The 52,046-nt window shown below is 42.2% G+C and overlaps 1 protein-coding gene across 1 annotated transcript; it reads right to left on the bottom strand.

Annotated features, from left to right (window-relative positions):
• Positions 1-4,673: 4,673 nt before the first annotated feature.
• LOC146624760 (rho GTPase-activating protein 7) lies at positions 4,674-39,956 on the bottom strand. The gene is made up of 17 exons (XM_085364726.1): positions 39,783-39,956; positions 27,052-27,123; positions 26,879-26,960; positions 25,858-25,921; positions 24,751-25,328; positions 24,464-24,665; positions 23,842-24,222; positions 22,076-22,383; positions 20,283-20,459; positions 16,133-16,292; positions 15,426-15,624; positions 15,075-15,288; positions 12,269-12,383; positions 11,953-12,183; positions 11,601-11,830; positions 10,610-10,783; positions 4,674-5,630 (listed from the first exon to the last, which is right to left on the bottom strand). Exons 1-17 carry the CDS (start codon positions 39,793-39,795, stop codon positions 5,522-5,524), a joined length of 3,309 nt encoding a protein of 1,102 aa, XP_085220852.1. The 5' UTR covers positions 39,796-39,956; the 3' UTR covers positions 4,674-5,521.
• Positions 39,957-52,046: the final 12,090 nt, after the last annotated feature.

Raw genomic sequence — 52,046 nt, 5'->3', positions numbered from 1 at the left:
TGCCAACCTTGAGACCTCAGAATTAGGGAGACATTCAAAAGGGCTGTTTGGGCGGATAAATATATTTTACAGGGTTTATTTATCGGATAAAATACGTTAAATGTCACCGTTATTATTGGCCGGCCCGGAAACAGCGGGGGTGTCCAAATTCAGAGGCTGCTTCCACCTGAGGACCGGCCTTCGCGGTCTAAAGAAAGCCGGGTAGTACGTCACGAGCTCCCTCGGTGGAGTGAAACTCTGCCGTCTGCTCCTTGCTGTCTAAAATATAACCGGACACTGACGTAAACTCTTCTGTTTAATCAGTTTTCTGTTTGACGTTTATTCAGCTGTGTGAAAACCCCGGAGGAACCCTCCCGAGGGAATAATAAAGTTTAATTTAATTTAATCTAATCTAATAACTTTAATCTCAGCCAAACCGATTTACTCACGAACAAATAAAACACTGAAAAAGCCAAACAAGAACATTTTTAAGTTATCAAAGTGACTTGTACATCATGTTTAACCCGAGTGGTGAAAGACCGAGGGGGTTTGAAGACGATGTGTCGGTCGGCTCAGATATTTGAAGTTTACACAGCTACATTCTCACCTGAAAATATGTTAAAAGTTTTTTTGCGACCCAGAAAGAGAAATAAGAGTGATATTAAAACTAAGTCGCTGCCGTCATTGTTGGAAACTGGAATTGGCTGGGCCGCGCTATGAATTCTGCGATATGGTTTTTCAACTTTGTTGTCCGGGTGGAAAATCTGGAGAAAGGTGGGATTCTCCCGGAAAAATCGGGAGGGTTGGCATGTATGGTTGTGGCAACATCACTAACCTTGTCAAACACCTCAGAGTAAATCATATCACAAAATATGACGAGCGTATGTTGAGGCGAACTGAAGAGGAGGAGAGGGACAGGTGCTGCTAGGGTGAGTCTCTCACGGAGTCCTTTAGTCCTCCAGGCAGGCAAGGTGTTCAAATAGCACACAACTTTAGTTTTTTTATTTCTATATGATGAACTCTGCATTATTAAGTGATAAGAAGAAGGTATTCTGATGTCCTGTAATCATTATGACGCTATAATTTGAGATACAATAAATAAAATCCGTTTTGTACAAAGTATCGGTATCGGATCAGTATCGTCGATACCACCCTGAATATTACTTGGTATCGGATCGGAAAGGAAATCAGTGGTATCGCACATCACTACTGGCAACCTCCTGCAGGAGAACACGTGTGACAGGTTAGCAAATCCCCCCTCGTGATTACAGCAGTCGTCCACAGTTGCCAGCAACTATTCAAGCAATAGTACCCTTCAAAAAGTTGCTCCTTTTGAAACATGCTGAGGCACAAATTTTACTTTTGAAGGTGCACCTTCTCCGGTCCAGTTTGCATTGTACTTTTTCAAGTTTTACCACGTCTTTGCTGGTAGTTGGCAAGTGTTTGCAGACAAGTTGGTGCTTTTCATTAGAATTATGGGCAACTGTACAGGCAATATACCAAACAATCATACACAGGTTTTTAGTGCAGTGTATTCGGTTAGCTATTTACTTTGTAATGTTAGCTAGTAATCTGAGAGCCCCAATGAGGGTGAACAATATCCACACAAAATAAAAATGCACAAAGGGCTTTGCTATCAGCAGTTGTAGCATCATTTCTGGACGCGTAAAGGCAACGACAGCGAGCTGTGGCTGACTGACTCGAGCTTTCACCTCTGCTGTATTTCCAGTTTTCACCGTGTCTCTTCTTCAGACACCGAACTCGTTCCTTTAAAGGTTTGCGTAACAGGTTAATCACACATAAAGTCCACAGATTGACTTAAAGCTTAAAGCTTTTTTGTTTTGCATGTATTTCGACTCTAATTGCTTTCCTCTGCGTCGCCCACCCTGCGTCCCTGACCCTGATGTATGGAAAGTCACATTTGATTCGCGCTGCATTTCAGATAACAATTAGTCTTCACTTTCCATGACTCGTGTGAGAAAGTGGCCTTTGTTTCTCAGAAACTCAAAGTGTGAGGCAAACAAACCCATTTGACGAACTTAATTATACATCACACACTTCCTCGAGGCAGCCCGCGAGCTTGTAATTGTTGAGTCTGCCTTTACCCCCCAGACAGATGTGCACTGCGGTAGATATAAAAATTGTATGTCTCCAAGAATGGCCACAAGCCATACAATAGTTGTTAGAAGACTTCTGAAGATGTCTTCCTGTGACCCATCTTTGAAGCTTATGAAAAATATAAAGTCCCTTTCCTTTCTAGTTGTCTCTTATCGTTCCATACGTCCCGGGACTTTATCTCAGTACCTTCTCAGGCAATAATTCCTTCATGAAACATTCATCAGGCTTCCGCAGAGCCTCTGTTTTAGTTTATTCTTTTATTCTTTTGGGTGCTGCCACGCTGCTGCTGCTGAAGGACGGCGTTAAAGGTGTTTTGACAGTTGCCCCGGGAGGAGACCGCTCGCCATGCCACCGCCACCTCAGTAACACCTGCAGAAGCAATAACCCTCCTGCCTCAGTGGGAGAGACGATTATCATCACTCAGTCCTTTCAGCTGAAGTTTATTCCCTCTCCTTTATGTCTCGCGCTGGGTTAGAAGGACTGGGTGGTTTCAGGGCCTGGCAGTTGGTGACGACGTCTGTGGAGATCAAAGCTGCTGAACAACGTGCTCAGGTTCGGGATGGGGGCTCACCTGAGAAGTGCAGGTAAAAAGCAGGTCTGTACATACAGCCACAAAGATGCAATCTGTTTGTTTGTGTCGGCAGATTCAACTCCAATTTTCTTTATCATTTTCAGCATGACTTTGAAAAGTGAGGTTCTAGAGAAGTGCGATTGAGTAGTTTGAATTGTCTAAACCAGGGGTGTCAAACATGAGGCTCCGGGCCCAGAAAGGGCCGGCAAAGACTGCAGTCAGTTTTGGAAAATGTTAAGGAAAGCATAAATGTTCAACTTTGCAGGACTGTGAGTAAATTACTGTAATTTAACTTGTTAAATCAACAGCTTTACTATTTTTTCAGCTTTTTTGGTGAATTTTTACATTTGAAAATTAATGAATAACATGTAGATTTTAGCTTTAAAACGATTTCAGCTGAGAGGGTCGTGCATACTGAAGCATTACATCAATGCAAAAAATGTAATTTCATGTTTTATTTTATTTTTCATGTTTTATTTTCTTGTTGTGACAGATTCCCTCTTTATTCAACCGTCTCTTCTTCGTTTCCCAGTGTTGACGTCCTTCTCAAATCCTCGTTTCATAAGAAACTTTTCAAAACTTAAACTCTGTTCTTTACCTTCAAAGATAAAGTTTTACTTGTGTTTCTGGTTATATTTAAATTGCATGTATTTTGGCTACCACTGTGCATGACTGCAGTCTGTCTTTACAGAGCACGTGTCAGCTTGAGTCCATTCTGGCGAAGTTATCATCCCACTGGACCCGTGTCTGCGTTTGTCTCAGGAATGTAAGTCCAGTAATCTTTTAATCTTTTAACTCCAGTTTTGGTCTCCACCACCTCTTGAGGTATAAAAAAAAACCCCACTTGTATTACGGCTCAGTAATTACATAGTAACAGAAAATGAAAGGATTAATAAGTTATATATAGTAACCAAAGTATTACCCAAGTAAAAGCATAGTATTAACAATGAGTACATTTGGATTATGCGGTCCCCAACCGGGCCATGGACCGGTTTATGTCCAACAATATTTTCATGGACCGGCCTTTAAGGTGTCGTGGATGAATACAGCAAAATAAGACCAGCGCCAGTACCAAAAAAATAACATTTATTCATAACACATGGGAAAAGACCCAGGGAAACCAAGTTAACGATAAAATAAAAATAACGATAAAACCATACATTTCATACCCGAGCCTCAACTCTCGCGGCCTGGTACCAAACGACCCCCGGACTGGTACACGTTATTTTGTGATTTCTAGTCTTGGCCGGCTTCTTGAACCTTTGACCTGAGTTCATCCAAAGTTCAGCTGGTGATGCTTTAGCACCATATGGAAGAACAGACTTGTGTGGAAATGAAACCGCCTGCAGGGACTTCTGTTTTCTCTCATTGTCTCTTTCTTACAAGCCTGTTTGGACCGGGGCACGACGTCTTTGCCCCGATAAGTATTTTTACTTCACGTTTCCGTCTTATCGCGTTTATCAGCAGTTTAACCATGTGATCTGAGAGATGAACCAATAAGATATGCAAATTAGCCATATGCAAATTAGACACGATTTGCATAATACATGTTTATGAGGAGGAGGGAGAGGTGAGGGTTGGAAGGTTTTTTTGGATCGCACTGCCATACTTATTAATCTCTTGTGCTTCAGTGGCGCAGTGTGGCACCTCATCTTCACGCTGTCTGCTGTTTCCCCCGCCTTCCCGCAAAATTACAGTCGGTAATCTGTTTGGCACTCAGACGAGTCACAGAGGAGAGAGAGGGGGAGAAATAACAACAGGAAGCAGGTTTGAGGAGAAATAAACATTTTAATTAGGTGTTTGGCACGGATATGTTTCACACACAAAGCCAGGAATTAAATAACATATCTGGATAGAACATTTGTATTCAGATGTACTTTAAAGTTAAATAATCTGATATAGAATTTAATGACTTTTTCATGCAGTATTCAGGTCAAGCAGGCTTTAAAAGCAACACTCGAAGATCTGTACAAGAATAAATACAAAGTTAAAAAAAAAATCCTGGAGTTCGGCCTCCGAGTTTTCACCACCGCGGCGTCGTCCCGTGTAGAGGTAGATATCGCTCGTCTGCGAACCGTCACAGGAGCGAATTCAGAAGTTCCGGTGATGGCAAAAAGTGTGTGTAGGCATTAGAAAGTCCCCTTTATTACAGGCATCACCGCCCTGCAGTCCCCGCCAAGCTCGAGAAAGACGATTTGCTCGTCTCTCCTCAGATTTTTCCCGATTGGTTTAGCCGGACCGTCTTTAGAACCGTCGAGCCGACTTCACAGCTTTCGATGTCCTTTTAAGGCGTTCAGGACGGCCGCACGTCGTTCCTTTTCTTTGTTCTCGGTCACAGGTTTGATACAGCAGCCGCTCTCTGGTGGCCGAAAGTCTGCTTCCTGATGTTTTCTGTCCTCGCTTCCTGACTTTGTCCCGGCAGCTTCCCCTGCCTCCTTCTCTTCCTGCCGGTGATGCCATTATTGCAGAAGTCACACTTGCTCCTTTTTTCCCTCAAAGTCAAACCAGCCTCAGCTTTTTCACCCTCCCATCAAAACGTCCTTTGTCAAAGCTCGCCACGCTTTGCATTTTTGTGTGTCTGTGTGTGAACTTGAGTGTGAAGCGTAACAGGCACAGCAGGGAGTGCAGAGGTGCTGCTGGCAATCCGCAAGGTCACCCACAGTAAAAAGCAAACATATAGAGAAAACTCCAACGGCAGAGTTTTCAAACTTCCAGAAAGACGCAGGACAGCGACGGTGCGGTCCGCCCCGTTTCGTCCTGCATTCTGCTTGGTTTGCAGTTCAGCCAGACGTGAAGAAGAGTAGGAGGAGGAGGACGAGCGCTCCAGATGAGCCTGACTTTCTCTGCATGGGCTCATATCTTTGTTTCTTTGTACTCGGCTCTGAAGGAGTCTTTGATGGCCAGCAGACCGGAGGCCAGGCGGAGTCCGCTCACCTTGCTGTGCCACTCCTGCGACCGACCCCTGGAAGATAAAACACAGAGGAGGTGTGTCAGCGGGAAAAAGGTGGGACAGGGGAACTATTACACCGTTACAGGCACACAAATGTCTCCGCACGACAACACAAGTGACATCATGTCTGCTGCTGTTCATTTTTGTAACCTCCTGCGTTTTGCCGCCACAGCAGGACCAAAAAGTTTACGATTGCGTCGGATTTCAGGGAGACGCAGCAGCAGTTTGAAAAGATGACACTCGAAAAACATGCTCCTAAATCAGCTCTGGTGAGGTTTCGCCTGAGTGGCGACACCTGTCGTTCAGGACTTACACTGGCCTGCTGGTTCAATCCTCTGATTTTGAACTCAAGTCTCCATCAATGGCTTTAGATCAGGATTCACATCAGGATCAAAAATAGCTTCAAAAATGTGGAATAAAGGTTGATACACACCGAGCGCATTAGGAACAAACGTGGAACGTGGATTTTACAGCTCAAACTTGTCGTGTGACGTGTGGACACACTGAGCTCGCTGCAAAAATAAATAAATAAATAAAAATCAGAAAAACAAAATTAATCCAATTAAATAGACCAAAAAATCATTTTAACACAAAAGAAATGGGCACGGACTTCACATGTCGGGTGTGTAAAGGCCTTAACAATAAGTACTAATGCCATACTTAAAAAAAACGTAGTTTCAGTTTCACAATTTCATCACGTTTATTAAAAGCTGAGAGATGGTGGCCTGCAGGACTCAAAAAATCCTTTTTGATTTTGAAACCCCAAACGACTGGATCCTGGGATCGGTTTGGGCATTTTCTATCGCTTTATCCAGAGGATTATGTTTTAATATCTAACGACTTTTTTTTAAAGCTATATTTTGCAAATGACTTATCGGGGCACACCTGCAGTACCTGCGTGGGCCACCAGGGGGCTGCAGTTTTAGCCAGAGCACAGAGGAAGTACTGCCCCCTTCTGTTTTTTAGACTGTTAACGGACGTATTTCATTGCTGGATTTGTTAAAGCTTGGACTCAAATGAGCACCAAGACTGTTTCGAATGTTGGTCAAATGTTTTATGGTCTTGGTTTGTTTTTTTTAGTCAGGGGTCAGTGCAGGAAGCATGGCAGGCACATCAAAAACTCAAGTCTGTCCTTATGTCTGAGAGCTTTGGATGAGACGACAAAGAAGGTATTCAGAGATTTTGACTGAGGTATGAAGTCCCTTAAATACATTTCTGCAGTTCTTGTTTATAAGTTCTTCTATGCAGGCTCATCATCTAAACCTGAGTTAAGAACAGGTAACAGAGCATCTGAGCTTCAGCCTGAAAATCCACGTTGCTTTCCCCGCTCCCTCCCTCCTCGTTGAGGCTGTAACGTGTTTAATTTCCTCTGGAGGCGATAGGATCTCCTTCACAGCCCTGTACTGTAAAAAGCCCCGCTGACCTTGATGCAGTGGATCTATTGTCTTGCCTTCAAAGCTAACAAGCACTTAAAATTAATGCCACAGCAAATAAGCCCGAGACAGGCTGGCGCATCACAGATGTTTAGATGAGAGGAAATTAAAGGCGAGAGGAAGTTGGACAACGGGAAGAGTGAAGGCACTCATCCCTCTGGGCGTTTTCACTTCTTTCTTACGTGATCACTCTTGCGTAACAGGAGCGCGAGCGGGCCGATGTTTGCCTGGAAATGAAGCTGATTTCGCTTCTGTATGCGCTCTACGTCGCTCTGGATAACAGTTTCAGTTTCACAGGCGGCTCTTTATTCAGCACGTACTCATCAGAAGCAGACGCGAGTGTGTGATTGTGCGCTTCTTTTCACTTCAGTCGTAATGGGCCGACTGAAACGCCTGCTGAGATAATCACACAGTGAGAGATCAAACCCGTCTTTGCTGCTCTGCCCTCGTCTCATGTAGCAAATCACCATTTTCACTCTTTGACTGGAGTTCATTTTCTCACACGGCGACATTCAGGGAAAATTAGGAAATCAAAAGTGAAACGGTAGAAAATCCTGACAAATTGCATCTTTGAAATTTTATTTGTGATGCTTGTGTCTCTATGGACAGCATTGATTGGTCTGGTCTTCATCAAAAACTGGATGCAGTTCTATAGACATGTTTCTGGTTCCAGAGGATACATCCTGAGCTTTGTGCAGAAGCTTTGGTGTATAATGGTTTTCTGGGAGCAGTGGTGCAGGTTTTCCACCTGTAGGTTTGTGTTACTTATTTTGTAGAGCTGTTCATGGTTCCCAGGGGATGTACCCTATTCTCACTTATGGACTGCTATGAAACATGTGCAGAGATGTTTCCGAAAGAATGATCATAATCACGTTGGCATTATGGATTCTGCTCGACACTGCTGTCGTAGCTGCCGCGCCAATACTACATGCAGAAATGAGTCCATGACACCAACGTCAGTGTGGTCACTCCTCTGAGAACCAGGAACAAATCTACACGGCAGTCCGTCCTCAAGGATGGAGCAATATTCAAGGATACCTATTGTAAGCAGCTGAGACATCACTTCTGTCGTCACATTTAGGACACCGGAGCAAGTGGGTTGCGGCTGTTTAATGCAATAAAATAAAAACTATTGGTGTTTTTGTAGAGCTGGGCGATAGAACGATAACGATATGTATCGCGATATAACTTTTACTCGATAGAGAAATTAAGCTATCGCGATAGACCTCGCCGCTCTTGTCCTCTTAAAAAAAAAAAAAAAAAAAAAAAAAAAGGTCAGCCAATCCAAATTCAGTAGCGCAGAGCCGAACCAATCACAGCCGCAGCGTCACGTCGCGTGACTTGTTATGTACAGCACAAGTGCCAAGCCGCACGTGTGTTTGTTTGGGAAGCAGCCAGCGGGTAATGGAGGAAATGAGTGTGCCGACTAGAAAAATCAACCGAGCGTGACCGAAGAGAAAACAGATGATGGTTCCAATGCCGGAGAGATTGTCAAACGGAAGAGCCATAGAAGTTCCGTAGTGTGAAGGTATTTCGGCTATTTCAAGTCTGACAAAAAACAGAGTAGCGTGCACTGTAAATTGTGCCGAAAGCAAGTCTGGAAATACAATAAACTGGTGCATGCGTCACACTGTGCGCCACGTTATTGTTTCGGTGAAATGAATTTCTACAATACTGTTAATTCTACTCTCTGCAGTGTTTAAATGCTTACATATACACACAGTTACTGTCCCTCCACACATACGACTCGGTTCTGCTTCTATGCCCCAGCTTTGTTTACTTTTTCCCACCGAGGCTTCTAGACTTCTGATTGGCCAACATTTCTGCACGGTTAGGAATCTAGCGCCACCTGCTGCTTTGGCATGTTCATAGCAGCGTTTTCCTTCATTTCTGCCTTTATGTGTGGACGGGATTATTTTTTAAAACGAAAACGGAAAATCTCCGTTTTCAAAAATACCCGTGTACGTGTGGACGTAGCCTCAGTCTCTGACTGGAAGCGCTAATTCGTCATTCGGCTTTGGTCAGACTAAAGTAACTGTTAAAACTGTTTGAAAAGCTCAGCTATACAACAAGGAGAGATTGAGAATTTCCTTTTAGTTCTCAGTTTATTTGATATTGACAAAAGTTAGTCAGTTTTGTCTGTTCTTCTGTAACACAAACTAAGATTTATTTTTAGAATTAATATTTTGTTTCTAAGTGGAATTGACAATTTAGTCTGTTTCGTTTGTTCTATTTTGAAACTTAAACGCTTTAGCGGCTGCCTTTTGTGTAGTTTGTAATATTTGCCTTTATTTATCTGAAAAAGTCTCATGTTCCTTAAGTACATCTACCCTGTTGAACTTATTATGGGAAATAAATATTTAAATAAAAACAAGCTGCTGATTATTTCACATTTTACTTGTGAGCAACGGCACATTTAAATCTTACAAATATAGTTATTTGGCTTATATCGTGATAGATATCGTTATCGCCTGAAATGAAAAAAACATATCGTGATATGAAAAAATCTCATATCGCCCAGCTCTATGTTTTTGTAATTTTTGAATCCACTGCAGGAGGAAGGATGAGTCACCATTACATTTTTGAGATGTTCATGGTTCCCAGGGGAGTTATTGTACCTAATTTTGTGTCTTATTTTATTCCCAGAGCAGTGCCACAGTAGTTATCGAGACTTTATATGGACAAAAGAACTGTACCACGTGCACATTACGCCCATGGAAGCCCACGCAACGAAGCTCCTGGTGCAGTTTCTGTGATGATGTTAATGCCAGATGAGATTTTGAGCCCTTAAAACATCCAAATTCAAAGATTAAAAGGTGTGGCCCAGTTCTTTTTTTCCATCTATGGAATCTTGTGGAGCTGTTCGTGGTTCCCTGAGGATTTATTATAGTAATTACAATAATTTATAATGTCTCGTCAGGTACAGGATAGATCACCATTGGTTCGTTTGTGAAGGATCAATAAAAGAAATATGAACTAGCTCGACCAGATCAAACCTGAGAGCTTACATTTTGGCAGAAATGTGCCTCCCACACACTGAATCAGTGTCGCTGCCTACAGCGCCTTCCCGTGTAGTTCAATGTCAGGGATACGAGAGCGCCACCGCCACCTGCTTTCTGTGGCACGGAGGGTTAGTTTCATTTAATCAGCATAGACAAATGGAGCTGCAGGGCTCCGCCGAGAGTCAGCCTGATCACGTAAGCAGCAGAAAATCTGCAGCAACTTAGTTTCAAAGGGCATGAATCATGAGGAGGAGACCTGCTCCTCCTCCTCCTTTTTCTCATCTGCTCACCTACAGGGAGGAGCTGCAGATGGGTGCTGGCAGAGGTCAAAAACACAGAACGGGCTCAATTAAGAGAGATAACATGGACTAAGCGCGCTCTCTAGATATTTCTTTTAATAGGCTTCTCACGGCCTTAAACCCTCTCGGCCTCTGTGTAGTTGCTGCACAATTCACCTTTCAGCCTTTAAACTTAAAGGACCATTTGGCCACTTTACTGTAAACAAATTTAAATGCTTTCTACTTGCGGCTCAGATCAGTTTAAAACGTCTCCTCACCTTGTATCTGTGCGACAGAGGTGTGTCAGTCGGGTCTTCCTGATTCCTGTGGGCTCCAGCAGGTAGAGGCAAATGTGGGTGTGGACCCTGATCCCCTCCGCCAGCACCTCGGGGAGTTCGGTAGACACAGAGGAGAGGTACGTCAGGCCGGAGGACGGGTCTGCCTGCCAGATCCTGAGGAGGGAGCGATTCATGTTACAAAGTTCTGCTCCCACAACATTATTTTTACTGTGTGGGATAATCTGCCGCTGTCTGAGTGATGCTTGTCTTGCCGTTGACATCTAAACTAAGCAGCCTCTAAAGCAAAAGGACTCAGTCAGACAAATCCTGCAACCAAACTACAATCACCCTTCTTTGTGCTAAATATCATTTTTATTTCATTTCTGTTGAATATGTGTTGAAAGTCCTGTAAATAAATGCAAATGTGCTTCAGTGTAAGCCATCAGCTGGGGAACTTATTAAGCGTTACACCAAAGGTGGTTCAAATAGACCCCGACCAGCTGCTTTCAGTGTTTTTCCTCCTTCAAACAAATGAAACTATTTATTTTTTAAAGATTGACGTTTTCATTCGAAGCCCACGGGTCCTCACGACCACACTAATGTTCTGGTTGGGTGTCCGTGAGGGATTTGGTGAAAGTAAAAGACCTCGTTTGGATGCATTATGCAGAAGTGGTGATTTTTAGTTCTTAGTCAGGGTAACTCTGAGTTCATGCTCACAGCGCTCACAGCGGCAGGCGAGTCTGAAGGTGCACCAGCGACGCGGGCCAACTGTAAACACAGATACTGTCACGTCTCATCTGACTTCAGGCTCGGATTAAAATTTCATCAACCCCCCCATTCAAACCTCACGCACACAAAAGGCATGATTTGTTTCAGTGTAACTCAAAGTGACACTTTGAGGGTACTTTCAGCTTCAACTCCCCCGTCCTCCCCGCTCCGTACAGCTCAGCAGGTCGAGGCGAGCGCTCGCGGGCTCGCTGTGGCTCATTACCTGATTAGCAGGTGCTCCTGTAGGGGCTGCGAGCCCAGGCCGTGGCCTTGGCCCTGAAGGAGGTAGCGGTAGACGTCTGCGTCCTTGGACAAGGTCTGGATGACGGCGGCCTGATGAAGGCCTTCCTCCCACAGCTGCTGCTCCCTCAGCAGCCGGTGGAGCAGCTCCCCCTGTGCGGCGTCCACCTCCACAGAGCCTCGCCACATCCACAACGGGCAGCCATCGTCCATCTGAAGATGAGCAGAGATGATAAATTAGAGGCAGGCCTTAAGGTTAATTTCGAGCCTTCATAGTGCGACACAGAAACCGCGTGGTGATGTCACTTCCTCCTCCCCCGCCCCCCCACATTCACCTTCTTGTAGGCCAGCTCCACGTGATCTGGAGCCGGGTGGCTCTCCCAGCCTCGGCTCTTCTCCCTGGCCTCCTTCAGGAGTTGCTGGGTGCTCAGCTGCAGTTTGCGCCTTCTCTCCTCCAAGTCCTCCTCACCGCCGCTTTGACTCGAGGTAACCAGGCCTCCTCTGGACTCCTCAGTGAAGACGTCATCACTGGCGGTTAGACTCTGGCCGGGCCAAAACTCTGGAAGCTGCAGAAAGATGATTTAGATCTTTTAATCTCTCAAAAATGTATTTTCATGCTTAGAAACGTCCTTTGCATCGGGTTGGTGGTACCTGGAACAGTCTCTGGACCTCGGTGATCATGTTAGCCAGGCCCTGGGTGGCGGCCAGGTTCTCGCTCAGGTCTCGCTGATCCGGGCGGCCGAGGCTGTACTTCCTGTGACCGGACCTACAGCAACGACACCACAGGAGCAAGTTCAACATCCTGTTATCATCTCCTATTAGAGGAGTACTTTAAGTACTCGGGGTTGGTCACCGAGAACAAAGTTGGTTTTCCTTCCCAACTGTTTTTTCAGCGGGAATAATCCTTCCATAATGGTTCCCTCACTCTGATCCTCCATCCAGCATCATGCCGTCAAAGCTTCTTGTTTTAAACTTCATGCCTCTGTCAGATTACAGTCATCAGGTTTAAAAACAGTTTTATTCATTTGGGTTTCTTTTATGTAGGAATATGGTCAAACTGGCAGGAAGATTTGTAGATTTCAGTCAAGTAAGTTTTTGTTTGGGGGCAAAAACATTATGAATGTTATTATCAAATTAATTGAATGGATTTTTGTAAGAAGCCACAGGAACCCTGCAGCTCTATGCTTTTTGTTTTGGGGACGTGTCAGTGTCACAGCGCTTCAGGCTTTGTGCATATATCAGGAATTACCACCTTCAGAAGGTCATGTTTTCTGGAAAACCCTTGCACTGAACCGACTGAGGCTGACTGGATGTATTCACAGAAAGTTCAAGTTGTTTTAGTTTGTGGCGGATGAGAGATGAGCTTCTTTTTTTCTTTTTAACTGAGAAATTACACGGTACTTCCAGCAAGCCCAGCTGGTCAGATGCATTAAAGAGAGTATAACTCTGTGGGAGTGGTGAGTTCTGTCAGAGCAGAAACACCAGATGAGATTTCATAGATCTGTGGGAGCGGCAGTCTCCCCCCACCCCGAGTTATTGTTCCCAGCACAAAGTGTGACACGATTTCTGACGGGCCGGGACTTTAGCTCGAGGGAGAACGGGAGGCACAAAGTGCTGATTGTGTCACTTCCATCATCCGTCCCGTCAGCCTGAAGGGAGGAAAAGAGGCAAAGTGGAAAGAGGAAGAGGTGGAGATGAAAAGGAAAGGCAGGGAGGGAGGAAGAAGGCAGAGAGAGGAAAAGCTGAAAGAAGGGTGATTACACGAATGAGAGACGAAAGAGGAGGCAGAGGAGGAGATATATGAGGAGAGAATGAGCGGAGCGAGGGTGGAGAGAGAAAGGAAGGCTGACAGACAAAAAACGAAGGACGCTTATTTGTGTAGCGCCTTTCAACAAGACGGCAATTCAAAGTGGCTTATGTAAAAAAGGCTGAGAGAAAGTTAGAAAAGAAAAGAGAGATACAACTTACACAGCAAGACAGGACTGACAGTTGTTGTAGGTGTCAGCTGTTCCCAGAGTTTCCTCCATTTTTATGGAAGAAACCGTGAACATGCAAATGTTTCCGTCATGTTTACATCAGTATCGCCTCTCAGTTTATTAAAAAACACAACAACAAAGAAACAGCCTTTTTTAGTCTCAGCGTGAGGCTCGTCTCATGTTTCATCACCGACGCCGGTCAAAGATGCAACATGCAGCTTCACTGTTTGACTTCCTGAAGGTACAAACCAACAGCTCGTCCAGCCTAATCCTGGTTTAACAAAACTAACAGGAGCTAACGTGGTTCAAAAGAGAGGCTTGATCAGGATGCAGTGTTGCCAACTTAGTGACTTGTTTTCCTAAAAAGCGACTTTCCGAGCCTTAACTACAGCCAACAAATCACTGCTGAACGTTTGCATAAAAAAATGACAGAAATACATTTTCTCTCTAATACCGAACACGAGAATTCAAAAGCGGCACAAGCCAAGTCATGAGCCTTCCATACAATTACATTGGATCTTTCCTTAAAAAATGAACTCTAATACTGTTGAATATCATCTAGTTTTCCTGTTTTCTAAACCACATTCTGAATATGAAACAGATGAGCGGCAGAAAATCTACTTATTCATCTGACTGCGTGAAGCTGAGGTCAGATGGAAATCTGTGGAGCTTATGTAATAAGTGTACACTCTGCCGACGGGTTCTCGCTAACAGAGAAGAGACATATGAAAAAGATGGATCAGATCCAGAAGTCATGAGATCTGTGAGAGCAGAGAGCTTCGGAAAAATGAGGAAGAAAAAGCGCCTCAATGAGCAACCTGCCCACTGTCAGATAAACAGGCACACATAAAGTTAACTGTTGGTTATTAGGGGTTAAAATGGTACCTACAGAGACTGCAAAGCTACCAAAACGATTCAATCATTTAAAAAACTGTAAGATTTCAAGGCTACTTTAGTTTTATCTAATTTGACCACAACAGCATTGACGTCGTCACCTCACGGACTTCTGAGCAGGAGGAAACGACGCTCGGTTTTATGTTTAAGGACACACAGGATGAGACGTGTCAGAAAATCTACTCCAGGCAAGATATCAAATAAACGATTTGCAGTAAATGGGCTAAAAGCTGCAAAACAAGCTGCTTAGCAGAGGAACAGCTCTCAGAGAAATCTCCCAGCTCTTCTGATCTTCATCTGCTTTCATTTTAGGCCAAAACCAAAGCAACACACAGATACAGGCAGAGTGGACTCCACACCTCCAGCTCTTTATGTAACTGCTGTTAAAACTTACATAACTCTGACAATGTGGGTCAGACGCCTCACGCCCTCCGTCTCTTTCCATATTGAGATTGTGTGACTCCTCACAGTTAGAGAAACGTCTGATGTCAATTTTTAAAAGACGCTTAGAAGACGCGATGAGGTAACCGATGCCTGCTGATGCCCCAGAAACACATTTTAAGACCGTTTTCTTGGCCTCGGCTCACCTAGCTGCATTAGCGTCCCTCTTCAGGGTGTTGAGGTGGAACAGAGACGGCGCCAGGCAGACGGCGAGGTTTGTGGGAGTCATCTGGTTCTCATCCACGCAAGCCACAACATCACTGAGGAAGTAGAGCAGCGTCCGCAACGCTTCCCTGTTCTCATCCGGAAGCAGCAAAATGGCCGCCTGAGCCGCGACCAGCTGCTGATCCTTTGGAAAATCTGCATGAAGAAGGGGACGAGATGCTTTTATGGCAAGATTAAAGTCCTTAAACTGTCTCTTATTAAAGATGCATGTTAGGAAAGCAAACCATTGATCCCTCATGACAATCAATCAGAACTGAGTGTTATCTGCTCACATTGGTAAATGTGGAGGAAGGACTCGCAGAGTTTGCTGGTGAAAATTGGCTCGGGCAGGTCTCTGAAGAACTGCTTCAGCATGTCGGCCACGTCGAAGGCGGACTGGCCCTCGAATGAAACTCCGTCTGGGTCAGACTCCACCAGCTCACGGAGGTACTGGATGCGAGACTTCAACCCCGACTTCCGGAAGAGGCCCACCTGAGGGGAAGTAAAAGACATTAAACGTTCTTATTGTCATATTTTACACTATTGTGCATGATTGCAGCAGACGCTTTTTCTTAACGCTTTCAATTCCTCTTAACTTTCAAGAAATATTCAACTGGGGTTAAAAGTAGTAAACAACAAACAGTTAAAGTACTAAAAACTTTTATTTCATCAAACTAAATTTGATGAAATTGAATCAAATCACGATGCTTTGTGATTCTTAACGTTTATTTTATGGAACTAGTCAGCCTTCATCACAGTCTACACCCAGTTCCATTACAAGGCCACTTTAAGGGTTATATTTTGATTTTTAAAAGCCAGTTTCACTAAAACTGTTTCCCAGTATCACCAAAAGCACATGTGGCCGTGAAACTTAATAAAAATATTGTCTCTTCAACTTCAATAAAACACAAATGGCCACTGAATAACACGGCACTCTGCATTTTTGACACAGCTTGTTAAACACAGCTTCTTCAATCCCTGCAGGTTTTTGTTGGTTTACCTGGTCCAAACAATTGGTCCTCAGGTAGACCAGAGCTCGGAGGATGCAGGGGGGGATGGGTTCTCCTGTCTGCTGGGCACTGAGGAGTAAAGGAACCCCAAACACTCGTCGGCCTTTCACCTCCATCGGCCTGGTCTTCCTCGGGGGTTTGGGAACAGTCCTGCAGGCGAGAGAGAGGCCGCTGTTAGACCGTGAAATATATAATATATAAAAATGAATGTATACTCTGAAATCATTTTGCAGGCATTTCAAGAATGTGTAATCTCAACCAGTCGAGTGTTTGGGGGGGAAAAAGGCAGTTTGGAAGTGTTTCCTTTTGAAGGGAGAGCCAAATAAACAGTTTTTGATTGCATAAGTCTCTGGTGGTTGCTAAAATGTGTGTGCCATTCAAAGCAGCGCTGCAGGAAAAACATTCAGAAACCGTGGACGTTGATCAAAGAGATCTGAACTTTTGAAAGGACTGTTAAAGTTTCCCTGTGTTTCTGAACTGGTACCAGCATCCTTGTAATGACTGAATGATTGCCTTTTAGCTGGGAATTGTAGTGCTGAGTGCACTCAGAATAAAACTGCAGTCTTTTAATATAAATTAAACCTCTTCTCTTTTACTTGGCTCATTATCTCTAAAAGTTATAAAACCGTGTCTCGTCTCTGAAGCTTCCTCTAAAAGGACAAATGTCTTAGAGTTTTTCCACTCCCTTTCCCGTTCCTTCATTTTTCCTTGCAGCTTCTCTCGGAAACAAACCGGCTATTTTGAGCAAAGTGCCTCCGAGTATCAGGCGCCCCAATCAGCAGTTAATTGCCGTATTTTTAATCATCAAGAGCTCGCTTTGGCATCAGTGATTAAATCAATGAAATGAGGAGACTTGATCAAACTGTTGAAGCCTGGAGGTGTTTTTCTTCTATTGCTGGAGCATTTCTCCCAACTGTGCTGAAGTGACGGAGCACACAGAGCTACACTTATTAACTCTTTGTTATTAAGGCTGAAGGTAAGACTGACACCTCTTTCATATGTGTTCATACGAGCGCCCATCTCCTTGTAGCCGGCTCCAAAAGTGGGTAAATCCCCAAAGAGTCCCGTATTTAAATATCCAAACTTACAGCAGAAACAGACCTGTTTACAGCCTGCTACCAAAACCTGTTTGGGTCTTTATGGATGGGGTGAAACATATCCCAACGCAGTCCCAACAACAGCATCGTCTTTATTTGGTTCGGCTAAAAGAGGAACATTATTTTCACACAATGTGAGTGAGAATAAGTCATTTAGACTTCAGAATTTGCTTCACAAATGTTAACTTAATGTTTTCTTCTGTAATGTCGTAGAGGTCGTCTGTGCAATGCTTTCCTCCTTCCCTTCCATGCCGTTTATTAGACTTTTAACCCAGCGGAGCAGTTTGAAATGCCAAATTGGAGCGTAGGAAGCTTTCTTCCCCAACCTGCTTCCACAAAGGAATTTTTCCCTGTTATTCCCTTCAAACACACGTCTGATCCTGAAAATTAAAGAGGAATATCTACCAGGAGTAATTTCAGGAGGGTTTTCTATTCCCACATCCAGCCTTATCTCATTGAGCATAACAGCCACGACCAAAAACAAATTGGTTTTCTACCAAAGCGTAAAACAAGCAGGTCACATGCTCACAGAGAGCACATAATAACAACAACAACAACAACAACAATAATAATAATAATATTAATAATAATGAAAACCTAAGTGCTCAGCAACGTAAACAAGCAGAATGTTTGAATGTTTTATTCAAATGAAAAATTAATTAGTCTCAGTTCTGAACGTGGGTTCACTCCAAAAACAGTGTAGGAGGCGAAACGCTGATCTCATTACAGCCATGTGTGTCAGTAATAAGTGAAGCCCTACATTTAAAGCATAAGTAAAGCTTGACTTTAACACTCCTAATAAACAGACAGGTATCCGTTTGTGTTTACCCTGTCCTCAGAACTTGCATGTTAAGCTCCGATAGCAACATTGAAAACACGACATACACTCCTACCACCTCAGGAAGATTCAAACTGATTACACAAAAAAACTGAGCTAAGTTCTTCTACAATAAAATGACTAGTTTGATATACTTGGATGAACTTTATTCACTTTCTACTGAAAACTGAAATAAGATCAATACCACATTTAGGGCTTTCTGATAAATATGTAGCTGCAACCTGGGCCCAAATTCTGCTGCAGGTCCCGAAGTCATACGATCACTGAGAGTTAAAAACGGTCTAAATCCTTTCATCTTTAATAAAATGATCAGCGTTGTTGCTTTACCAGGTGTAACAATTAAGTTCAACAGCCAGGCATCCATGAAAGCCGAATTTATGAAATTTAATAGAGTTAAAAGTTAGCAGGAAGTTAGCTTGCTAGTTTTCATCTGAATATAATATAGCATGTTCTGACGGAGAGATTTCCGAAACGAATTAAGACGTACAGCTCTGCTATCACTTCCAACATAAATGAAGACAGAAAACTAAACAGCAGTGACGTTTGTAGGGTTACTGAAGTTGGGCTAGCTGGTATATAATGATGTGCTACGTGACCGCTAGCGACACAGCTATGTTAGCATAATATAAACACAGTGAAGCTGGAGGATGAACGCTAACTTTTTTCCCACCTGATAAAAGTTAGCGTGAGGGTTCCCAAAGGTTAGGGACAAATGCAATCGCATGGCAGGATGCTGTAAACGCACCAAACTTTAGTCGGGAGAGCAACTGACATAATCCATCCACAATACGAGGTTAGTCATTCATATACTGCTGTTGGGCTGTAGTTACATCGTAAGGTTTTAAAAACTGAGCTTTAAAATGATTAACGGTAATAAAACCGAGAGAGGCCGACAGTGATCACTGACTGTTTTTAGGTGCTTGTTAGGATTAAACAGAACAAGCTACAAAGCATTAAAACATGTTAAAAACACAACAGCCTTAATAAACAAAGAGTAGAGTGAGCCCCGAAGCAGGATTCATCACGCCATCACTTAAAGACCGGATAGGTAGCTCAGCTTAGCATTAACACTGAAAACAGTTCCTGTAGTCGCCACTTGAGGTTACCTCCAAAAGCGAGTCAATCCCCTGTGACTTAACAACTTCACAATAAAAGCAAATACGTTAGCACTAAATAGCAGGTGTTTCACGTGTACGGTACATAAGCGCAACTTAGCCTCTTTTACCCAGAGGTGCATTATTACGTTCACTTCGTGGGTTTTTTAAAATAATGTTATGGCCAAAAAAAAAAACTCCCAATATATCAAATGTGATATAAAAACTATATAATAAATATCATTAAAATATATCATAAACAACATGATATAGGGTTATTACACATGCCAGTCCCCCCCAAAATCTGAATTTTCTGGCTATTTTTTGATGGGTTGGGTCTTACATGGTTAAAATGTTTGTATTTTATTTATCCATTTAGTTTTTATTGTTTTATTACTACAATTACATTTTGCTCTGTCTTACAAGCTATCAGTGGAGCACACAGAGCTACACGTACCTTCATGAAAGATGCTACACAAGTAAATTAAGACTGCTGATTTGTCTCATTTTAAACAGAATCTTTCTTAAACAGGGTCATATACCTACTGTTAAATTAACCCAATAAAATTCTAAGCTAAATGTTGAATTAGTAATTTAGCAATGTTGAATCTGTACTCCTATTTGTAGTCATTTTCCAATTCATTTGGCGCAGCAGTATAAACAATGTAAATGTGTTGACCCTTTAAAAGGACACAATACAGCTCAAAATAAGCCACTGTGCATGAATGCCAACTAGAAACAACTACAGATCACACTTTCCTTTAATTTCACAGGAAAACAGACTCAAGGTGAGCCACTGGCAGTCCTACCTGTGTTTTTTTTTTGGGGGGGGAGCTTATTCCTCTTGAAGTGTGTTGTTGTTCTGTTTTTGTTTTTTTCAGATGAGGCAAGGTTGCACCTGAGCAATGAATTATGAATGACTTTTCTAAATAGGCTGCCTGAAATATTTACCCTGCACCCGCCCACCTGTCCTCCTTCCCACAGTTGTTTCCTTGAAAAAGTTTCTCCTCACATCTGTGGACTTTTCTCACCTTCTCGACCTCCGCTGAACTTAACTTTTATTTTCATGCATGAAATCACCCACTAAGCTCCATCCTTTCACACTTCTTACCAGTTCCAGCCCTGCTTGCTGGACGGGGAGTACTTGTCCATCAGAGCGGTGAGTTTGAGAAGTGACAGCTTCTGGAGCAGGAGGAACTGGGAGGCGGACTGGTTCTCCACGCCTGGACTGGAGGGCAGGGAGGGCAGGCTCTGCTCGCTGGACCAGAGGAGCTGTTGGCTCACCCTGCTGGAGACACCGGAATAACCGTATCATGGCGTGAAGCAGCACAGTTGAAGGACCTCCTCAGAATCAGCTGCCTTTTTTCTGAATAACTTATGAATATTTGATGAAGCCATGAAGAAGCCCTCACAGTACATAGGGTGGTTGAAAAACACAAGCTCTGTTAGAAACTTCAGCCAAATCAGTTTTACGCCTAATCCAAGGGAAAACTAGACATATTTTCTTTGATGTAGACAAACCTAAACAAGCATAATACCCTGGATGTTTGCTCTGTTTTCTGATCATTCTCAGGAGAAAAAAATAAAAAAGAGCTTTCTGGGTAAACTTACAAGGGTCAGGCTCAAAACAGCTAGAACATAATAAAAGTCTTATTTTAACCTATATTTATATTACAGGCCCATCTTCTAGTTCTGATTCCTTCTGGGTCCAAACTATTTGCTACTACAGTCCTATTTACATTTTTTTCTTTTTAAAAAGCATCAGATTTGGGCCTTTAACTCTGGAAATATATAATACCAAGGCTTCATCAAAAATATTACAGCTATCAATACTCCAAGGGTCGGGTGGGAAACACAGACCGATTTTCTAGATTATTATCTATGTATAGAAAACAAAACAGCCGCAAAATCATAATCAACTGCATATATGTCCAAAAATAAATGACTGGAGGTTAATTCTATAAATCACTTGAATAAATGCACTTGATTGTAAGGCAAAGTCACAATCAAAATGTACAGCACCGAACTCCTGAGTATGGCACTAAGTCAACGGAGTGTATCCCCTAAGGAAGAAATCACGTGTTTGTGTTTTAGGTTTCCCGCCTCTCATTCAGAAATTTTGGTTTATTGACTTGAAACTTTCAGTTTGTTCTATGAAAGGTTTCACCTACTTTTAAGTAAGTGACACAAAATAACGCACAATCTTGAAATATCCCACAATTTTGAGATAACTCCAAATTTTCGCTTAGACCTGGCGAGAAATCTTTTTTTGAGCTTTGATGTCAGAAAGAAATTATCCAGAAAAAAATGAGGTCGTTACTTCAGCTCTTCAAAGTTCATTACCATTATGAAACCTTAAAATTTGGCTGTGCTTAATGTGAACATCCACCCGTGGAACCAGATATATATGACAGAAAATAGGAAAAAGCTGAATAGGCTGACAGGTGTATCCAGTAATGGGATATTTTAGTGGTGTAAAAAACACACTAGTTTGCAGCAACAGTGCACACACCCACATTGTTACGGGTACAGGAGAAAGAAGCAGTGCCCGTGAGCAAATACACTAATAGTATGGCTTACTTTGCATTACCTGAAAGGCTTCATAACTTTTTATTGCGCTATATCTGAAAACACATATGCAGCATGAGGTTGCTGCTTTTATCTTTAGTGCCTGACATTAAATTCACTCTTACTTTGGTCGATGCCTGAGGGAGTAAATCCCCATAACTGTCATTATTAACACTTGGCTTACACTCACTGTGTCCAGGGCTTCTCCAAGCATCCAGTAATGTCTGTACAGCCTGAATTTGTCTTTTTTTAAACGACCCTGATCAGTTTTTACCAACACCTGTGAAACACTTTGAGTTATATAGCTTGTGAAATGTTGAATCACGTTACACTCACCTGCTCTTTCTCCGTCGTAATACGGCGTTCGACTCCAAGGTAACCTTCTCACAGTTCTCAGCCTCCTCCTCCTCCTCTGAAAGCTGCACCTCCAGGTTGATATGGCGGGGCGAGGAGGGGCAGGGGGAGGCAGCAGAGGAGCCGTGAGCAGGTGAGTCCTGAGAGCAGGAAGAGGAGGAGGTTCTTTGACTGTCATCTTCAGACAGGTTTTCAGACCAGGAGGACACCAGTTGCTGGAGATCACTGATTTTCTCCAAAACGCTGTCCAGAGCTGAGAAAACGTCCTCACCTGCCAGCACTCGGCTCACCTGAGAGAGATAACGAGGTCAGAAGAATAACTTAGTTAACTGGTGTTCTGTTTAGTAGGTGAACAACAAGAAGGAGCCCAGATGGCAATTAATGTTTGGCCCACATATTCCTGTTTACTGTGGGGCCCTCAGATGCATAAAAAAATGTACAAAGGAACTGAAGCAAGAGACAAAAGGTACAGTAATGGAAAGAACACCTGGCTGGAACCAAGCAGAGTGCTTTATTCTTTTAAATCAGTTTGGTTGGGGTGACTACAGCAAAAAGTACATTGTTTACACCTTCTCCACCCATCACAAACAGGAAGTATAAAGAAGGGAAAGCGACATGGAGACCCTCATTTATAACAGGTCAGGCATCACTAACAGCAGATGTAGCTTTAACTGGGCTGGAGTCAGGTTGCAAAGAGGTTTGCACATGTTTTAAGCATTTTACAGCAGCTTTAATAGCAGAGATTGCTGGATTACAGCTGATACGAGACTCAGTTAAATGCATCTTCTGCAGCATCATTGTTGGAGCTTTGAAGGCACACTGTGGGATCTGCAAAAATCACAAATAATGAAAATATCATGCAAACATTATTCTGCTGTATGACTTCTCTATCTCTCTCCTTTTTGTAAGTTAGCAGATTTTGTAATATTAAGGGTTTAATTTTGGGATTTTTCCCACACTCATGGAGCAGAAATAAAAAGCCATTTTCTAATTAATTCAGTAATATTTCTTATCTACTTTTACATGACTTCTAGATTTTGTCAGATTAGTTTACAACTTGATACCAAAGCTTAGCTTAGCAGAATTAATATAATCCATTACATTAACAACAATATTATATACTTTGATTGGAGATTTTGTACTTTTTTGCAGAACTGCAGCAGAGCCAAAGGGGAACTGAGAGGGCGCCTCCTCCTGTTTTTACCCGTTTTAAATTTCATTTGAAGGTTTAATTTTAAAGCTTTTTTTCTATGAAAACACAATATAGTAAAAAATAAATGATGTCCTTATTTTCTACATATTACTATTTGGCTTAATATGTCATTTTGAAACTTATGTCTCCACCTGTAAGGGCATACAGTCCCATTTAGGAGTCCAAAAACAGCAATACAGAAAACACTGAAAGGTGGATGCATTATGCTCATTTCCAACTCCACATTTATTTCTTGGACTCTTCTACACTGGCTTTGTATGAGTCAAGCTTCAAAATAATCCTTCTTTGTGTCATTCTGGGTCGACAGTTCATCCTCTGTCTGAATAAGATGCAGTTTCTTCCTTCCCCTTCGCTTTATGTCAATTTTCTTCTGATTGGCTGAACAAACATAAATTGAACAACAAGGTGGTTTGGCATCATATTAAGGATATTATTATAACCTTATTCCCCATCAAAGAAGAACGTCAGTGTAATATTATATAGAGTACTTATTTATTGTATAAAATAAAAATACCGTAACCGTGATTTAACCCACCTCCGACTCACTCATCCGGTCTGCATCGCTGGCGCTTCCACCGCTGCCGCCTTCACTTTCAGACAGCTGGCGGTGGTCAGGCACATTGTCATAGACGCTCAACCGGTAATCGAGCACAGGCAGTGGGCTCGGAACGTCGCAGGATGAGATGCTCCCGGTCGCCAGAGAAGAAATCCCATGGCATCTTGGCTGACGCGTCCGATAACCGTGGAAACTCCCAGTCCTCCAGTTCACGGAGGTGTCATAGCTGATGGGTAATAGGTTGGCGTGTTTGTGCGTGAGGGAGGCGGGAAAGGTCCCTGGTTTGTGTCCGTGGGGGATCGTGAAGACCATGTTCTGGTGGCTGTTGTTATTGTTGTTGTTGATTTGGTTCTTGTAGTCCTAGAAATAACGAGAACATTGGAGTCAGCGAATAAAGAAGAAACCTTTGCTGTTGGTAAGTAAGACAGATGGGAACGGTCTAATGTTTTAGGTTACATCACAATCCATTCAGAAACGGGAAACAAAAAGGATTTAATACATGAAACAGAGTCAGTCACTATACAGGTCTATATAGGTCAAGGTTAAAAGGTTAGGATTAGATGAAATAAAAGGTCTGGAGGAATCTTGTCCATGCTCTGACCTCTGGTCCTGTGTGGTTCGTCCCACCGCCAACCACGACGTTGTTGCTGGATCGTTTGCAGTTGCTCCTCACCCGAGTGACCGGGCTGGGCGTGCTGACTGTGCTGCTGCTCTCTGAGTGGCTGTTACTGCTGCTGCTGCTGCTGATGGTGTGAGGAGACGAGGGCGACGAAGAAGCATGACTGCTGGGCTGATCCTGCAGACTGGATACAATCAGGGTGGTACAAGTTAAAGACACATAGGGTTAATGATGCTGGAGTCAACGCCGGGTAGGATGGACAGCCTCACCTTGACGTGCAGTGGAGCCCCTCCATCCTCTCTTCGTCTTGGACGAGAAGAGGCCTGCTTATAACACGCCGGGCCCGACCCCTGCTGCTGCTTTCACCTGATACCCCCTTGAGCCTCAGTTTCTCCATCTTCCTCAGCAATGTGGTGCACTTCCTCCTGGGTGGTTTCTCGGGGTAGCAGCTCTCGGCTTCGAGACTCATACTGGAGGATCCTCCACCGGGGGAGGGGGGTCCACTGAGAGAAGTATCCAGGGACGGGGTCTTGTTCGAGGACGAGCAGCGGGACGAGCTCCTGCTGTTCTCCAGGTCATCTGGGGTGCTTGCGGTGGTGACGGTGGAGCCATCAGTCGGCTCTCGCAGTCTCTTTTGGTGTTCTTCGTGGCCTTCGCTCTCAGTGCTGCTGCAGCTGTGGATGGAGCAGATATCATGGTGGTCATCGCATGTCGACACATCAGGCGAGTTGGGGGACAGTCGGAGGATATCCACGGCGGAGTCCAGGCGTCGCCATTGTCGGGTCCGCTTGTCGTAGGTCCAGTTGGGGCTGATGGCACAGAAGTCTTCCTCACCACTGTCATCTCCCTAGAAGAAGAAGATGATGATGGCCCATTCAGACAAACCCATAAAATGTTTGAAAACCACACAAACACACAACTATGGCCTGTTTTTAACAGCAAACCTGTACTGCACAGTTATGGCGTGGGGTTTAAAGGTGTATTTGCATAAGTTGCATCGTGGGAAGTGCAGAAGTTTTGTCCCTGATGCAACAGAAGGGGCCAAAAGTCAAAATATTTTCACTGTCTGTAGTGTTGATAGCGCTTTCCTGGCTTAAAAAAGCTATTTTATGTTTGTTTGCATGAATTTAACGTGACATCAGAGACCTCACGGTAATACAAGACAATAAAGACTCAGGCATGAAAAAACAAATCAAACACTTCCTCTTAGAGAACAAAGCATCGAGCAGGAGGAGCGATCAGCTGATATCAGTGAATTCCAAGTGCGGCTTAAAGAGCAGATTTCATGGCGTGAAGCCCCCCTGCGTGGCGCCAGCCGTTCTGATATGAGCGCCCCGTTGCGTTCAAGTTACTCGCTGCTCACTCTCAGGACTCACCCTGCGTTTTGATCTCCGCAGCTCCAGCCTCATTTCCACGCATTTGTTTAAAGTGATTAACCTCCTGGAAGAGGAAGAGGAAGAAGAGTGAATGGAGGTTAAATGGCACACTGTAGCTCGTACTTGTTTATCAATACCTTCAGTACAGTTTCTACGAAACTAAAGACCTGTGGTTCAAACCTGAAAATCTGATTTAAAATATGACTCTGGGATCACGAGGCAGCAAGTTTAATGTCCAAACCAGGAGCATGAACGTGAAGAAAGAACTCTGTCTTTGCCAGCACAGTTTAGCCCTTTAGCAAGGCACCAAACATCCAGCTTCTCCTGAATAACATCTAATCAGATCACACTGTTGTTGGAGTGTTTGTGCTCAGTGTAAAAAACCCTCGATCACTCTTGTAAACCTTAGGCTGTTGTTTTTATTTTCACTCCATATTTAGTCAGTTGCAGCTCAAAGACTGCGAGGTCAAAATAAAAAAAAAAACCTTGGGCTCTTTGGAGAAGAGAGAGTCAGGCGAGTTTTGAAAAACAATTAGTCTTCATCTTCCAAACTGAATCTGAAAATTAAGAAAATTAAAATCCAGCAACAATAATAATGATGATATAAATTACAAAAATGCTACGCCCATTAAAGTTGTAGTAGTACTGGACCTGCCTGTAAATGAGTGCAGGATACTGAAACATTAAACTGCATGTATTATAGTCATTTTCAGCTCCATAGCTTCATATTATTACTTAACTATTCTTTCTCTCTGACATCATATAGTCCCAGAGTAAAAAAAACAACAACTATCTGATCCAGAGTGCTTAGAGGAGTGAACAGGGATTTTTTTGTACCAAAATTTGTATTTGTACCAAGAAATTGAAATGCATCGATCTTGAAAATCCTCTGGGAACTTTTTTGGTCTGTTAGAATCTGATCGAAAAATACTTAAGAAGTTTGCTGCTGACTTTAAAGTTTTATTAACTTGCTGAAAGTTGTCCATAATATTGCATTACGCTCCCGCTTGGCATTCGTTACCTGCAGAGCGACTCGAGTGCATCCTTATCCAGGAAGTGGTGATCGCGCTTCACCCACTCGATGTCAATGGGGAATCTGCAGTCTGAAACACAGACAAGACGAATGGCACAATAAGACGGCGTCTGGGGTTACGCTCTGGTATCTTGGAGTTGACTGAACAGTCTCATATTTACCTTTGAATAACTGCGCATACTGAGGGAAGCCGGCCGCTCGCAGCCAATCACAGGCCTCCTTGGCTTCAATCTCTGCAAACACAGAGAAAAGAAAACAACATTTGATTCAATTATAATCATTTCATGCTCCGCCCGCTTTAAGAGGGCAAATATTTGCACTTAATCAGCTGTCTGTTTATGAAGTTTAATTACATCTGCATTTGGAAGCAAAAAAAAGAACATGAAGGGAGAAGAACTGGAAGCACGTTCAGGCTATTAATTAACTGTGACTCCTGGAAGAGGCCGTTTTAATCACTGCTAATTGGCTAAGAGTGGGGATGGGGGTTCTTGAGAGAGCGGGGAAAAGAGGTTCCTCCTCTTCAACTTCTTGCCATCTGTCACCTTCTCCCTCTGAGACTCGCTGCTATGGCTGGGCTCATCAACACACCAGCTCTCACACACTTCTCATTTTCTATTCAAACCATGACAAAGCTTGAACTTCACAGATATTTCAGCATAATACATCTGGAGTGTGTGCATCTTTGATTTAAGCTTTCCATATCCCACATATAAATATGTCTGGTTTTAATTGGCAGTCGTGACACAGGGTGATTCTGGTTGCCTAAAACCAGCCACAAGTCGTATATGGACCAGCTGTCAGGTGTTTGGGCCACATCTGGCTCAAATAACACTTGTCAAGGCTGGCTCATAATGTTTAGGCTACATCCAGTCCACATTAAACTTCCTGCAACCCATGCTAGAACCACCTCATTACTTTCTGCTCATTTGGTCAACACAACATTGTTTAAGTGAGCCATCAGTGCCAAAAGTAGCCCAGATTAGGCACAGGTTGTACTAACTCTAATAAATGAGCTGCCAGTGACATTAAGTGTGTTGATTTAATATTATCAGATACCAAAATATAATGGGTTCTAAATGATAAATATTACTTAGCAGCACAATGTGCTATTGCAAATATTTAATATGGTAAAACACAGTTTAGCTAGTTAAAAATAAGCGAGTTTTGCAAACGACATGACAGATTCATTTAGTGTGGGCTAGCAGCATACGACTAGTAGCATTAGCTATTAGTAGCTAATATCACAACCAAGAATTAACATGTCTTTGCCTTAAAAGGTAATTTTCAGCAGTCTCACAGAAAACCTTGACATCAGAGAAGGTCATTAGCAACACAATGTGTCCTCCAAAATAGTTAGCTTTAAAACAAGGACAGTTAAGCTAGTTCAGTGAATGTCTGTAGGTTTGCAAATAAACACAACAAATCCCCTTTAGTGTAAAACTAATGAGCTAGTCAAGAGTCTCAAAACGCATTACTTTTGTAAAAGGATAAAAACATTTTTGCACTCTTTTTACTAACACGTAGTAGGAATCGAATAAATTTAGCTATCATGTTAGCTAGTACTAGCAATAGCTAGCAGCATTAAAACAAACACAATATAACATTATGATATTTAATAATTTACACATTTTAAGTAGTTTCCTAATTATATAGGTGTAAGTGCCACATTTCTGATTAAGTCATTAGCAGTGTTGCCTAGCTAACTTTTTTCTTCTTGAATTGCTTTATAAATATTTATACACAATGCAAAAGTGCAAATGTAAAACCTTTCAACTTTAGTTTTGTTTTATTCCCACCAAAACTCTGTTTACTTTGGGGCATGCTATAAATTGTCAATACAGCTGCTAGCAGTGCTAACCCTCATCTGTAAGTCAACTTATAAAATGGGGAATAAGCACTCATAAATATAAACGGCCCCAAAATATAGATTTGTCATAACTCTGCAACACGGAAAATATTGCCAAGCAGCATAAATCTTCTACATTTGCTATAAGATTCCACGCATGTTTATTTTAAATTCATACCTCTAAAAAATATTTGTGGCTATTGCAGCTCTATAGAGTAACACTGAGGATGGTGGGGTTAAATTAAAGTCTGTTTGTTTAAGTGACCATTTTATCAAAACGCCTTAAAAAGAACACACACACAGTAAAGTACACTTGACACAGTAATGCTCTTCCCTGTTCACACACTTAGATGAGAAACAGGAATAGAAACAGGCGTGCATACTTCAACACATTTCCTCCCCACTTCAAAACAACATGAAAGATGCACACACCAGAATATCAATTAATTTCAGCTGCCGTCTGGTATTTGTGTGGAAAACTGTGATTGGAAGCATGGAATACGTTTAGTTGATCCAGGATGTTTACAACAAGCAGCAACAGAAACCATTTTGTCAGTCTGCTTGTGCGGCTCAGGAGGAGGATTTGGATTTCTCAAAATATTTGTCCACCACAACTCCCCCTGAAACGTTAAACCTGCTCTCTCTCCACGCAGAAGAGGCCCGTCGCAGTTAGCAGTCAGAATACTGCCAAGGGCATTTCTTGTTTTCATATTCAGACAGCATGAAATATGGCCGACATTAGTCTTCACTAAAGAACAAACAGGAGCCGTTTGGCCATGACGGATTCGTTCTTCTAACACTTCTTGTCTGCTGGTTGGGTTTTTTTTACTGCCTACTTATTCACTTCAGCTGACATGAAGAAAAGGCATCTAATTCTCATTTTACTATATGTGACTTTTCAAAACTTTGACTAAAATTTGCTTGACAGCAGGATGGAAACTTGGCTTATGATGTGGTCTCCCTCCCCCCCGGTCAGAGGAACAGCAGATGGTCCCGATATGAAAACACAGGCGGATATTAAACCTTCAGAATGACAGAAGGGGGAGACAGAATGAAAGGAACAGGCTGAATGGTAAAATGTAGTCAAATTAGCATGTTTATGTTGACCCTGACGTAACGGGATAGTAAGATGCTGAGCCCGTTTTCTGGCGTCTTGATGGAGATGTGACATTCAAGACAGGAAAGGGATCAAGTGCTTGTCAAGCGGCTGTCTGACATCTACAGCAGGAGCTGTAAATCCAGGGATATGTGGAGCTACCAGAGCTCCGAACTGCTTTTTCTCTCACTCCAACCATTACAGCACAGAAGAAAAAAAATCACAGCCTGTCACTTTGCAACCTCTGGGCTCACAAGATTAAAGAAGTTGTCATTTAAACCAGTTTCCCACTTTAAAGAGGTTCTTATTGCCTACTTAAAGGCTACAGGGGCTCACAGCTCCTGCAGGAAATGTTTGAGGTTACAGCCTTAGTGGGAAAAAACGTACAATTGTTATTATTGTAATTATCTAACAGTTTAACTGAAATCACAGAGGGACAGACGCTGCACTAAAGGTGGGATTTCTGTCAGTAAGCAGCACTGTAAACAGCTGTGGAAGTGCAGGTTAACAGGAATTTGGAGGCAGAACCGAGAACTTTCAGGAACTGTTGCTTGTTGGGCCTGTAAATCACTGGTAACTGTTAGGGGTAGTGGAAATAACAGAGGTCAGTCGACTTTGAATTAAAGGCTGATTTCCTATGATTTATTGTGTGCTGCAGTGTAGTTAGATGTTTGAACTGTGCTTTGAAACTTAGAGACTCTAAAAGGCAGCAGCCCATAAAAGGCTATTTTGCTACTGATGTCTTAGAGGTGATAAAATAAGGAAAAGCTTGTTCAGTTCTGGCAAAGAGACAATTAGCAGTTTTTCTACGTGGAGAGAGAAAGCTCTAATGTACTGATTCAGTTTTCTGTCTTCCATACCATTTCCACCACACTTGGTCTGTATGTCTATATGTGCTGTGAAAATGCACGAATATCATTATGATGACAGAATAGAGGTCATCCATATGACTGGATGGGAAATGGATATGTCATGCACACATTGCTCAAGAGTTATCCGCCATATTGGATGATGGTGATACAACCATTGGTTGCTTGGGTAAAATGTGTATTCCCCGGCTGGTTGTCATTGGTTGCTGGAAATTGGTGACATTTGCTGAGTAAAATCAGAATCAAAGACGTTTGCTGCACTAAAAACCTCTTAGCAATCATGCTTTGGTTGCTAGCAGGTTGCCACAGTTGGCTGTAGAGTTTATCTCTGTCTGCAAATACTCACTAAAGTCAAAGTTTCACCTTTGTGCTGCAGCTAACATGTTTTAAAGGGCAAACATTTTACATTCAGGGAAAAGTGTCTTTATTTTTTGGTTTGCTTTGCAATTTTCAGGTTTCACTACAGCTCAGAGAATAGCTGCAAGAATATGCTAGCAACCAAAACAATGCCAACTAGCTGGGAAATACACATTCCTCCATCCTGAGCTGTGGTTGCCAGATGGTTGCAGATCAGTCTCTAGGCCTGTGTGACTGGCACCATGTTCACTTGACCCTACACTGAGAACAGTGATTTTCACATGTTACATGGTGAGTGGTCACATGTCTGCAACACCTCAAAGGGACCAGAAATGTTTTTGGAACCACAGATATCGCCATCTGGTGGCCTTCAGACAGAATGCTTATGTGATCATAAACTGCTGATTTAAACAGGAAGTCCTTCCCGTCTCATACCACAGCATGCATGTTTATTTGTTAGATTTTTCTTATTAAGCTAATCATTAAGCATTTTATCTCAGTTTTGATTGGAGCTGCTTCTTTGGTGTTTGTTCATTTTTTGGCTGCCGTCACGCACTAAATAAAGTACGTCTCATCTCTAGCTAAATTAGAATAACATGCAGTGTTATTCTAATTCATGTATCAGTGATATTACCGAGCGCACTTTTAACATTCATGATTTCCGTCAGTGATTCAAAGAACACATCCCAGCGCCTTCTAGCACCAGAGGAGCTGTGGGTGGAAGAATAGACTCGACTCATTTCTGACCTGATTTTCACATGAATTATGAGTCCAGTGAAGAACGACACATTCCACACCTGTCAAGAAGCAACAATGTATTTTAAACTGGTCTCGCAGGTTTGATGAAAGACCCCGGTCCCCACTCTACTCGGCTCTGTATTTACGTAAGCGATGGTATCTGCTGTGCTCCTGTTTGAGTAGCAGGCAGAGGCCTCTTCCCTTTCCAAATGACTTTGTCTCAGAGGAAGTTGTGATTTGGCTCCTCTGGGCCCTGATAAGATTGGAGTGTCTGATTAGGATGACTCCGCCTGGCTTGCGGCAGGAAACTGGACAGTGTATGTGTGGCGGCAGAGAGGAACTATGCACGGTGAGGTTACGTGCTCGGTGGACCGTTTGTGTTTGGGTGTTTACACTTGTCTCGACACTAAAGCTTTGACCTGGAACAAACAGAATCACTGCTCACCAGAAAAAAGGCTGATCTGGGGTTTAGAGATTTTACTATCAGGTCACCTCACTGCGTCAGACTCCAACTGAAAATGTGCATAATGAAGATTTAGACTTAAGGTCTAGCGGACATCAAATTTCAGATTTATATATGATAATAAAGTTAACAACACTCGTTGAACTGCTTTGAAAAGTTTATGAAAGTACATGGCTGTAGGTTTTGTGTGGACGCACTGTTGTTATCACATTTTGAGCAGCAGATGCTTAATTTCATCCATAAGTTTTCTTTAGTTTTTCATTTATGTAAAGGAAAAGACAAAAATCAGGCAGCAGATGGAAATTTAGGGTACGTTCGGAACAATGACCGTCCTCAACTTTTCTGTTGTTATCCAGACTGAACCACCACACATCGGCAGGATTTACTCCTGTGAGTCAGTTTATCAAGTTCACATTTCGTCCACATCAGGCGGGTTTTGTGCATTTTGTTCGGGGCAGTAACATGTTTGTGTAAACAGAAACAGGAAATTAAATTACGTTTCTGTAAGATTTCTGCTCACGTTCAGAACTTTCTGCATGTTAAAAGTTACACGTGTGTGTTTTGCCGTGGCTTTCTGGAAACAAGTGGGAAAGGTAACATCACCGTAGGAAAAGGTAATTGGGTAACATTTGTTCTTAAAAACAGGCCATTCCTTTAACAAAAAAGACAAATATGACTTTAATTTGAAGGACTACGTGACTGTTATTTATATTTTGAGAGGAAAAACTACTCAGTTTATTATAATCTGTAACAAATCTGGATATAATGTGTTATATAAACTATGACAGCCAACTAACTGCATATAAAACAAGTAGCATTTACTCCAACTCTGCTTCTAACTTGCCGTGTTTGCTATGCAGTCGTTTGTGTTTTTGATCAAATCTGCAAAAGCCAGATATTCTCAGCTTTCTCTCACACTCAGATCACGAGCAGCTCCCGTCCTTCAGATGTCCAATATCCAACCGATATTTGAAGGCAGTGGTTTTTACACCTCACTGAATGTCTGCGTGACTGGTCCATGTTCTGTTTGCCGTTCAGGGAGTGCTCGGGAGCGTCTCCAGGGCTACAGAGGCGTGGTTGGAGATCAGAGGTATGTCAGCTGCCTGTCAAAACGGCACGCCATGCTTCCGTACTCCTCCTCGCTCCTTCTCTGCGGTATTCTCCTGTCAGTTCGGTCAGCTTTGCAAAAGGAGTCAGCTTTGCAAAGTTTAAGACGCCCGCGGTCATGACGGGCCACAGGGGCAAATACCAAAACTCACCAAATCAGAAATGCAGCTTTAGACCAACAACAGTAAAAATATACACGAGTGATTTTTTGCACTGACAGGACTGAGAGTCCAGTAACGGCATTTTATCTACACTGCATGTTGGCTGCTCTGTGGACTCTGTAAGAAAACTAAACTTATGACACTTTAGTACAGAACATGCCAAGTACTCACAAATAAACTCCCAGATTTTACAAAAAGTGAATTTAATTGAAGCTGAAGAGATTTGTTCCTGCAAACAGTAATAATGAGCCAATTTGTGGGTTCTGAAAGGACGTTCTCCTCTTTGACCCACAGTATGAACAAAAATCAGATTTACAAGCTTACAAATATGTGAAAACATTTGTGTAAAGACTTCATTACACTGAAGTCCTTAGAAATAGCTGTTTAAAAGTGTTCAGGAAGCAGTGACCCTGAGTTCATGGCATCTTCCAATAAATACAAGCTCCCATTCATTAACCCTCCTCAGTGGTACACTTACAGAAACTTCTAGGTGTCCTGGATAAAACTGATGCTGGTGTACAAACGTAAACATCAAACTATTCGTTTGTAGTCTTTATTTTGCTGCATGATATAATTACTTTCACATTTCAGTAATTTCAAGTATTTAGTGAGTTTTACAGCTATCAAATCTTTCTCCTTCCTGGAAAACACTTACTAGGTGCACATTTCATCTGCTCTTTAATGCACATATCTAATCAATAAATCCAGGTCACATTCATACGGGTCTAAAACAGTAAGTAATGCCAGCACAGAGCTGATTGAGCAGCTTGTTATGATGTTAAATTCAGGGTAACATCTTTTTAATTCTAAATTACTTGATATTATCCTGAATTATATCAAGTATCTTAATATGTTATGTTGTTAAACTCTGATTCATTGATATTCTGAAATGTCTTTTATAGCAAATAATTGGTAATAATAGTAATTCAACATCTGTGTGAGAACTCTGGACAGTTTAAACATCTGCAGGCTAAAACTGGTAGTTAGCAGTTTTGTAGTAAACTTATATCTATGATGTAGGATACTGGATCTGTTAGAGCTCATCCTCAGTCATTGCTGTATTAGTTCGTACCTGATAGGTAGTGATGGCTGCATCTGTTATTTCGATCAAGCAACCTACTGAGTTTAAAGACTCAGTAGAAAATATTCAAATAAGACTGCTGGGCGAAGTGGAACAATGAGTGTCCGATGTTGAAGATGTAAATGCTCGGGTGGAGAAATGTGCGGAGAAGTGTGACAAGAAATTGGTAACATTCTGGGCATGGGTGGAGGATTTGGAGAACTGGAGCCAGAGGACTAATGTGAGAATGGTGGGGCTGAAAGAAGGCAAAGAAGAAAGAAGGTACATGGCTCAGGAGGTGGAGTGAATAATTTCTCAGGAACTCGGCATTATGGGTAGTGAGTTCAAAGTGGGACACACTCAATTGCTCACTGGCCCCTAAACCAGAACATAGGTGAAGAGCAAGTAGGCTTCGTTAAGTTCAGGCCTGCGGTAGACAACATGAGGCTGCTTACTCATCTAATACACATGAATCACTCTTAATTCAATCCCTGTAGCAGCATACGACTTCATTTTGTTAAAGATTTCATTTGGGACAAGAAGAAAACTAGAATTAGCATGAAGAAAACGGGGGTGTGGCCCTCCCCCAATTTAAGGTTATATAGTCTTGCATTTGAAGAATCATTACATTAGCTTAATGGATTATAAGCTATATTGCCTAACCAAAAGAAATTACTCAAAGTTTCTTTTTTGGTCAAAATAGGTTTCTGGTTGTTAAGTGATGACGTACGAACCCTGCTTCTAGGTACAAACTGCACTGTGTTCATTAAGGCGGTTGTCTTTTTAACGTGTTTTATGCTATGTATCTTGTTCTATTTAATTTTAACAAGCCCTTAAAAAATAGTCAGTGATCGTTGTGGCCTCTCTGGGTTTTTATTATCAGTCGTCTCATGGTTTGCCAGACACCAAATATTTGAACGGTTCAGAAAAGAAACGCTCTGAGGCTAACTAAGATTTGTGCACATGAAGCTGAGGATCAGGAGTTTTTCACAGCGAGTCATCCAGACAATGCAGCAGTGTGCTAATGACTAACCTCATGCTGGGGATGGATCATCTGCTCAGCAGGGACTCTTACATTAACTTTTATTGAGGGGAAAAAGTTAGTGTTCATCCACCAGCTTCACTGTGCTAATGTGTTTATATTATGCTAACCATAGCTTTGTAGCTAGCCAGCACGTAGCACACCATTCAGTGTTGGTCAAGTTACTTGAAAAAGGTAATCAGTAACTAATTACTTCCCCCAAAGGTAATCCCGTTACTTTACTGATTACTTATTTTCAAAAGTAATTAGCTACTTAGTTACTTTAAAAAAAACATGATTTACAACCTGAATAGGTAATAAAGCGATAGATCTTTCAGCCCAGTTCTACTTTTTCTGCATACTCCATCATATAAAATGTAATCAAATGAAAAGGTCTCTTTTTAAAACTTGTTTTATTAGTTTTAATCTTTTAACTTTATGCGTCAAGCAAAAATTAAATTATATGCACCATTCTCTGACTGGAAGAAATTTGTTTAACATTTAAAGTCTAAGGAGCTTGGAAAGAAAAGCGTCTGGACTTCTTTAAGTTGCTTGAAGACGTTTTGGGTGAGCTCACCCGAAACCCTGGCTGATTGAGACCCACACCTGTTTTCACACCTTGGCTCATGTGATTAGGTAGAGGATCATCAGGGGGTCCTTTGTCCCTCTTTGGGGGGAAACTCCCACTGAGTTTAAATCTGGAACTCTCCACCATTTGACCTTAGAACTGAAGAAGCTTCTCGGATGAGAGGTGAAACGTCTTCAAGCAACTTAAAGAAGTCCAGCAGTTTCTCCGTGAATGTCACATTCCCGTGGCAGCGTACTGTCGGTGCTCACTCAGAGTTTAGGGATTTTTTGCTGTAAAACGAAGTTTTCTTCCCACACAGTGAACAGTGGACGCTAATGTTTTTGTCACTTTTTACGGAATCAAACTCAAAGTAAGGTCAGTACTTCCACGCTTTAAACGCTGCACGCTCATACTCTCTCCTGCACTCGATATATGATCCACTGTTGATCTTCACACAGCTGTTGTCAAGAACGTCGCACTCGCTTACGTCACTGTCATGAGACACTCTTGCAAACGAAATCACAGTTTAGTAATGCAGTAACGCAGCGTGCTTACGGGAAGGTAACAGTAATCTAATTACTTTTTGCAATAGTAATCCCTTACTTTACTCGTTACTTGAAAAAAGTAATCGGATTACACGTTACTGCCCATCTCTGACACCATTATATACCAGCTAGCCCAACTTCAGTAACCCTACAAACGTTGCTGCTGTTTAGTTGTCTTTCTGTCTTAATTTATGCAGAGCTGTACGTTTTAGTAATCTCAGTCACAACGTGGTATATCATCTTAAGATGGAAACTAGCAAGCTAACTGCCTGCTAACTTCTAACTCTGTTAAACTTCACAAATCCTTTTAAATGCTTTTTTATGGCTGCCTGGATATTAAACTTGATTGTTATACCTGGTAGAGCAGCTACACTGACCATTCTAAGACTGACGAGGCAGATCTAGAGATGCATTATGTTAGCTAAAGGTAACACCTAAACATGAGAAACCTGGTTTACACTTTTTTTAAATCAAAAGATTCAATGAGATATGTTTGACTTAATTAGTGGAATGGCAACCATAAGTTTGGCACAAGAATATGAACTGTTTACTATGAAATGTTAAGAGTTCATTTCCCAACAGGTTCCCAACTGCATTTGCTTTGGCCTGCAACATGTCTCACCTCAGTATTGACTCTAAAACCTCAGTGAGTCCTGATACTTAATGAGCCACTTGTGCATTTAGGTAGGAACACCTATAGCTCATTAACTGTTAGGTGAAAAACAACACGTGTGAGGTCCTCGGTGAATCTTACTGCAGTTTTTAAAATAAATTATGGTTAAGTTGTCTTTGATGAAAAAAAGGTCGACTGATATATTATTATTATTTATGATATGAAACCTGCTGTACTTTGTTTTTATGAGGCTGTCTGGCATTTACAGATGAGTATCTGGAGAAGGAAATGGACCAGAATTAACTGCAGTTAGAAAAAGAGGAGAAACTCTCTCTTAACCTTTCCTGGGAAAAACTTTTATTTTTTTTCTATGTAAAGGAGGAAATGTGTGTTTGTTGAGGTTTTTGAAGACATTCAGGGAGGAATCGCTCTCAAAACAACTGCATTAGGTGGTGTAAGCTACAGGTGTGTCAGATATTAGACTGCACTTTGTGACCTGTTGTGGCCTTTGGGTTTGTACTTTTTTATCTTTCACTTGCATTTACTGGTTAGACACTGAAAACTAATTGCTGAGGGATTTATATAAATCTTATAAAGTTTGTATCTGTCTTGTGTGAAACTTGCATGAAAAGCATACAAGAGTGAAAACAGATATAAGATCCCTTGAAAAATTATATAAATGAAACTTGAATGTTTTGGATACTTACTAAAACAATATATGAAAGTAATGAGAAAGTGGCCACTTTCATGAGTAAATCATATAAGCCTTATGATTCACTATATGAAGTAGGCCACTATTTCTTTTCCATATGGGTGTGGTTAGGTTTAGGCACTAAAATTACTTGAATAGGTAGTTTTGGTCAGGTTTAGGTAGTTTGTTAGAGACTCCTGGTTGGGTTTTGGTACGAACTCTGCTTGGCTATATGTAGAAAAGACTGTGGTTTGCATTAAATATACCTGTTCATCACACTAACCCTACTTACCTACTAAATGACAAGTTGGGAATAACAGACCTTGTGTGTAAATGAACCATGTGAGCACTAACCTTGGGCAAGAGAACAGGCAGGAATAACTGTCTAGTCTCATGATTTAAGCCACTGCCTCCTGTCTCCTTTCGTAGACTTTATTGCTCTGTCAAACAAGACCGTTTACTCTCAGCAAATAATACTACCACGGCTGGTTTGTACGCCAAGAGATCCACACCCAAGGGCACCTTGTACATACCCCTGTGATGCCAGGAAACTCAAACAAAACAATGCTGGAAGTTCATCAACACCACTTACAGACAAACATTTCTGTGTGTGTGAACAAGGACAGTGCTGACAAATGAGTGAGAGATAAAATAATTATAAATTAAACTAAATAATTAAAATGATTAAAAAAACACCATAAATAAAATCACTGGTTATGCCGAGTCAAAAGTCCAGAAGCCACAAACGCTTTATTCACGATAATCAACAAAAAGATGAATTAAAATGTCGGAACTAGAGAGCTAAAGCAACTCACTGAACAATGAAGCGCATATACGAAGCTGCACTCTTATTCGCCAAGAGGCGCCACAGCGGCAGCGAAGCATCGTCGGGCAGATTCTTTTACTCCGGATGCCTTCCTGACACAACCCCAAAGGGAGTCTCCTCCTGGGATCAAACTGAGGACGCTTCGGCTGTTTGGCGCGTGTGGAGCCACAGTGAACCGCATATATACAGAACCTCTGTTCAAATCACGTTACAAGTTGAACTTGGACAAAAGGCACCAGGAATCGAACCAATAACCTCCAAACAGCATCCCGATTGCTCCCGCTACGCCACAGTTCAAACAGGTTCTTCCTCACATTAACACAAAATTACTGACATTAAAAACATGGTGAGAAAGAAACCAAGGGTCCAAAAGGAAAACACAGGTATGAAGTGCCATGTTTCAGAATAAAAGCCTCAGCTTTGAAATTCTTTACACTGAGTCTACATACAGGAGTGCCTTCGCCGCACTTTAATGTGTTTTCAGAGTAAAATGTCTGAATATGTGTACGGTGGTTTTCTTCAGCAGGTGGAAAGTTCTCTCCAGCGGATCACATTTCAAAAGTAACCCACGCACATTCAGAGTGAATCCCACGCTCTTCCTGCCAGTAAAACGAGCTTTTATATCACCAGAGTTCAAAAGCTCACTTGTGATGTTTTCAGGCCCACGGCCTTCAAACAACAAAGAAGTTTTAGTCAGCGCTGGAGTTCTTTAAATTCTTCTTCTGCCTCAAGAATCAACATATTTACGTCTCATCTGAAGTCACTCAACAAACAAACCTTTGAAAAAGTTTTTATGTCTCGCTAAACTCATCTCCAAATCACCTCCTTTGAATAACGCCATCAGAGAGAAACAGCATTAGGAGGCCGATCTCATTACCTCCCATCCTGTCGTGTAACACAACATTTAGGCTTGAGCTGAACTCATACTCACTTGTGATCAACATGCTGTTTGAGGTGTGAGGACTGTGAGCAGAGGAAACTTCAGCAGGCCTCCATGTCACCCCTGACAGCTGAACCGGACAAACACATGAGCTTCATAAAGAATTAAATCCAGAGCCATATATCCAGCGTGGGAACGGAGCTGTGAAGTCCAGTTATGCTGGTCGTGTCGGGCACCGTGTTAATGAAGTCATTGTTGAAGTTTTCCCCTTTTCCTCTACCACTCCCCTTCCCTTCCCATGCCTTGGACCAGACCATCTGAACACCACAGACAGGGGGGGGGGTATCCTAAAAATAACCAGAGGGAAGACTTGAGCAGACACGAGAGCGCCTGCTGGAGGAGCCGCTTTGAGTTTGAAGGGTGAGTTTGGGAGATAAAATCTGTACAGATGTTGAAGGTCCCCCCAAGAAGGAAATATTGGATTGTAGAGCGACCTGGCTGCACCCAGGCAGGTCGGTGATTATTATTCCCCCCGTGTTAAATACTATAAAACAGAAAATCCAGTTTGCCTGAAAAGAGGCCTAATCAATAATCTCCTCCGCTCGAGGCTGCTATCACAACCGTCAGACGGTGAAATTACAGACAGAGAAATGAGTGAAGAAATGAACTTTCCTTCTCTCTGAGATCCAGTGCTTTCCACCAGCTCCAGTCTCCGACCTTAACCGATTACTGGTGCTGCAAAAGAACAGCTTTGGATGAAATGGAAGACAGATATGTGACTGAGCCAGTGACTCAACGCGGGAAGGATAAAGTCCTTGCCGTGCCCTAATAGTCTGTAGTTCTTCAAGGTTTCATCTCGGCTCGGTCCAAGGTATACCATTAGCGTTAATGGGCTTCCATTTAACGCATAGGTGTTTGATTATGGGGTTTTAAATGTGAATAACTCCCTCAGAGAAGAGGAGAGGAGAGCGGTTCGCGGCACTCGCATCATTAATTCACAAGTGGAGGAGGAGGAAGTGGGAGTATGTAAACAACTGATGGACTTTTCCCAGTGTGTGGAGGTGCAGAGGGAAGAGGAGGAGTGGAAACAAGGCCCGATAAGATCCTTTAAAACCGACCCAGAGATTTTAGAGATGAGGTCATATTTCGGTCCATGTCACCACTTAAACTGGCCTAATTCACACTGATTAATTAGGGTGTGTGTGTGTGTGTGTGTGTGTGTGTGTGTGAGACAGCAGCTGCTGTGAACAGACTGAGCAGCAGGCTTACATTCAATCACTTCTATTGCCTCCTTAATATTTACTCTGATATTTTACAACATCTGGGATTTATGGAGACATCTGGGATGGTGATCCCAGAGGTGTACATACGCTGGACAGAGGAACGTGGGGCTGATCAAAAAAAGGAAGTAAGGATCTGATAAAGTTTGATTTACAAAATTAAAGTCATAAAATTATATCTGAATATTCTATCAGTCATAAAAATATATTAAAAAAAAAATCTAAACTTTCAGTGAGTATTTCCCATCTTGAAATATAGATTCTCCTTTTCTTCTTACTGTTGGCCTTTGAGTCAGCATCGTGAGTCTGTAACTTTAGCCGTGGTGCTTTTTTGGAGCCAGAGGTCACGAGGGTGGAGTGCTAATAGTCAGCTAACTATAGTAAGCTTGGTTAGCCAGGATACTTTACTATAAGTCAGCTCGGGTCTAAGGGTTGGTGACTAAATGTACCAGTGTATTTTTATTTGATTCAATATGCACCAAAACGCACCAAGAGCTGAAACAAGACGGAGTAATGGGAGAAGCAGGCGGTAAGCTTGTTTATTTCTGCTGTCTGACCGACTCACTGCTGGAGCCTCTAGTGGACATTAGAGAAACTGCAGGTTTCTGTGAGCTCTGTGAGGCCTAATCAACAACGTGTCAACAATTGTTGCTCAGCAGCAACAAAAAGCCTGAAAGAAAACAGAAGTAGATGATCTCAGAATTATGTCTATGGTTTAGAAAAACCAGTTCTCAGCATGTGGAGGAGGTCTCAATGTGAAAGTCTGCGATCAAGAGACGCCATCGTGAGTGTAAATACAGAAGGTTTGGAACACGGTGCAAACCTTCTGCCTCTGTGCTGTGTACAAACTCAGACGAGGCTGTGTTTCCTCTTTCTAAACATGAGCCTCACAGGCGTCAGAGGAGGAAGAGTCCAACAATACCTCCAGCGGATGGGAGGTTTTCAGTGTGAGGACAATCCTCACGTGTCCTATGTGTGTTTTTGGTGTTTGAGGGAGGCGGCATCAGCATGTGAGGCTGTGTTTATTGCTTCTGGGGTGTGTACGGCTTTGGGTTTACTTTGTGTGCTCCTGAGTGTGCGCAGTTTCATCGGAGTCCCGCCGTGGAGGCTTCGCTTCTGGTATTTCCGATGCAGCAGGACAGGAAGCAAGCCGCTGTCGTGAACTGTGGCCTCCTCCTCTGAGCGATGCACTCTGAACCTGACACTGCGTTTCTGACATTTGCCTGACCGTGTATATCCGCTGCACAACATTAAGCGCCAAAGAGATTATTAACCATCAAAATGAGTGATGGAGTTTCAGTTTCTTTCTGCATCTGGTGAGATGTGCTAAAAGAAATGCCTGGGCCACCTTAAATGTGTGTCCTGCATTCACTGCAAACCACTGGAGGAGCACAGGTGTTTTTGCCCTGGTCTCTGTCTCTGCTGCTGACTTTATGAAGCCTTATCCACTGCAGTGGACCAAAACAATGTCAGATAACTTCGTTAAACATGCTTCAGATCACATCAAAACCACACGTACAGTTCCACTACACAACCACGTATGATTATAATCACAGTAAACGCACGTCTGTCTCCATCCAACTGAAGTACCAGTGTGAATGCGAGCATCTGTCCTGCTAAGCTTAAATCCTGGTTTCTTCTTCTTTGGTGGAGGTAAACACTCTGTTTGACTTGGCAGGAGTACATCCAACCTCAAACATGGTCAATTTATTAGGAATCTGATTAAAGCTGCTCTTCATTAGTGCTTACGAGCCATCTGAGAGTGTGAAGTAATGGGCCGTCCACACAATGAAAAAAATAGTCTGGCAGTACACATAGCAGAGTTTTTGTGTCCCTGCTTGCCTGTTATGTTTAAATTCTGCTGCTTTATTTGTGCAAATGATCCTCATCTGGATACAGATTTGCTGCGAGTAAATTAGCTTCATTTGTGCATCCTTTTGGTTTTATATCAGCTGTTTAGTATCTTTGGAGAGTGACTGATTGAGAATGCCATACATATGAATTTATCTGCAAAGGAGAAATAAAATAATAGAAATGGATACAAATAGAAACAGAATCTACAATTTAATTTAGCATGAATGCTAAAGATTCAGAGATGTTTCCAGAAGGTTTTGTGTAAAGTGGTCTGTAGCTGCTTCGCCTTTTTGTTCCAGCATGCACTCAAGATAACACTGTAGACTGTATATAGAAGATGGATGTAGCTATTGTGTCGTCACCTGTTGCTTAATAAAGTCCTGCTGTGAAGCCTCAAGCTATCATTGAGAGTGCAAAGGGCTCCGTTTCTTATTACACCCTGCAGCATCGACTTAACTTTCACCCTTTATAACCTTAACAAGAACCTTATTTTACAATATGGCCATAATGTGTCATTCAGTGTGACCTCAAACTAGCAAGACTATAAAATCACCAGGAACGTGTTTACTCAGGTCATAAATAAAGTGATAATTTTCCAAATTACCAAAATTCATTCATTCAATTCAGGCCCCTCTTCTGTGGAACCAGCTTCCACTTTGGATTCAGGAGACAGACACTATCTCTACTTTCAAGATTAGGCTTCAAACTTTCCTTTTTGCTAAAGCATATAGTTAGGGCTGGACCAGGTGACCCTGAATCCTCCCTTAGTTATGCTGCAATAGACGTAGGCTGCCGGGGATTCCCATGATGCACTCATTGTGTATTAACAGACCTCTCTGCATTGAATCATATCTGTTATTAACCTCTGTCTCTCTTCCACAGCATGTCTTTATCCTGTCTTCCTTCTATCACCTCATCTGGTCGCAGCAGATGGCCCCGCCCCTCCTGAGCCTGGTTCTGCTGGAGGTTTCTTCCTTCCCACTGTCGCCAAACTGTTTGCTCATAGGGGCTCATATGATTGTTGGGTTTTTCTCTGTATCTATTATTGTAGGATCTACTGTACAATATAAGGCGCCTTGAGGCGACTGTTGTTGTGATTTGGCGCTGTATAAATAAAATTGAATTGAATTGAATATCAAACTGGAAACCAGAGGCCATTAGAACAAATTATACATGATCTACCTGGACATTTGTCCTTTTAGACATCCAATACAAAAATGTAACTATAGGTGTGTCATTTACAAAGTCAACAATCACCTTCATTAATGTAAATGCACAGTTTTTATACAAAGGTGCAAACCTCTGGTTACACTGCAGAACATGAAGGCCAGGTTATACCGATGAAACCAGATGAAACAATAAAACAAGCAGCAGCTGCTGTAATGGACTGACAGATCATCTAAATGTCATTTCCATGGTTTCTAGACTTCAGGCAGTCATTGACTGGCCTCCCTACAGAATATAAGTTGGAAACACTTAGTATTAAATCCACATCCTTTCTTGCGTAACCTGTTGAGAATTTAAGAGGGAACCAGCTTTACCTAGGCAGTGTGTCAGTCAATTAATAGCATTAATAGCAAACTCACTGTAACTCATGTACAAACTCATGTACATGCAAAACTACCAAAAAACATGTTTCTGTTCAACAAATTATTGACCCAACTGTACCTGCAGTGAAGATGTTATTTAAAAAACGCCTAAGCCACAGAAGAGGAAGGACTGAATCTAATTAAAGTATTTCCTGATGCATATAGAGGTAAACTTAAAAGAAAACCAATACCTAGGATTTACCAAAGATGCAATCAGACAGAGACTGTCCAAATAAAGAAGATAGTGCTAGAATAAGAAGACTAGTTAAATGTATTGAGAGTGCAGCCCAAAACCTCAAGCTCAGGTCTATGAAGTGAAATCTCCTGGAAAAATCTCTGGAAAAATCTCTGGAAAAAAAAGTCAGGCTTTAATATCTCCAAACATAAAGCATGTGGGTTAACGTTGGTGCCGATCATGTTCGTGTTTTCTTTGGGGACTCTCCTGCTTGCTCTTGAAGTATTTCAGTGATATATTATTTGGGGGATGTGCAGATTTAACTCGAACTTCAGTAAGTCGAAGTCTGTCATCTGAATTGCCTTTACATAGTTTTGTGTCTGCATGCGGCCTTAAGCACAGTTAGCATTAACAAGGACTCCAGCACATTTTAAATTAGGAGGAAAATACCAGAAACACAAAAGAAGAGAGTGAAGTGTGGTGGCCATTACAGACGAAAGCTGTTTTGTTACCAAATGCCCATTCAGCTCCCTCTCCACAATGCGGTTGATATAACAAGCAGAAATGGCCGTTTGGGGATTTACTTGATGGATTGCTTTTCTTCTTGCCATCTTGTTATCGTCTTCTAGAGCTCATCCGTATGTCCATGCTAAAACCCAAACATTATCATGCTGTCAGCCGCCGTTTCTTTTTGATGAATTCTCAGCCGGCTGCACCTGTTTGGACGTAAAGCTGGGATCTGAAGCATCCTGCGTGCCCGGGGAAACTCAACAGCGGGACTAAAAGGTTGTGCCATGAAGTGTAATTGTTGCTAGGAAATGCATACAAAAACTGGCTGTGAAGTTCAGCAGTGCAACAGGCCCCTTTATCCCATGTGGACGCCCCACGGCTGACCTTTCCAACTTTATTTGTTGTCACGCTGCTATAAATAAAGTGTTCTCTGTTGTTTTGTTCTGGCCGGTGGAAGAAAAGCCCAGGGACACTGCCAAGGGTCAGCAGAGCCCCTGGCACCATGTGCAGAGATGTTATTACCAGCCTTTCAGTGAGGATATTGTTCCAAAATTCCTCTAAACACCAAGTGTGGCAGTTGGCTCCGGCTGGCACCATGTTTGACATCTTCCTCTGACAAAAGTCCAAGTTTGGAGACTTGTCAGGGCAAAGATGCTAAGCACGAAGCCACAGTGGGCAGTTTGTGTTCCCAAAAACAGAAGATTAGGAGGAAAAAGATTAAAAAAAAAGTGTGGGTTCTTTATTCCATCCAACAAATTTCTACTTCTTCTTCCTGGCCACCACCGTCCAGGTCTTCCAGAGGAATACTGAGAAGTTCCTAAACCAGTATTTTAGTTGTCTCCTTCCCTCACCGAGCCGTCCAGGAGGCATCTTGGCGTTTTTAGATGAAGAGTAGTGGCTGAGCTCTCACCTGAGCCCAGATCGCCTTCATAAGAAGCTCATTTCTGCTGCTTGTATCCTCCATCTCCTCAATTTCTTCTGACACCAGGGTAGGAATATAGATCTGCCACTAAATGGACAGCATCACATTCACCCTCAGCTCCCTTTATCTTTCACATCAACTCTCCAACATGCATGTGGCTGCACAGTTCTGTTATCCGGGTGTCCTGAATAGGTAAAAAGTCGATATGACCTTGTTGATTTTGAGGCTAAAGGCCAAACGAGGACGCTGTTAAAGAGTAAGAGAGCAGGTATAGATTTGACAAGTGTGAAGTAGATTCAATAAGACACACACGCAAAGATCAGTCAGGCAGAAACACTCATGTAGAAAATATAAGACTATTAACAAGAGTTCCTATAGATAAATGAGGGCTTGTTGTTGACTTCAGAGCCATGAATGGAAACTTGTGTCCGGTGAAGGTCACTGTTAGAGGTCTGAGTGTTCCCGTCAGGAAGTCCCACCCCAACAACAGCTTTACCAGCTCTGATGCCCAAAATCTGTCAGCACCTTCATCTGGAACGCAACACCTGAAAAAGACACCTAACCTTCAGTGTCACGGCCGAAACGGCATCCGATGGGGTTCACATCACAGGCGACTTTTATTATGAAAGCTACTGTGTCATCTGCTTTCTATAACATTAAATATTAACTGCATATTGAGTTTCACAATTTCAAACCAACAGGGCGAACAGAGCGTGGTGTTTCCACAAAAAATAAATAAAAGACATAAAAACGCTGCCGCAAAATTATGAATAATTCACGTGTTGAGGAAAAGACACTAAATGGTAAATGGTAAATGGCCTGTATTTATATAGCGCCTTACTAGTCCCTAAGGACCCCAAAGCGCTTTACATATCCAGTCATCCACCCATTCACACACACATTCACACACTGGTGATGGCAAGCTACATTGTAGCCACAGCCACCCTGGGGCGCACTGACAGAGGCGAGGCTGCCGGACACTGGCGCCACCGGGCCCTCTGACCACCACCAGTAGGCAACGGGTGAAGTGTCTTGCCCAAGGACACAACGACCGAGACTGTCCAAGCCGGGGCTCGAACCGGCAACCTTCCGATTACAAGACGAACTCCCAACTCTTGAGCCACGATCGCCCCCCACTAAAATGGCAGAAGACAAAGTGCAGGGAATAGTGCCATCGGCTTCTGTAGAGCCCACCATGCAGCTCCAGAGAGAGGTGAGGCTGTAATTAACCCAGTGCTATAAACTGAATCCTGATAGTCGAAAATGGCTCTTCATCAATGCACCCATTTGTACTTTGATGTTTTTGCAAACATTTGTTTACAGAATTATCACAGTTAAATGTGTAAACTTGACCCGACCAAAAAACAAACCCGGGTTTAAACCAGTCCTAAATCTTCACAGCGCAGAAGTATGAACACCGCAAGATCGCAACGACAAACTTTTATTGTTCAACAAGGATGTGGTGGACTTCCTTTCCCGTTAGCTGTGGCATCAAAATAAGTTCATGAACCTGGAACGCGGTGGCTGTCCTCACTGGACATTATACTGGACACAAAGCGTTTTTCCCGGGGATCGTGGGTGCAGACCACCACCAATTCAGCTGGTTTCACAAATAAATGCATAAAAACTATTAAAATCATCATGAATGTTGAACTCTGGCCAAAGTTTATGCTTTCTGTCAAATTAGTCAGATTACATGTAAAACCAGCATGTCCTCACAAGTGGCTCTGGGATTTCCTCCCTTTGCACTCTGACTTACATCTGGGTGTGCTTGTGTTGGTGTGGGTATATTTAGAAGCATTGTGCTTGTTCGTGTCATCCCAACAGTCCTTGGGGTGGTTATTACCCAAAAAGAAAATCCCCATCAAATTAACAGTAATTACAAGTCTGAAAAACATTTTAAAAAAGAAAGAAAAAAAGAGGAAAAAATTGAAAAATTTATGAGAATAAAACTTGTGTGACTGAAAAAAGAAACGTTGGCACATATAAGAAAAAAAAGAAAAATTTAGAAGACAAAATGACACATTTATGAGGTGAAAACAGCAGAATTAGCGTGTCCAACCTGGTGCTAGCGACACAAATTCATTTTTTTTTAAATTAGGTTAAAAATGTAGAAAATGTGAGACCGTCCAGTTAATGTTTCCTGGAATTTACTTCATTTCTAAAGATAAAATCCAGATTTTCCATAAAGTGTAAAACAGCGTGTTCGTATTAATGGCTCTGGGATTTCCTCCCTCTGATTTCTCAATCTGCTGGTGTTGGCACACATATATTTAGACGCATTGTGTTTGTGTGTTTTCATCTAAACACTCATCATCAACCTGGCAGTAAAATTTTGCTTTGATGTCTGATTTCTATTTATAGGAGCTGATTGTTTTCTCTGAAATGTGTTGCAAGAACAACATCAAATATGATCACACACTGGAAAAATACTGGAAACACACCGGCTCATTCCCCGGCACGGGCACCGAAAACACAGAGGAACTTTTTGTGTAACATTAAGCAACATTTCTTTTGTTGAAAAAAAAAAAAAAAAAAAAACTTTTTTAAATTAAAGTTTTAAAGTTATGAGAAAAATTTATGAGAAAAGATTTACAAGCATATTTAAAACAAAAGAAGATAAATAGATGAGAAACAAATGGTAAATTAATGAGCAAAAAGGAAACAAAAAAACCCAAAAGAAAAAAAAACGTCTATGAGAAGAAAGTGGTAGAGCAATTTAAAAAACTGCCAATTTATGAGAAAATGAGAAAAAATGACACATTTATCAGTAAGAATGTAAGATTACATTATGCTTGTGCTGCACTTTGTAGATGGTTAAACTGATTTATTCCAATAAAGTCTGTTAGAAAAAGAAACTGTATTAATGAAACTGTCCTATTAAAAAGGACTAAAGCTAAAACTGGACTGCCAAAGCTGTAGTTCCTCTAATGTCCACTTGGGGCTTCCCATCAGTCAGTACCCACAGACGCCCATTTAAAATGATCACGTTTACAACCTGCTACAAAAACAGTTTGTGTCTCTAAAGATCTCTATAGATAATTTGTTCCTTTGTGCCAACTGTACAAGTCACCCACTTAACTGGATTTAGTCTTTAGGGTGTGGTTACAGTTACAGTTGGATGCAGCTGAATCCTAGTTTATCCAACTATAGGTGCCAGAAAACACCTGCATTTCAAGCCAACGTTCAACATTTCCAGCCAATCAAATGATGTTATTTGTTGTTGCTGCACACACATCACCATGTTTACATGATGCATGCACCTCACAGTGGGTTTCTCCATTTGTGTTTTTTGTAATTGGTGATATAAAACTGTATGCATACACAATTAAAAAGCACTCTAAAGGTTTTGTCATTCCACCAGTGTTCCCTTCCACAGTTATGTGCTTGAAGTCTTCACCGTGTGCTTATAAATAACGGACCTGGGAGGCAGTGACCACAGAGCACCCTCACTACGTGCTTCTCAGCCTACATTCCTCGAGGTCTCTTATGGGGACGCCGCCATCCACACCTCAGAGACTCTGTAGCGTGACTGCAGGAAGTCCCCGCCCAGAACGCTGTGGTACGCAGGACGATACAGCCTTTTGTAGCGCTCGTGTTCGCCTGCTCAGGAAATCACGCTGTGATTAAGCGGCCCTTCCCGAGTGGCTGCGTGATTGCCTGTCTGTCTGCCTATTATGCTGTCCGACTGTTTGTCTCTGCAGTAATGCGACTGTCTGCTCGCCTGTCTCAACTGTCCTCTCGCCCATATGTCTGATTACCTGTCCGCCCTGGCTGCTCACTTTATTACGCTCGCCTCATTCTGCTTAGCTGTAAAAGAGCAATAAGTAAGATTTTCTCTTTTTTTCACTGCAGCACAGAATCCCCATCTGCAGAGGGTTGATAGAGTTTGGATCAATACGAGTGACTAAACAACTATTCCTTCAGCTGCTCAGATTTCTGGCTGCAGTCTGTATCACAGGGAGCACTCTCTGTCTAGACACTAAATTACTTAATACCCCTTTAACTCGAGAGAAACCAATACGTTCGAGGAAATCTTAAATAAAATGTGTAAATACAGTTGTTTTGTGCAGAGAGCCACTGAGGACACAACGGTCAGGTCTGCACAAACTTTGCTGTAACTTTACAATTTGAATTACATAAAAAGAAATCTGTGAAACCTCAGCAAACATAAACAGGTCTGTAGCCCCTTTAGCAGGATGGTCCCTTCTTCTATTGGCAGCTGTAAAGATCTTTCCTGCTTTATTATGTATCAGCTACTTAAAGGTACTTTTTGCAGTGAACCTCTCTGAATAGACTATGTGCGCATTAGCGTATGCTACTTCCGGTGGGGAAACTCCTCTGGCTTCAGGTGTGATAGTCGCGCCTTGTTTACAGTCGGGTTTTCCAAAACAAGTCAACCAAATGGATGAATCAAGCGGCCATTTACATGTCTCAAGACGTCTTGGGCATTTACCAAATATATCTGTAGATGATCTTCATCGACTTGTCGATAATTTTTCCCCCGCGCCTCAGAGCAAAAGAGAGAAAGGATTCAAATTTTATATTTCTCAGTATTTGTATAATTTTGGAGGTAAGTCCCAACATACCCTTCATAAATACTAATAAATAGAGACGCTTACCAGCATTTTTATTTATATCCTGTGACTTTTTTTCACGGTTTGTTGACATGCTGTGTAGGTGTGTACATGCCTGGCTAATATCGACATAACTGGGGAAACATCTGGCTTTGACTGATGTTCACCTGTAGTTTGAATGCTGAACATTTGCCCAGCGATCGGTGTTTTCATCATCCGTGTTGTCATTCTCGGTTGCCATAGCCACGGTATCAACAGGTCAAGGGCGGCGCTCCCAAACTCCGGGTCGCTCTGTCTTTTTATTTAAAATTATTCCAGTGGAATAACGATGGAACAACTTTCGGCCAAAGACAACGTTTCCCAGAGGAAGACACGAAGATTTCTCCAGTCTCAAAATATGGAGTACACACCAGAGCTGGTCGTAACTGTGAAGCCGTCCCTTCAGATTTTTATCAGCCATTGTGCGCGCAATTCTGGATCCTTTGGAAAAGGAGTGGAAAGATCTTGTTAAATCTCCCCCCAGCAGTACACAGCGGGACACAGCGGGACACAGCAATGGCGAGTGTCCAAACCTTCTGCTCTTTGTAACTTAACGTGATGTTTCCGTTTTCGTGTTTTGGACATGATTTTGGAGTCCTTCTTCGCAGTAGCGATTAACCGCAAAATAAAGCTACTGGAAATGTACAACTCTACATCTGGTCTTAAAACAGGAAGTTAGCATTTTCTCATGCACAGTCTATTTAACCTGCAGCTTTCACCACCAGGGGGCGGTGTTTTACCCTCCTTGTCCACACTAAAATAAATAAAGTGTTTTTAAAGACTTTTCCAAAGGACATTTTATGGTACAAAGTGGTATTACACTAAAGTATATCTGATATCTCAATCTACATCCATGTTGTTATACTTTCTGTGTTCCAGTATGGCGTACTGCTTTACTGGATCTTTTAGTAGGTCATTGATTTTTTTGAACCCTAACGTGGTTTGCCAGTCCGTAGAACAGACCGTCATCTCCTGGTGGCCAGTAGTGCCACGACTGAAGTTGCAAGGCACCAATGCAAAGGTGCCTTCTGCGTAACAGTGGCCTGCTTTTCATAGGTAGCAGCTGACTGAAAGCTGTCATGTGACACCATTGAATGAGTCTCTGTCGTCTGAATCATCCAATAGTTCAGCAGAGAAAATTCTTCAGTTTTTTTCTCAAAGCTTCCCGAGCAGAGGTTTATTTTACAATATATCCAATAACAAAAGATTAATATATGCTCCACACATCACATTAAATATGGATGATCCACCAAACTGAAGCAACAAAATGTCTCTCTGCTCAGCAGCATATAACTCTCCTTTGTCTTTCTTTGGTTTCTGAAACTTAACTCCTCTCCACATTCATCTCCAAACTTCTAATCACTCTACT

The sequence above is a fragment of the Diplotaxodon limnothrissa genome, linkage group LG10, assembly GCF_057381915.1.
Source record: "Diplotaxodon limnothrissa isolate DT_005_m linkage group LG10, D_limnothrissa_male_GT1.1, whole genome shotgun sequence".
NCBI lineage: Eukaryota > Metazoa > Chordata > Actinopteri > Cichliformes > Cichlidae > Diplotaxodon > Diplotaxodon limnothrissa.
This window is presented reverse-complemented; position numbering and strand designations above follow the sequence as displayed.

Bases quoted from the DNA above. Each gene is read 5' to 3' on its own strand.
- LOC146624760 (XM_085364726.1), bottom strand. The intron at 20,460-22,075 runs GTGAGTGTAACG...CGGTGTCTCCAG, and splicing joins TTACGACGGAGAAAGAGCAG to CAGGGTGAGCCAACAGCTCC. The intron at 11,831-11,952 runs GTGAATGTGGGG...GCTCATCTTCAG, and splicing joins TGGAGCTGGCCTACAAGAAG to ATGGACGATGGCTGCCCGTT.